The 72,089-nt window shown below is 32.8% G+C and overlaps 3 protein-coding genes across 5 annotated transcripts; all 3 read left to right on the top strand.

Annotated features, from left to right (window-relative positions):
• The first annotated feature begins 30,887 nt into the window (after nt 1–30,887).
• On the top strand, nt 30,888–40,727 carry LOC103501459 (uncharacterized). 2 transcript variants are annotated; one of them, XM_008465034.3, is made up of 9 exons: nt 30,888–31,484; nt 33,165–33,350; nt 34,331–34,423; nt 36,263–36,445; nt 36,555–36,657; nt 36,750–36,935; nt 38,333–39,540; nt 39,725–40,131; nt 40,226–40,727. In XM_008465034.3, exons 1-9 carry the CDS (start codon nt 31,227–31,229, stop codon nt 40,290–40,292), a joined length of 2,691 nt encoding a protein of 896 aa, XP_008463256.1. In that variant the 5' UTR covers nt 30,888–31,226; the 3' UTR covers nt 40,293–40,727. The 2 variants fall into 2 exon arrangements, with proteins under 2 accessions (XP_008463256.1, XP_050944139.1); XM_051088182.1 differs by having other exon boundaries at nt 30,890–31,484; nt 39,725–40,727.
• Nucleotides 40,728–43,856: 3,129 nt separating this feature from the next.
• LOC103501457 (probable serine/threonine-protein kinase WNK5) lies at nt 43,857–49,683 on the top strand. 2 transcript variants are annotated; one of them, XM_008465032.2, is made up of 7 exons: nt 43,857–44,579; nt 46,144–46,409; nt 46,503–46,726; nt 46,890–47,047; nt 47,657–47,945; nt 48,067–48,474; nt 49,026–49,683. In XM_008465032.2, the coding sequence occupies exons 1-7, from the start codon at nt 44,523–44,525 to the stop codon at nt 49,415–49,417; spliced, it is 1,794 nt and encodes a 597-aa protein (XP_008463254.1). In that variant the 5' UTR covers nt 43,857–44,522; the 3' UTR covers nt 49,418–49,683. The 2 variants fall into 2 exon arrangements, with proteins under 2 accessions (XP_008463254.1, XP_050944140.1); XM_051088183.1 differs by having other exon boundaries at nt 43,866–44,579; nt 49,101–49,555.
• A 2,168-nt stretch (nt 49,684–51,851) lies between these two features.
• Nucleotides 51,852–55,123, top strand: LOC103501456 (uncharacterized). The gene is made up of 3 exons (XM_008465030.3): nt 51,852–52,390; nt 53,443–53,800; nt 54,464–55,123. The coding sequence occupies exons 1-3, from the start codon at nt 51,870–51,872 to the stop codon at nt 54,704–54,706; spliced, it is 1,122 nt and encodes a 373-aa protein (XP_008463252.1). The 5' UTR covers nt 51,852–51,869; the 3' UTR covers nt 54,707–55,123.
• Nucleotides 55,124–72,089: the final 16,966 nt, after the last annotated feature.

Here is a 72,089-nt window from a genome sequence, read left to right on the forward strand (position 1 = left end):
AGTTTCAATAATTGTTATTGGCTATATTATTAGTTTTGTCTTAACAATTCAAATCCAATCAACTAACATTCTAAGCTGTTTGATGAATCTTGAAGTATATAGAGACATACATGGATCAATATTTGAGATCATCTTAAACGGTTAAGGTTGGGTACCTTATCCTGGTAACAATATGGATATCACTCACTTTAAATTTGATACAAACACAATGATCCAATGCATTCGTGTAGGTGACATGCGAGTGAGTGTATCCTATCCAATGAGTTTGCATAAGACCGAACCGCAAAATAGTAACTACTAGATGTAACTACATTAACTAGTTAGATTTCTATTTCATTAGGATGACCTAGGTAACTTAATCTTAATCCTGAACGTATTATGAACTTAGGGGATTGTCCTTTGATATGAACGGGTGAGAGTGGCCAGATTGTCTACTCAATATGCTCATCATTTTGGGGATAAGATCGAGTGGACAGTTGGGAACATAATCACACAAGATAGAATTCAATTATTTCTGTCTTTAGGATAAGTAGATAAATGTTCTCTTAAATTAGGTCTCCGGGACTTGAACAAAGGGTCCTATCCTCTTTATGGAACGATAGGGGTTTTTGTTTAATGATTGGACCATAAGCAGGTTGTTCATTAGAGGAGCACTAGTATTTAAGGACTAGAAGTAACCCAAGGGTAAAATAGTAATTTGACCCAAGTGGTGTTACAAACACTTGTGAAGGACTAAATTACTAGTATTGGTCTATATCTGTGGAGACAGAAATGTATCTATAGTGAGAAGAATTCAGCTGTGAGTCTTTAGTCGTCTACAAATAGTTAACGAATATTGATTAATGTAGTTAGTTCAACCAACTAATCTCATATCGTTGTAGCTCGTAAAGAGTAATGAGATTTAATTGTATTGGTTGTAATTTAAAATGTTCAAATTTACTTTGGAAATTAATATAATGTATGTTAATACATTATAATATAAAGTTTATATTTTAATTAGACTTAATTATACAATTTTAATTTTGGATATGATTCAAAATTACATTATGCGAGAATAAAATATTTGAATGAGTTCAAATATTAATTTAATGTGAACTAGATTCATATTAAAACTATAGGATAAAATTTAATGTGTATATGATACGTATTAAAACTATAGGTTATAAGAGAAATTTGGATTAAATTAAATATTAAAATAAATATAAGATATTTAATTTAGTAATTAATTATTTAGAAAATTAATTAATAATTTAGTGTAATTTTATTTAATTAAATTTTATTTAACTAAATTAATTAAATTAAAGTATAGGTATGTGAGAGATATTTATTTAAATATGATTTAAATGAAATATTAATTAAATATATTTTAATTAATTAATATATTAATTTAATAAAATTAAATGAACAGGGAACGTGGGTGGTTTTCCCACGTTCTCGAATTCTCTTCAACTTCCCTCTTCTTCAATCTGAAAAATGGGGAGTTATACAAAATTCACAGAACTATTCCAGAATGCGAATTCTCTTAAACTCTCTAAAAAAAGGTTTCTCTCTAACAATTTCCCTTCACCATTTTTTGTTCCCACAAACCAAATCTTAACCAAGAGAATAGAAAGGTTTCTAAGTGGTGGTGCCCCAATTTAGAGTTTTGTAGATCCAGAGACATCAACATGAGTAAGTTTACTGTTCTCTGTATTTCTCTGTAATTTAATTTTAGAAGCATGCTTAGCCTAATAAGTAAATTAGATTTAGTCAATGTACTGATATTTTTAGGTTCCAATTAAAATTGGGTAATGGTTCTGTAATTCTTCCAGTGTGCAAGGGCTTTCATCCCTTTAATTGGTATCAGAGTCATCTCAATTTTAATTGAGAATTTTAAAAATTTGCATTGGTTAGGTGGGATTTCTGCATTATGAACTTAGGTTTTTGCAATTGAATATTTACTGTAATTTGGTCATAGATTTACAGTTTTTGATTTGATCAATTGTAAGATGCCTGCTTTTTTTGGCATTCTATGTTGTAAATCTGTAATTTAGAGTCCAAATTTTGGATCCGGGGTGTTCTTTTTTTAGAATTTCAACATCAAATTTGCCCAAAACGAACAACTGCAAGGCCACCAAGTGAAGTTTTTCAGTATTACACGAAAAACAAGACAAAAAAATCACAATGCATCTGGAGGTTAAAGAAAGGCTGATGTCATCATGACGTCAACGTGACATCATTATGACGTCAGCGTAACATCAACAGTCACGACTAGACTTCTCGCGGCGCAATGCAGCTCAGTTTCTGAATGGCTCGTTTTGGTGCGGTTCGGCTGGCCATCGACTATGTTTAGCTTTGTTTCAGCTTTCGGTTTCGATTCACCAACTGGCTCGTTGCTGACACCGATTTAGGCTGATTTTGGGCCGGTTTAAGCACTTTTAGGTCGATTTGGTGCAGTTTTGGACTGGTTCAATGTTTTTGGGTTCAGTTTGAAGCTATTTGAAGTTTTTTAGACTGGCTTTGGAACTTTGAAAGCACTTTTAGGATAAATTTAAAAATTAATAAGTGTAAGTTTTTGCTTTATTTTATTCTATGGGCCAATTTTACAAGTTCAATTGTTATTTAAATGCTTTACAGATGTCATTTAGATAAATCTCACCTTAGGTTTAAGCATGTTTATGCATATTTATATATTATAAATGTTATAATGTATGATATTAATGCGTGATTGTGAATTTCATGAGTTATTTAAAATATGTTGATATTTTAAGTATATGAAATTGGAAGTATGGTGCATGACATTATTTAGTTAAATATAATTTGTTATATTTAAATTAATGTCTTGTATATGTTTGGTTGATTTTCATTTTTTTAATATAAATGTTATATTAATTAAGATGAAAATCAATTTACATTGAGCATATTACATCCAAAGTTTAATAAAATTGTTATATTAATGTAATGTTTTGCATGTAATATGGTTTTATTCAATTATTATTTGACTTTAATTAATTAAACCATAGTATGCATGATTATAGGGCTAATTAACTAATTTTATAATAGTTATAAAATTTGATAATTCTAAATCGTCAACCTATAATAAAGAGTTGCATGCAAACATAAGATCTTAGGATTAATTTGGTTTAATTTTAAATTGTTTAAAATTAAATAGACCTAAGATCACATTAATTCTAATAGAATTAGAATCAAGTTTTATTTAGTTTAATGAAACTAAGTAGGAGAAAAATGATTTAAGGTTATAAGGGAACTCCACCAGTAAAGTTCTGTCTAAGGCTGGGGGTACTTAAGTTGACAGTTTACGGAACATCTAGTACTTGGGAACTGACCCCGAAATCGGCATTGAATTAACCTTATTCCTATTAGCATAAGATGTCACTAGGTAAATTAAATGGTTTAATACACCTAGAAACTTTAGAGTAAAATTTTATTATAAGAGTTATAATAAGAATAGACTTAGTTAGATTCATTTAGCCAGAATTTAGCTAAGTACAACTAAACCCTAAATTAATAGAACATTTTAGTGGGAGAAAAATAGTATATATGATATATCAATTTTTAGCTCTCACATCCCTAAAAGTTCACACGTGAGATCCATACTCGGCTTCGTGTCACCTTGGGTGGAGTCTCCCTTCGGAAAGTCTTTGTATGGGTCAATAACAAGGTGAATAGGGAAATGTTCATAGTAAATGGGAGAAGGACGCATGTCAACGTATCCTACGGTCTCTTGCATGTCGTCTTAGAGGGACCATCCCTTCGGAGGGTCTGATCATTTAAGTTAGAACATCGTAAACTCTAGAAATGGATAGGATTTGTTATGTTAATCTTCAACGGTTGTCTTTTCTAATGGTAGCCTGTTGAAGCGTACCTCTGGGGTCTGAAAATGGTAGGATCACACTTCCAAGATAAATTAAGTTCGATAATGAATCATTGACTGAACAACGCTAGCTAAGAACTATAAGAATAAGAGTTATTCTGGTATTAGTAATTAGATGAGATTGTCTCAATTCAGGAGAGGAGTAGTTGATCACCCTTCTGTGACTATTGCTCTAAACTTCTGAAGTATCGTTGCAAAAACTAAATCATTTGTTTTATTAGAGTTCTTTGATTATTATTATTTTTTTTTTGAATTGATTGGATTATTTTGTGTAATAGTTAAGATAAAGATAACTAATACAATCAATTGTTTGTTATTTCAGCATGTCTTCCTCAATTATTGCATTGCTTAAAAAAGAACTATTAACAGGTGAAAATTATGCAACGTGGAAATCGAAATTGAATATGATTCTAGTTATCGTTGATCTACGCTTCGTCTTAATGGAGGAATGTCCTCCTTTCCCTACTTAAAATGCATGTCAGAGTGTCAAGGATGCATATGACTGCTGGATAATGGCTAATGACGAGGCTCGAGTCTACATCTTGGCTAGTATGTTTGACATATTGAGTAAGAAATATGAGATCATGGTCACTGCACGTCAGATCATGTACTCCCTCAGAGAGATGTTTGGACAACCATCCATTCATATCATGCAAGAGGCTATTAAATACATTTATAATGCACGTATGAAAGATGGTCAATCTGTTAGAGAACATGTTCTCAACATGATAGTCCACTTCAACGTAACAGAAATGAACAAAGCAATCTTTGATGAGAAGAGTCAAGTGTTCTATATCTTGAAATCTCTTTCGAAGAGCTTTCTTCAATTTCGCAACAATACAAAAAAGAATAAGATAGAGTACAACCTGACTATCCTCCTAAAAAAGTTACAAACTTTTTAGTATCTTAAAAGACAGAAAGAAGGAGAGGCAAATGTTGCCTATTCCAGGAGGTTTACACCTTTATCTTTTGGATCTAAGAAAATTTAGAAGAAGAAATGAGGGAAGGGGGAAGGTCCTATTGTTGCTGCTGACAACAAAATGAAGACTAAGGTAGCCATCAAGGAAAAATGTTTCCACTACAATGTGGATGGACATTGGAAAAGAAACTGCCCCAAGTACTTTGCTAAGAAGAAAGAAAAGGAAGGTAAATATGATTTACTTGTCTTAGAAACATGTTTAGTGGAAAATGACCAAAATGCCTGGATACTTGATTTAAGAGCCACTAACCATGTTTTTTTCTTCTTTATAGGAAACTACCTCCTTTAAGCAGCTTGAGAAGGGTGAGATGACGCTCAAGGTTAGAATAGGAGATGTCATTTCAGCTCGTGCAGTGGGAGATGCTAAGTTGTCTTTCGAAAATATATTCATGTTTTTGGAAAACTTGTACATAGTTCCTAAAATCAAAAGGAACTTAATTTCTGTCTCTTGTCTTATTGAACATATGTACTCAATGAATTTTTCTATGAATGAAGCGTTCATTTCTAAGAATGGTGTACATATTTGTTCAGCTAAGCTTGGAAACAACTTATATGTATTAAGACCTAATGAAGCAAAAGCAGTTTTAAATCATGAGATGTTTAAAACTGCTAACACTCAAAATAAAAGGCAAAGAGTTTCTCCAAATAACAATACCTATCTTTTTCATTTAAGATTAGGTCACATTAATTTCGATCAATCGGGAGATTGGTAAAGAATGAACTTTTAAACGAGTTAGAAAATGATTCATTACCTCCATGTGAATCTTGTCTTGAAGGAAAAATGACTAAAATACCTTTTACTAAAAAAGGTTATAGAGCCAAAGAGCCCTTAGAACTTATACATTCAAATCTCTATGGTCCGATAAATGTAAAAGCTAGAGAAGGTTTTGAATACTTCATCTCTTTTATAGATAATTTATTCAAGGTATAGTTACTTATACTTAATGGAGCTTAAGTCTGTAGCTCTTAAAAAGTTCAAGAAGTATAAAGCTAAAGTTGAAAATCTATCAAGTAAAAAAATTAAAATACTTTGATCTGATCGAGGTGGAGAGTACATGGATTTGAGATTCTAGGATTATATGGTAGAACATGGAATCCAATTCCAACTCCAAACACCTGGTACACCTCAACAAAATGGTGTATCAGAAAGGAGAAATAGAACCTTGTTAGACATTGTTCATTCCATGATGAGTTATGCTCAACTGTCTAGCTCATTTTAGGGGTATGCAGCAGAGATTGCAGTTCATATCTTGAACAATGTTCCCTCGAAGAGTGTTTCTGAAGCACCTTTTGAGTTATTGAGAGAACGTAAACCTAGTTTAAGTCACTTCAGAATCTGGGGTTATCGAGAACACGTGTTAGTGACAAATTCCAAGAAGTTGGAACCTCGTTCAAGATTATGCCAATTTGTTGGTTACCCTAAAGAAATGAGAGGTGGTTTATTCTTTGATCTACAAGAAAACAGAGTGTTTATATCGACAAATGCTACTTTCTTGGAAGAAGATCACATTAGAGATCATAAACCACGAAGCAAATTAGTATTAAATGAAGCTACTGATGCATCAACAAGGGTTTTTGATGAAGCTGGTCCCTCATCAAAAATTGATTAAACCAACACATCAGGCTAGTCTCATCCTTCTCAATCGTTGAGAAGGCCTCGACGTAGTGGAAAGATTGTATCACAACCTAACCATTACTTCGGTTTAACTGAAACTCAGGTTGTCATACCAGATGATGGTGTTGAGGATCCATTGACCTATAAACAGGCAATGAATGATGTAGACAAGGACCAATGGGTCAAAGCCATTGACCTTGAAATGGAGTCTATGTACTTCAATTCAATATGGGAGCTTGTAAATCTACCTAAAGGGGTAAAACCTATACAGTGCAAATAGATCTATAAGAGAAAAAGAGATTCAGCTGAGAAGGTACAGACTTTCAAAGCTAGACTTGTAGCAAAAGGATATATCCAAAGGGAAGGGGTTGACTACGAGAAAACTTTTTCCCCTATTGCTATGTTAAAGTCTATAAGGATTCTCTTGTTCATAGCTACATTTATTGATTATAAAATATGGCAAATGGATATCAAAACTGCTTTTCTGCAACTTGAATCGATCCATTTATGAGTTGAAATAAGCATCCAGATTTTGGAACATTAGGTTTGATACTGCGATCAAATCTTACGATTTTAACCAAAATGTTGATGAATCTTGTGTATACAAAAAAATCAACAAAGGTAATGTAGCTTTCTTAATACTTTATGTGGATGTTATCCTCCTTATTGGAAATGATGTGGGATACCTAACTGACGTTAAAACTTGGTTGGCAACCAAATTCTAAGTGAAAGATTTGGGATAGGCACAATATGTTCTTGGGATCTAAATCATAAGGGATCGTAAGAACAAAATGCTAGCACTGTCTCAAGCAACCTATAAATGTTGGTTCGATATCTGATGCAGAACTCTAAGAAGGACTTATAACCTTTCAGGCACGTGGTTCACTTGTCTAAGGAACAATGTCATAAGAGACCTCAAGAAGTTGAGGATATGAGACGTATTCCTTATGCCTCAACTGTGGCAGTTTAATGTATGTTATGCTCTATACTAGGCCAAACATTTGTTATGCAGTAGGAATAGTTAGTAGGTATCAATCCAACCCAGGGAAAGACTACTGGACGACGATTAAAATTATTCTCAAGTATTTTAGGAGAACGAGAGACTACATGCTTGTGTATGGAGCTAAGGATTTATTTCTTACAGGATACATTGATTTTGATTTCTAAAATGATAAGGTTTCTAGTAAATCCACGTCGGGATCAATGTTCACCCTGAATGAGAGAGCTATAGTATGGCATAGCATCAAGCAAGGATGTATTGCAGACTCTACTATGAAGGCTAACGTCGCTACTTGTAAAGCAACAAAAGAAGCAGTTTGGCTCAAGAAGTTTCTACATGATTTGGAAGTTGTTCCAAACATGAACTTGCTCTCACTCTATATTGTGATAATAGTAGAACAGTAGCCAATTCTAAAGAACCTCGCAGCCACAAACAAGGGAAGCACATAGAGAAGAAGTATCAACTGATACTGGAGATTATGCAATGAGGGATGTGATCATCACCAAGATTGCTTCGGAACACAATATTGCTAATTCATTTATAAATACTCTTATGGCTAAAGTGTTTGAGGGTCATCTAGAATGTTTAGGTCTATAAGATATGTACATTAGGTAATCTAGGGCAAGTAGAAGATGTATAATGGGTATGAGGATGCCCTAGTTTATTGTATTTGTATATATACGTTTTATGTGATATACTTGTACATTTTACCATTTCAAAAGTTTGAGGATTACTTTATTATATACATCCCATAGTGACTAGAGTTTTAGTCCAAGTGGGATTTTGTTGGATTTTATGTCTTAAAACTCGTAGATAGCAAATATAATCCATTGACCATTATTAATAAAGTATTATTATGATAATTTCAATAAGTTTTATAGGTTATATAATTAGTTTTATCTTAATAACTCAAATCCAATCAACTAATATCCTAAGATGTTCGATAGTCTTGAACAGTATGTAGAGACATACAGGGATCAATATTCGAGATCGACTTAAAGGTTCTATAGTATAGGGTTAAGGCTGAGTACCTTATCTTGGTAACACTATGGATACGACTCACTTTGTATTTGATAAAAATGCAATGATCCAACATGTTCGTGTAGGTGACATGTGAGTGAGGGTATCCTATGCAATGAGTTTGCATTAGATTGGACAGCGAAATAGTAACCACTAGAGGTAACTTCGTTAACTAGTTAGGTTTCTATTTCATTAGGATAACCTAGGTAACTTAGTATAAATCTTAAGTGTATTATGAACTCCTATTTGCGAGGGATTGTCCTTTGATTTGTACAGGTGAGAGTGACCAGATTATCAACTCAATATGCTTATCAGTTTGGGGATAAGACCGAGTGGGGAGTTGGAATCACTCTTTCCCATCTTTAGGATAAGTAGATAAGTATTCCCTTAAATGGTGTCTTTGAAACTTGAACATTCCTACCCTCTCTATGACACGAGAGGGGTTTCTGTTTAGTGATTAGACCATAAACAGGTTGTTCATTAGAGGAGCACTAATATTTAAGGACTAGAAGTAACCAAGCGGTAAAACAGTAATTTGACCCAACTGGTGTTACGAACACTTGTGAAGGACTAACTTACTGGCATTGGTCTATATCTGTGGACATAGAAATATCTCTACAATGAGAATAGTTCAACTGTGAGTCTTTAGTGGAGTATACAAACAGTTAATGAATATTGATTAATGTAGTTAATGAGTTCAGCCAATTAATCTCATATCGTTGTAGCTTCTGATCTGTAGGTCCATTAGGTCCCCTTCCTAGCTCGTAAAGGATAATGAGATTTAATTATATTAGTTGTAATTTCAGATGTTCAAATTTACTTTGAGAATTAATATAATGTATGTTGATACATTATAATTTAAAGTTTATATTTTAATTATAATTTATTATATAAATTTAATTTTGGATATGGTTCAAAATTAAATTATGAGAGAATAAAATATTTGAATGAGTTCAAATATCAATTTAATGTGAATTAGATTCATATTAAAACTATAGGTTAAAATTTAATGTGTATATGATACATATTAAAACTATAGGTTATGAGAGAAATTTATATTTTAATATAATTCAAATTTGGATTAAATTAAATATAAGATATTTAATTTAGTAATTAATTAATTAATAGTTTAGTTTAATTTGATTTAATTAAATTAATTAAATTAAAACTATAGGCTATATGAGAGATATTCATTTAAATATGATTTAAATGAAATATTAATTAAATATAATTTAATTAATTAATAGGAAATGTGTGTGATTTTCTACGTTCTCGGATTGTCTTTAACTTCCCTCTTCTTCAGTCTGAAGAAGGGGAAGTTATACGCAATTCATAAAAATGGAATGCGAATTCTCTCAAACTCTCTAAAAAAAGGTTTCTCTCTAAGAATTTCCCTTCTCCAATTTTTTGTTCCCACAAATCAAATCTCAACCTAGAGAATAAGAAGGTTTTCATGTGGTGGTGCCCCAATTTGGAGTTTTGTAGATCTAAAGGCATCAACGTGAGTAAGTTTAGTGTTCACTGTATTTCTCTATAATTTAATTTTTGAAGCATGCTTAGCCTAATAAGTAAATTAGATTTTGCCAAAGAACTGATATTTTTAAGTTCCAATTAAAATTGGGTAATGGTTTTGTAATTCTTCCGCTATGCAAGGGCTTTCATCCCTTCAATAGCATCACAGAACATAAACATTGCCACATCGTTGAAACAACAATGTCCTTACTTTTTCATTCCTCTATTCCCCTAGAATTTTGGCCTTACGCCTTCTCTACTGTAGCTTTTCTTATTAGTCGAATGCCCTCTTCCTCACTTAAAATGTTTTTACCATTTTGAAATGTTTGTTTTTTATTATACTCCTGATTTGCATCATTTAAAAGTTTTTGGGTGTGCATGTTATCCCCTCTTCAAGCCTTATACAAAATATAAACTTGAACCCAACACTACCCAACATATATGTTTTGGGTTATTATCTCAATTTTAAAGGTTATATTTGTTATAAATCCATTAACCAAATCTGAATTATAGTGCTATGACACAATCAAATTCGAACGAACAAAATGTTGAATTGAATCGTACCAGTTTTTGCTAGGGATTATTACTCATTTTTGTACTTTCTGTTTTATTTTCCAATTATTTCTTCAATTAAATAAAAGAAAAAACAAATCATTGTTTCATAACATGTTATCTTTCATGAAACCATATTTTACTTTGCCAATTCCAGTACTCCTATTCAATCCCAACCCCAACTCAATCCTAATCCAAGCTTACTCCTCACCTTACTAAACATTCCATAACATGCACCTCCAAATTCTACTCATATTCCCAATATACCATCTCCACCTCCTAAGTCTAGCGTTGTTAACACTAATTACTCATCTTTTATGGATACTAGTCCACTTGAGAGTCTTTGCATGTTTCATCAACAGTCCTTTTTAAACCCCCACATCATATAATGAAGCCTCCGAGTATCTTGAATGGCGATTTGCAATATGTGTGGAATTCAATGCTCTCCAAGCCCAAGGTAGTGGTCATTAGTACCTCGACTTCCATCTATGAATGTTGTTAGTTGTAAATGGGTTTCTGCACAAAATATAATCCTGATGGTTCTATTGCTCGTTGCTAAGGATTATCATCAAGTACAAGGTTTTGATTTTGATGAAACCTTTAGTCAGAATGTTGGAATTTATGTCCTAAAACTCGTACTTTATTATTTGATTCAATAAAATTTGTTATTGGATGCTATAATCTTAAAACCAATAAATTAAGGTTTCGAGGCTATTTTACTAAGATTGTCAAACACTTGAACTTTATGTAGAGACATAAACATGCATTAAGTTTGAGTTAATAGCCCAAATAGTCTATAGTGTATGAATAAGGTTGGGCGCCTTATTCTGGAAAAACACTATGGATGCGGCCCGCTCCGTAGTTAGTACAAACGATGTAATATTGAATCGTTCATATAGAGACATGGGAGTGGGGGCGTCCTATGTAAATGGTTTGCATAAGACTAGAACCACGAAATACTCACTTTTAGTTATAACGCCGTAAACTATAAACTTACTATTTTAAATTATAATGACCTAGGTAACTTGATCTTAATCCTGAGTTAACTATGAACTTCTATTCATTTTGTAGTATCCTTAGATCTGCATAGGTGAGGGCAACTCATCATCGTTGGTCCAATAAACCTCCCATTTCCGAGATAAGCCCGAATGGATAGCTAGGGACATAGGGTGCAAGACGGAGTTCACTCCTACCCACTTTTGGGATAGTAGATAGGTTGTTCCCTTAAGGACTGAATCCAAGCATTGAACAAGAGGCCCCAACTTCTCATTGGCCCAAGAAGGATTCAGGTTTATAGGTTGCACCTCAAACCAATTGTTCAATAGTGGATCAATGGGTCTTAAGAAGCAAGATGTAATCTCGGGAGTAAAACGGTATTTTGACCCAGCCAAGATTACGAACAACCTGTGGAGGATCAACTTACTCATCATGGTTATATCAGGTGGACAGAAATATATCTATAGTGAGAAGAGTGCAACTAAGAGTCTTTAGTGGAATGACTCTTTAGTTAACGAATGTTGATTAAGTTTGGTCCATGATCTATAGATCCATTAGGTTCCCCTACTAGCTCATATGGATTCAACTAAGAACAATATGTTGGAATAACTCAAATTGTTTGAATTAGGTAAAGAGAGAGAAACCGACAAGTGTATATGATATAAGTCGGTAAATATGAACTTCAAGCTTTATGTTTAAATATGATTTAAATAAATAATAAAAATAATAAAAAGATGAATATGGATTCATATTTAGAAGCATGGAAAGTTTTGAAACGGTCAAAGTTGTAAAAGTCAACATGTTGACTTTTCACTTTGAAAGACAAAACTTTGACCAGATTTATATTCAAATATGATTTGAATTGTAGAAAAATGAATGTGGATTCATACTCGGGAGGTTAAAATTAGTCAAGATGGATAAAATAGCAAAAAGTCAAAAGTTGACTTTTGACTAAGAAAAGTTAAAGTTTGACTTTGACTTAATTGGTCAAATGACCAAATTGTCCTTTGACTAATATATTTTATTACTAAATGTTAGTGGGAAATGTTGCAGCTTGTAATGAACTTACTAACCACTAATTTCATTAAGGGTTAATGGATTAATTAGATGTTGAGATTACATAAAAGAAAATTGCATGTATTTTGCATGTAATTTTCTATATAAACTTCCATTTACAGAATGAGAAGATGATGATGAAAATCTCATGAGAAAACATCTAAATGATACACCTTCCTCCTTCCATCTCTCTAAGATATCCTTCATAAAAACGAGTCCCAAAACTCGATTCTTAGTCCTGAGATTAGTAGGTCAACATAGTGGTTGTCCTTTGCTCATGATCTTCAAGCAGAGAAGAAATTTTGGAACAAAGAATTTGAGAACTACAAAGGTAAGCTCATCGTTTACCTTCTATATTCTTCGTTTAGGTCTGTCGTTTAGTAACAGCATGTTAATTTCTAAATCATTTAGATGCATATAGAGTAAAGCATGATCCTTGTCTTCCGCTGCATGTTTCTCTGATATTTTTTTTCCATCAAAGAAATCCACTGTATGACTTATCCTTGCTCTTACTGCTCAACACAATTGATCCTTGACCCAGTTAGATGTCAAATATGCCTTTCTTCATTGTCTTCTTCAGGAACCAGTTTAACCTACTGGTTTTCAGGAAAAAACATGTCCAAATTACGTGTGCCTTTTTTCACAAGAGTCTTTATGGTTTAAAACAGATCCCTCGTGCATGGTTTAATTGATTTACATCTTATTCATTTACTCTGGAATTTTTTGCTTCTGCTACCAATTCATCATTATTTATTCGCTTTGTCGGTTCTTCTCTCACTTAGTTACTTCTATATGTTGATGACATTATTGTCACTAAACCTGACTCTTTGTATATTTTTGTTCTTAAGCAGTAATTGGCTCTTGAATTCCATATATCTAATTTTGGTCCTTGTACTTTCTTGGTCTCAAAATACATTTCTCCATTGATGTCATTTTTGTCAACCAAGCCAAATATCTCACATATCTTTTTCACACCTTCGGAATGTCTTCTGCAAAAACTTATGCCACACCAATGCATGTCTATTCTATTGATCTCTATACCATTACTCTGTCATTTAATGAATCATCTCCATAATGTGGACTCGTTGGTTCCTTACAATACCTTACTTTTACTCGCCCTGATATTGCATTCTCCGTAAATCGTGTTGGTCAATTTATGCACAAACCTACTGTTATTCACTTTTCTGCAATCAAACGCATCCTACGATATTTATGTTGTACTCCGACCCTTGGAATAAATTTCCGCATAGGTTTCTTATCTCTCCAAACCTTTTGTGACTTTGATTGGGTTGGTGATACTTTTAATCGACATTCCACCTCTAGATTCATTTTCTTCCTTGGTTCTAATCCAATCTCTTGGTTTTCCAAAAAGCAATGTATAGTTTCTCTTTCTTACACAGAAGCAAAATATTGTTCACTTGCTAGTACCACTGCAAATTTTTACTGGATCTGACAACTTCTATGTGATCTTCATGTTCCACTTAAACCTCCAACCTTATTGTGTGATAATGTTTCAACTATATCTCTGACTCATAATATCGTGTCTCGTGCTTACACTAAACACGTTGAGATTGATTACCACTTTGTTCGAGAAAAGGTACTTCGCAAAGACATCTTCATTTGTTACATCTCTTCTGATGATCAACTTGTTGATCTACTAACGAAGTCACTCTTGTCTTCAATATTTCTACAACTTCGAGATAAACTATTGACTCATCCTAAGTCATCAATTTGTGACAAGATATTTTCCAGAATCACAATCCTCTCCTTAATCTATTCCTCAATCTTTGTGCTTGTTTTTGCCTAAATTGTATATTTGATTATATTGTAATCTTTCCATATTTAATCTTTCATATTGTATATTTATACCAAGCATTGTAAAAAAAAATGAGGCAAGCAAAATATATTCTTTTCTAATTTCTTTCATGTACGTCTTATTCACCAAAATAAATAGATAAATAAGCACGGTCTTAAATAACCAAATATTATTCTATTTGTTTTTTTAGATGAAACTATATATTATTCATCTAGAGTTAGATTATAAATTTAGTCTCTATAATTTGGAGAAAAAACAACTTAATTACTATAGTTTTAAACATAAGTATTTAATCCTTATAATTTGATAAAACTTTATAAGTGGTCTCTATAATTTTGATAAGATACTTATGAGATAATATCGGTCATAAGTATTATCCATTGAGCTTTTGTAATGATAAAAACTAATTAAAATTTTAACTATAAACTTTGACATTGTAACAACCCAACTCTTTATACTTAGTTGAGATCATTATGAAAAAAGCAATGACAAGAGACACTTTCTTGAAAAAAGGAAGACTAAATTTTCATTCAAAACAGAATACTGAAACACTGATACATGCAAACGGAAGCAAAACTAAATCTCCATATGGCATGTTATAGATCTTTCTCTATCCCTTGCTAGCTTTCCTCTACCTTTACCTTTGCCTGAAATATTAGACATAAAAAGTGTAAGTATAAACATATACTCAATAAGGGACCCACTACTAGTCCTGCTAGGTGTCTGTTAACTTCCCATTATAGTCCCGTGAGGAAGTACCCCTAAACTGATGTATTCCCAAACACACGCAATCTAGTGATCCCGTAGGAACATATCTAATCTTCTGTGAACCCAAAGGAAGACCTAGGACAAAAATTGGTCTTCGGTGAACTCGAAATAACACATGGGACAAATTGGTCTTCAGTGAACCCGAAGAAACACTTGGACAATCGGGCTGTAAGTGATCCCGTCGGACCACTCATATACATAACATCTTAGGAGACTAGTGATCCCGTCGGACTACATAGTCATAAAAAGGTGGTGATCCTGAGGGACACTCATATGGGTACGACTCGAATAGACAAAGTTAACAAAACGCTCATCTATAGTATGTAACATATCATAACATCATAAACATGACATGAATATTAATCTTAACGTCTTTAATCATATGATTAATATATCATGCATCATCATCAACGTAAATCAGTCGTCAAAATAATATCAGCCATCATCATCAATCATCAACATCAATCATCAACATCAACATCAATCATCAACATCAACACATTATGCATCTTAGCTACATCAATGCATAATGGAAAATTACATGCAAGCTCTTAACTTCAATTCAAATGTCTAGTAGGAGAATCTCTTACCTAGAGATTTTAGCCAAACAAAGTACTCCCTTGCTGACAGTAAAAATTCTCCAATTAATTTGATCATAATCATAAAAAGAAAATTTAGTATCTTAATTTATAAAAATAGCAAGTGGTTATCATCCAAAAATTCTCCCAAATTAATTAACTTCAAAAAAAATTTGGGGTTGAAACCAATTCAACCTTGATTGAGAAAAAATCCAAGATTAAATCTTCAAAAACTAGCCAATTGAACCTTTAAAGAAACCCCAATTAGATCCAAAATTAAATTAACAAATTATTAATTTAATTACCTTAGCTTACCAAGGTCATTCAAATGAAAGTTGAAAATTTCTCTTATTCTTAATGGAAAAATTCATCACTTTAAATTTTCAAGTTTTGCCAAAGGGACCAATCATAAGTAAAACTGGTGAGGCGGCGACGGTAGAAAGTTATCTTAGTGAAGAAGATGAATAACCTTTTTATTTATTTTTTTCTTTTCTCTTCAACTTAACCATTCCAATGCTATTTATAAATTCAAATAATAACAATAATATTTATATTATTATTATTTTCTTTTACTTTTAGTATATATATATATATATAATACCAATATATACATATATCTTTATTTTCATTATTTTTCCTCAATAAATTTCTTGAATACACAAAATCTTAGACATTTATAACCATTAATAATAATAATAATAATAATAATAATAATAATAATAATAATAATAATAATAATAATAATAGTAATAATAATAGTAATAATAATAGTAATAATAATAATAATAATAATAATAATAATAATAATAGTAATAATAATAGTAATAATAATAATAATAATAATAATAATAATAATAATAATAATAATAATAATAATAATAATAATAATAATAATAATAATAATACTTCTTTATTATTATTATTTTTCTCTCAACCAAAATATATAATAAACATATATATTTATTTAAATCATTATTCTCTTTTCCAAATAAATATATCTTTTCTCATCCAATCAAATCAATCATCTCTCTCTTTATAGATTATCTTATTTTTCAAATAGATATAATTATATTCCGTCATATAATTAACTTCACTTTTCCATATTAGTAATTTACACAAAACTAAATAATTAATATCATATTCCACAAAAATCCAAATTATTAATTAAATATATATATCTATGTATATATACTTAATTAAATCCAATTCCACCAAAACCAACTTTTTCCCTCCAAAATCTCAAATTTACTTAAATCCTCGTTTCTTTTTAATCAATCAAATCTTTTCCGATAAATCACTCATAACTTTCAACATGAATTATCTTATCCCAACCATTAAATTTTAGCTCCAATCTTTATATAACACTCAAATAATTCTACATAATTAATAAAAACTTCTTAAAGATTTGGGATGTTACATTCCTTTTTCCCAAGAATTATATTTCAATATATAATTATCAATTTTCCTTTTAATTAAATCAAATTACTTCTCTTTTCTTATTTATCCAATCATAACAACTTCTCTCCAGAATCAATATTTATCTTTATTCAAAACAATTAATTATCTTCTAGAATAATTAATTATTATTTATATTTCTTCAAAATAATTAATTAGCTTCCACAATAATTAATTGAGGTCTTTTCAAAAATATAAAAAAGCGGCAAAATATTTACACTCTATAGAATAATTTCAAAAACGAAAAAAGCCCAGAGACATTCTCCAAATTATATATTTGTAAAATACCAAAAATGCCCCGTCAACCACGCCGTCAATAACGCGTGCGTAATATATTTGTGATTTATACGTGATCGTTTAGATATGGTTCAATATATACGCGATCGTTTAGATATGGTTCAATATATACACGCGATCGTTTAGATATGGCTACAACGCGATCATTTAGATATGACTACAATTTATCTTTTCAATTTTATCGTTTAATTTTGTTACATGATTGTTTAGATTTGGGTCATTTGGGGACCCAAATCTAAATGATTTTTTTAAAAATTTGGTACACGACTTTTTTAATTCTTTTGCTACACGATCGTTTAGATTTCTTTACACGATCGTTTAATTTTTTTTACATGATCGTTTACTTTTTTTTTACAGGATTGTTTACATTTGACTACTCAAATTTAAATGAAATTTTTTTCAAGATTTTTTATACACACGATCGTTTACTTTTTTTAAATGATCGTTTACTTTTGGCTACTCCAATCTAATTGATTTTTTTTCAAGATTCTTTATACACAATCTTTTATTTTTTTTACACAATCGTTTACTTTTTTTTACACGATCATTTACATTTGGCTACTTCAATCTAAATGATTTTTTTTTGCTATTTTTTTACACAGTCTTATACACATTAGATTTTGCTATTTTTTTACACAGTCTTATACAAAGTCGTTTAGATTTGTCAAATGCAAATGCGTAAAAAAAGAAAAGAAGAAGACAATGGAAAGAAATCGAAGCGAAAAAAAAAGGAAGAGGAAAAGAAGAAAAATGGTGGAAAGATTAAACGATATAAATAAAGAATTGAAAAATAAGAAAGATGATGGAAAGAAATCGCAGAAAAGAAAAAGAGGAAAGAAGAAAGACAAAATCGCAGGGGAAGAACGGAGAAGACAAAATAGAGGAGGAAGACGAATCGCGATAAAGAAAGAAAGATGGAAGGGAAAATCTGGAATATTTAAAAAATGGCTAACTTTATGGGTTTTGTTACACGGGCTGTAAATAGTTTGGTATTTTGTTACATTTACAATAGTTTCCCTAATTAATTATTATTTATCTTTCTCCAAAATAATTAATTATCTTCCACAATAATTAATTATTATTTGTCTTTCTGTAAAATAATTATCCTTTTACAAATAATTATATTTTCTCAAAATATAATTATTTTTCTTTTTCTCCCTTAATAAATATCTTTTCTCCAAATAAAATTATCTTTTCTTTAAATAATTATATTTCAACAAATATAATTATCTTTTCCTTTCACATAATAATTATATATATTTTTCCACATATACATATAATTATCAAATCTCCAACAAATACTCTACAATTTAATTAAATAACATCCATAATTATTTAATTTAATTCAACTTCAACAACACTAAAAATTCACAACTTTACTTAATCCTCTTAACCTATCATTTAATTAAAATCTCAACAAACACCACATGCCAAAACCTCTAATTAATTAAATATTCATCCAACAAATATTTAATTAATTTTAATTCTCACAAAAATCAAATAATTCTTATTAAATGAATTCAAAATAACACCCAATAAATTAAATCTAATCAAACAAAACTAAGATCACTAACTCCAAAATTATCTTAATTTTAGGGGTGTTACAGACATTCTCCAAATTATATGAACCCAGTTTACAAATTAATTAACCTTATCAATATTTAGGAAAAAGGACCAGAAATGATTAAATAAGGGTAGTTGTTTTAAATGTCAAAAAACTATTGAAAAAGTTTCAAATACAATAAAATATTATTGTCTATTAGTGATAGACAACGATAGAATCTGATAGTCATCTATCAATGTTTATATCATCGATAAATATTGACATTTTGTCATATTTATAAATAAGTTAACTCATTTTTTATATTTAAAAATAATCACTAATAATCGCTTTTCTTTTGTTTTATATTTTTTCTGAAGTAGGTTTTATTATCCTTACTATTATCGAATAATAAAAGAAAAATAACGTTTTTAAAAACTATAACAAACTGAAAAAATATTTACACTGTATTGAACAATTTCGAAAATGGAAAAAGCTCACAGGCCTACAAGCCTACAATGCAAAATACCAAAAATGCCTCAATCAACACGCAATTAATTAACCACACATACATGTGTAATTTTTCTTCTAAACTATCATGATACGGATTTGTGTAGGAATGACACACGATTGTGCAGAAAATGATACATGATCGTGTAGGTAGTATCAACATCGACAACACAAGTGCATGTAATTCTTCTTCTAAACAATCGTGAACCAAGATTGTTTAGATACTGGTACACGATCGCGTACCACAAGCTAAACGATCATTTACAAAATATAAATGAACTTGGTTCACGATCATGTACTAAGATCTTTTATAATTGGTACAAGATCTTATATCAATATCGTTTAGATTTTGTACAAGATCACGTACCAAGAGCTAAAAGACAAAATCTAAACGTGTGATGCCCTAAACCGAAAGGGAGTCTTGTTGAAAAAAGGAGCTCTATTGAGAAGGATTGTGAGGATTAAGTGTAGATAGAATGCGTTCTGTGAAAACGGATGCAATGAAAGAAAAGGTGACGCTAAGAGAAGTGTTTGAGTCGAAGTGCTACTACGTTAGAGTAACTAGCGCGATGAGGATAGTTGGCGAGGAAGAAGCATGCTTTGACACTAAGAACTAGGCATTTGGTATAGTAACATGGGAAGGAGTACCTACGTCTATGTGCATAGTGTTCTGTTGAAAAGATTAGATGACACTTTAAAGAAATTAAATGTATGTTGCTTCTCGAGAAGAGGGTCAAGTGAATTGAGCATTCCAAGAAGCTCGTAAGGTTGTGTCTTAAGGAAAATGTCTAATTGTAAAGTGACAACTGACTTACATGTCGAGTTTGGGTTGGCAACTTAATACGATGAAGGTGTTCTGCAAAAGGGGACGAGATGGAAGAAAAGGTCACGGAAAGAGAAGTGTTTGAGCGTAAGTGCTACCACGTTAGAGTAAGTGATGCGATGAGGATGGTTGACAAGGAAGAAGCATGCTTTGACACTAAGAACTAGGCATTTGGGATAGTAATACGAGAAGGAGTACCTAACCTTATGCGCGTAGTGTTCTATTGAAAAGATTAGACGACACTTTGAAGAAACTAAATGTATGTTGCTTCTTGAGAAAAGGGTCGGGCGAATTGAGCATTCCAAGAAGATAAGGTAGCATCTTAAGAATAATGTCTAATTGCGAAGTGACAACTGACTTACGTGTCGAGCTTGGATTGGTTGCTTAAAGCGGCAAAGTGGTGAAGTGACATGTGTAAAGCACAGAAAGGACACATGGAAGTGAAAGGTCACTAATAGGATCACAGACCAAAAGGAAGGAAGAGGAAATGCAATTCATTTTAAGAAATTATTAAGAGAAGACTTTTAGTGCTGAAAAAGCCATTAAGGGAGCCAATAGGTAAAAAGAGAAAGTCGGAAATAAAGAAGGAAAGTGTGGAGACTAATGATTTTATGAGTGATCCTTGAAAAAACAAATAAATGTTTTGCGAGTGTTTCCTCATGAAGGAAGATTTCTTGTGTGAATAATAGTTGTTTTATCGATAATGTTTGCACTGGTGATTCTTGTGCATGAAAGAGACATTTCTACAAGTGATTGTGTGAAAAGCACCTTTTTTAACCTTTCATCGATGTTATTGTATGATATTGTATTTTATTATAAACTTATGTTTTGGAAGTAAGTTGTTAAACTAACATTTCTTGATTTTTGTTGAGACGTTTGTGTGTTGTGCGGTGCAATTGAATTATCGCAAGACGCTAGTGGAAATCCTAGGTTTAACATGGACGCTGGTGGAAGCGAATCTCAGGTCTAGGTGGGTAAATGCTGGTGAAGTGAATCCCAGGTTTACACAAGAAAGAGTTGTGTACTTGAAAGCTAGATGTTGGTGAAGTGAATCTCAAATCTAGACGTGGAATGAATTATGAGACATTAATGAAAGTGAATCTCAAGTCAATTGCGAGATGCATGCTGGTCAAGGTGAATACCAAGTCTAGGCGATCAGATGCTGGTGATAGCGAATCTCAGGTCTAAGAAAATAATGAATACTACAAGACGCTGGTAGAAATCCTAATTCAATCATTAGATGCTGATGAAGTGAATCTTAGGTCTAGGCGATTAGATGTGAATGGGAGAATTCCAGGTTTTGGTGGTGAATGGTAAATGTCTTGATGATCGAGATGCGTGGAATTATTCGATATTGGTGTGCCTGTAATTGATGCAATGAAAACTCATGTTTATGATATTGAATTATGTTGAATGTTGTTAATAATATGAAACTTTTGTATTCCCAAAAAGAAAGGTATTTCCTAAATCCATCAACTCACTAAGTCTTTGACTTATGTTTTAAGTTTTCTCTCCCCAAGTCATCAGAAGTTGAAGCCAAGGAATGGTGCTCAAGCATGGAAGCCAAGTAAAAGAGAGAAAGGTGGGTTGTTAGGTAAACTTGTGTGGCATGCAGGTCGTATCTTTCCATATTATGTTTAAGGAGTCAGTAGGTAAGAACTTCGCTCCTTAACGCTAAGGGCTACAACTCAAATCTAAGAGGCGCTAAGGGTAGGCCCACAATTTTGTGAGGTCAAAGACGATGAATTGAGGAACTAGTCAGGCAAAGGAAGCCCTAAAGATTATCCCTAAAATCGTTATTGGGCAATCAAAGAGAAGGTTGAAAACGAGGTTCTTATACTTCTAAATGCCTTGAGGAGAAGAGCAGTACCCCAGTGGAGGAAGGAAAGGGGAGTAGAACTTAGATTTCAATTTTGTATTCATTAAGAAATAATAATGTATTTGTAAAAGTATGAACTTTATGAAGTATTAAGTTAACAAAGGAATGTTACATATTTTTTACTGCATTATTACTTTTCCTTGTCGATTAGTAGTTAGATTCAAGTAAAGTGTTGAAAAGATGGGGTGCCGGAGTAAGAGTGTTTTTCGATGCGATAAGTTTTGTAAAGGTCTCTAAAGTTCAGAGTAAGAGCTTTGCTATGAGACGGGTAAATGAAGTTGTTTCGCTTACTAGGCGTTCAAAGCGTCATCTCGTGGCAAGATACACAATGAATGTCTAGGCAGCAGACCTCTATCACGTCGCAAGAATGGGCATTTGGGACGAGACATGACAAAACGATCTTGGTTCCCAATCGTGTACCAAGATCTTTTATATTTGGTACAAGATCTTGTACCAATATCGTTTAGATTTTGTACACAGTCGTGTTCCAAGATCTAAACAATTTTTGTTCAAGATCGTGTACCAAGATCTTTTATATTTGATACACGATCTTGAACCAAGATCGTTTAGATCTTTCTACACAATCGTTTAGATCTAGAAGAGGAAATATATGAGAGATGACGAAGATTGTTTACCAAGTGGAAATTTGAAGAAGTGAAAAATCGAATAAGGAAGAAATTCTGGAAGAGAAAATGAAGAAATCTCAAACAAGAACAAATGGGAAATGAAGAAGAAGAAGAAGAAAGAGATGTTGAACAAATTGGGCAGACGAAAGATTGGCGGCCTGTGTCTTCAATTCGTGAAATCAAAATGTGGGGAAAAAAAGTTAGGGCTTTTTTATTAAATTTGGGAAAGTTAAATTAAAAGAGGGAAAAATTATTGAAAAATATATATTACTTGACATTTTTTAAATGTCAAGTAATTAAAATAAGTTTTGACGCTTTTAATCTGTCAAGTATTTAAAACAAAAAAAAAACAAAAATATGAGTTTTTTCACTCTTTCTTATTCTTGAAACTTTTTTATGTTACTTGACAGTTTTTATTATCAATTATAAAAGCGTCAAGTAAACCCAGTTTTGAGTAGTGAATCCTCGGCTGGTGATAGCCTGAATGTAAATCAATCTTAGAGAAATCAGTGGTTCCTTACAACTGATCAAATAAGTCATCAATCGTGGACAAAGGATAGCGGTTCTTAACTATCACCTTATTCAGCTCTCTGTAATCAATGCAAAGGCACATCGATCCATCTTTCTTCTTCACAAACAGTACTGGTACTTCCTAAAGTGATACACTAGGTTGAATAAAACCCTTGTTTAGCAACTCCTGCAACTGGACCTTCAGCTCCTTCAACTCAGCTGGGGCCATTCTGTAAGAAACTCTAAATATTGAAGCGGTGCTTGGCTCCAGCTCAATAGCAAAATCAATCTCTCTAGGAGGTGGAAGCCCTGAAAGTTCATAAAAAAAACGTTGGGGTATTCTCTCCCCACCGACTCAGATGACAAGAAAACTTCTGGCTCTCTAGTGTCCACTATGCTGGCCAAGATACTCCAAGTACCCTGGTTGAGCAGCTTACTGTCTTTCATAGTTGAGATGACTTTGGGTAGGACCACAGTCCCTACCCCCTTAAATTTGACACTAGCCACTGAAGGAGGGTTAAAAACTACCTCCTTCTGGGAACAAACTATACTTGCATGGTTGGCAGACAGCCAATCCATGCCTAGAATTACATCAAAATCTCACATGTCTAAAACTAGCAAGGTTACATCTAATACATGATTTGCTACCTCTATTTGACATGCTTTTATCTTATCTTTAGACAACATAACTTCTCCTGATGGAATAGAAACATATAGTATACTACTCAACGGTTCTACTTCTAAACACATTTGCCAGACAAAAACTGAGGATATGAAAGAGTGGGATGACCTAGAATCAAACAACACAAATGCGAAGTGCCCTAAGATTGGGAGCGTATATGCCACCACAGTACTAGCTTGCTCGGCCTCTTGACGAGTAGTGGTAAAAACTCTTCCCTACTGAGAAGTGGGAGTCTGGTTCGAAGTAGTCTCAAGCAGTTTCTGAGGATAAAAGTCGGATGTATGTCCTGGTTGCTTGCACCTGAAACAAACTCCACTTCCAGCCAAGCAATGACCTCAATGAGATCTCCCACATCTACGACAAGCAGGTAGCTCTCTTAAAGTCTTTCCTCCAACAGCAAGCTCCTGGCGATGCCACTGGAAAAGACCTCCTAACCTCAGGTTCCTTTGTGGAGCTATAGTAGGCTGCAACTCAGTCTTCCTCTTCTGGCCTGAGGTTGACCCACTTCCTGCAGTCTTGGATAGATTAGCTCTCTCATGCAGACTCATATCCACTATCAGGCACAGTGCATCAGCATGGGTGATTGGCCTGAAGGCTCAAACGAAATCCTAGAGGTCTAGTTTAAGACCTCTAACGAACTTCTCGGTCCTGGCAGCCTCATCCCTCACTACATCAGGAGCAAAATGGGATAGCATATCGAACTCTGCATCATACTGCTCCACAATCATGTCGTCTTGCTCTAGGTTCAGGAACTCTTGCTGCTTAGTGTACCTTAGGTAGGCAGAGAAGAATTTAGCATAGAAACTCTCCTTGAACTGCTCCCAAGTTATCTTGTTGACATCACCACCCAACATCTTCTCAGCAGCTCCCACCAGGCGGTACCTCTATCTTCCAAGAAGAAAACTGCGCACTGAACTTTCTAGTCATTAAGACACTTCATGTACCGGAAGATGGTCTCTATAGAAGTCAACCACATCTTAGGATTGTACTTCCTAAAGTCTCTCGATGCTTAGCCTCTGCTGACAGTTGGTCTGGCACGACCTAAGATTCCAATAGGGCTAGATGAGGGACGGTCGGAGTCTGCTGGACAGCATCAATTGTTCCTAAAGCATCCCTCAGCATCTCCTGGTATCTCTTCTCCATTGCAGCGAAGTCTGCTTGAGTGACGGGTGCAGTAGGGTTGGCAGCTTGTATGGCAGGTTGCTCCTCAGGTTGGGTACGCCTAGCTCCTCTACCTTCCCTACCACCTCTACGTGCATCTCTACGTGGCGACATTTTTCCTAAATTCCACCAGCAAAAGTTTTTCACAATACAGTCATAACATTCAAACTTTATCTAGTTTAATACAAGCAAGGTTATAAATATAGCATCATCTTAATCATAAAACATACCTAGCGAGTGACGAAGGACCGTATTAGCCATAGGGGTAAAAACAAAAACTTACATCGTAAGTCAGTCTGCAAAACCTAAAAACTTAGGCTCCGATACCAACTGTAATGACCTAACTCCTTATACTAAGTTGAAGTCATTATAAAAGATGAATAAAATTTCTTAAATTAAAAATAGAAAATAAAACAAAACCTCAAATTTCTCATTTAAAACTTTAAATGAATGTATATAGAAATAAATAAAATCCTAACTTGAGCCCTATCTATAGTTAAAGGAAAAGTTAAATAAATAAAAATATAAAAAGTGCATTTGATCAAATAACATAAGGCGGAAGCAAAATGATCCCTATGGCTCGCCATGGTCACTTCTTATCAATCGATAGCTTCCCTTTGCCCTTACTTCTACCTCTGCCTGTAAAATTAAACAAGAAAGAGTAAGTATAAAAATATACTCAGTAAGGGACCCACTAATAGTTCCGCTAGGTGCCTGTTAACTTCTTATTAGAGTCCTGTAAAGTGGTACCCCTAAACTGGCATGTTCCCGAACACGTGTAATCTATGATCCCATAGGAACATATCTGGTCTTCGGTGAACCCAAAGGAACACCTAGGATAAACTGGTCTTTAGTGTACCCGAAGGAAACACTAAGACAATTGGCTTGTGAGTGACCCCGTCGAATCACTCGTAATCATGTCGATGTCTATGTCATACTAGACTGATGATCCCATCGGACTACACAATCATAAAAAGTGGTGATCCCGAATGACACCCATGTGGGTACGACTCTAAATTATAAAGCTAACAGCACACCCTATCCATAGCATATAGCATAACATAACATCATCATAAACATGGCATAAGTATCGATCATATCATTCTTAACAAAATGCAGTCGTCGTCATCAACATACTTCCAATCATAAACATAATATCAGTCATCATCATCAATCATTAATATAATGATAGTCATTGTCAATAACATCAAATTATGCATTTTAGCTACTATCAATGCATAATCATAAATACATGGTCTCTTAAATTCAATTCGAAAGTCTAGTAGTAGAATCTCTTACCTGGAGATTAGTTAAAATCGAAATTATCCTAACTGTCACAGTTAAGCTTTCCAACAGTAAAGTCCTATTCAACAAAGAAACCCAATAACTAAAGTAAATAAATTACTTAACAGTCGCTTAAGGATTAAAATTCCAGTTGTTTCAACTTACCCAAAGTTGATGTCGGATCCAACTCAACCTTAATTTAGGAGAACGTTCCACAATTAACTTTCAATCCTTTAAGAAAAATAATTCAATTTAATCTTAAATTAAATTATTTAGGGTCCAACTAAATCCTTCTTGGGCAAAATCCAAAACTCAAATCAAACTTACCAAAAAATATAGGTGAAAAAGGCAAAATTTAAGATTGGCGGCTCAAAAATGGCTTGGCTAAGGAGAAACAGCTAGGCGGCTCGGCTAGAAGACTGGGCGGCTCGACTAGAAGGCAGAAACGGCTCAGGTGTGGCTCACGCTGAGGACGGCTCGGCTTCCATCTAACGCACAGAGCGGCCAGCGGCGATCACCGACGCGACTGGATGGAGCTCTGACGATGGCACACGCAACGACCGACGGAGATAGCTGGCTACGCGACGACATTCGACTTTGATGGAACAACTTACGGTGGCTGACGAAATACGAACAGCGGAGGGAGGGGATTGACGACTTGCGATAGTGACGTTGACGGGGATGGAAACACCTAGGACGAATGACTTGAGAAGGAGGAGTCGACCAACGATGGTTGTTTGAGGGAGGAAACATGACGACGTGTGGCGAAGGTGAGCGGTAGCGATGGCGACGCAAGGGGGTGGCTAGGGTTTTGTAAGATTAGAGTTCAGTGAGAGAGATAATGGAGGGTGGTTTTCCCAAGACCTATTTAATAATAATAATAAATTATCATTCTTTTTCGTTTTCTTTTCCTTATTTCTCAATTAAACCAACCAAATCTTCTCCCAATTCATTTAAAACCGATCAAATCTCACTTTTAAATCAAATATTCTGCCTTTCTTCAATCACGTCACTTTATCTTTCCAAAAAATATATAAACTATCAATCTTAAATAATTATATTATTTTCATAACACAATTATTTTAACTTTAACGTAAATAATTATATGCTCCTAAATATATAATTGGTCAAATTTCCTCAAATACAAACAATTAGATATTTTTCAAAATATCTAATAAGTTCCAATTTCTACCCATCAAATATTTCAACACTTAAATAACACACAAAAATTCAAAATTAAACTTAAGATAATTACAAATAAATTATCTTAAAATTGGGGTGTTAGATAGCTTGATCCCCACCTAGGGTCATTTGTTTTCATGTTTTGATTTTAGATTAAACATTTAGGTTTTATTTGATTATTTGATTTTGTTTTATTTTCTTTCATTTAAAATTAGATATAGGTACCCTTAACTTAGTTAAAATTATTCTTTCAAAGTTTGTTAATAAAGGGCTTTCTGTTTTTCCCACCTGAGTTGACTGAAAAATAGTATTTTAGCAATTGTATGCATGTAGTAACATACTTGAAAATATTTAGAATTTTCGGATTGTTACAATATTCATGAATCACTTTTCTTTTCTTCTTCAGCAGTTGATCTAAAATTTAAACTAATTCAAAATATAATTAGTAGGTTAAATTACAAATTTGATAATTTGTCTTTAATTTCATTTTATATTTTCATTTACCTTTTACAATTTTAAGAGGTCAAATTGAAAAATAGGATATTCAAATTGTGTCACACCTTTTCTATTTGGTAAATATGGCACTTTTGTGTTAAAAAAAAGGTATTATACTTTTTAACAATAGCGTTCAAATAACCCGACAACTTGCTTAATCCAAATTGTAAAGATTGTGTCAAGTTAGATTTAATATTGGATTGAGTTGAGTTGAATTTTCTTTTTTCATGTTGAGTTGGTTTAGGTTACATTTTTTTAAATTTAGGTTAACCCAACTCAACTTAAATTTCTAATATTACTAATATATATATATATATATGACAACTTATAAAATATTATAATTCATACATATTGTTATTTACACCCTACTTTTTAGTGCATGAAGTGTATATCGATAATCTATCAAATATATCATGTATATCAAATGTGTCATATTGATAATGTATCAAGGGTCAAGCTAGCTTTTAGTTTTTTTTTTTTTAACCATTTTAGATTGACTTTTATAAATTTAACAAAACAAAAAATATTTACGGCCTATATAACAAAAATAAAAAGCCCATGAAGGTAGTACAACATTTTTATAAATTCCATATTTGTCCTTGAATATTGTCAATTGTTTACCATGGTCAACATGATCGTTTAAATCTGAAACCACGACAACACGATCGTTTGCCATTTATGTTTAGATTTGTACAATATTGATAGTTGGTTTAGATTTGAAGTTTTTAATGATCATTTATGTGATTGTTTGCCATGGTCAACAACATGCGGATCTAAAAATTTTATATAGCAGGACACTGTATATAAACAATTCAAACATTGAAATTTGCAAATGTAAAATTTGAACCCACAACCTATTGATTGTAAGAGTAGGGGCAAAGAATCAAATATTGAAATTTGCAAATGTGAAATTTGAACTCACAACCTATTCATTGTAAGAGCAAGGGCACAATCACTCCGGTACATGCATGTTTTGTTTAAAATAAACCATTATTTAATATATATTGTAATCTTACACTTATTAATATTAAAATACAAAAATCGATAATGTGAGTGGGGCACGTGCCCCTGCTGGCCCCTGGTCAATATGATCGTTTAAATTTGAAGCATTTTTTAAATCTTTAAAAAAGAACTACACGATCGTGTATCATGAATCAAACAATAGTAGATAATTCGTTTAAATTGTAGTACACAATTGTTTAGAAAAAGATTACTTGCACATGCGTGGCCATTAATCGTGTGTTGACGGGGGCATTTTTGTGTGTTGACAGGGGCATTTTTAGTATTTTCCATCGTGAACTAATAGACTTTTTTTTCTTATTTTTAAAATTATTCTATATAGTACAAATATTGTATGAGTTTGTTATATTTTTAAAAAATCTATTTTTTTTAAATAGTAAAACTGGACTATATACCTAATTTTTAAAAAATTATTTTGCTAAATCGGCTAGAAGCCCATTTATTAATCGAATCATATCCTTCTAAATTAAATTATTCCAAAGTGTGGTTTATCCACACCAAAACCTACTTTATTTGTTCTCAATTTTTTTAGTCAAACCCTAAATCCTCATACGATTAACTTACGTAATCAATCAATTAGCAAAAACATGTGCTAATTACCACATTAACAAAAACGTGCCACATATTTAATATAGTAATTAAAATCCATAGTATATGACAAAACCTTAAATACTAATTAAACCCGAACATTTTTTTTTACTAGAGCGATAAAATTTATAGTAAAACCCAAAACTATGGATGCCAACATTATTCAAAGTTTCTAAAACCATAAAAGCTTCCCATTTTAGTTTATGGTTGTTAAACAAATCTTAAACATTCCCATGCAAGAAAATATAAATTTAGGGTGAAAATGCTAATAACAAATAAAAGTTATTTTTTTCTTCTAAAATTTGGTTTTTATACTTTGGAATTTGTTCAATTCTAATTCTATATTTCCAATTTGAAATTGGTTAATAATAATAAGAAGAAAAGATAATATGAGAATATGTTGTCAAAATTTAGACAAAAATACTAATAATTAACCATTCTTCTCGAAAAAATCAACAACAAACAATTAATCATAATCATCATAAGGGACTAAATTTAAAATTTCTTGAAACTAAATTTAAATAATTCAAAATATATAAAACTAAATTGAGAGTACTAAAACTAAAATAATATTTTAACCTTAAAAAGATAAAAAAGAAAGAAGAAAAATAAGAGTTTGATTACAAATCATGAGTTTTGTGAATTTGGTTAAAAGATAATATGATATAACCTCCGTTGTTAGGAGTGGAAGACTCGATCTACATTATTGGTCACCAATAGGGAACATCTAAAAGGAATTCAATTCACTTAGTGAATTATATTTTCATAAAAAAGAAATTATAGGAAATTAGAATTAAATTATTTTCCATATAAACTAAAATTTAGGTTATAGATATAAATTGTAAAGTAGTTTTCGTAAAAGTGAAATTAAAAAAAAAAAAAAAGAATTATGGATAGAAGAAAGAAAATGAGGAAAATAGAAAAAGAAAAAGAAAAAGGGTGAAGAATTTAGAAAGTTGGGTTAAATTTGATTAAAATAAAAATTTGGGGATGTTTGTTTGGTTTGATGGAAAATTGATAATTACAAAAAGAAAAATTGATTTTGAGGATTTACTGTTATAAACTTGTTAATCACTTTCGGATCCGCCCCCATCATCACCTGCTTCAGAGAGACTCTCCTCTTTTTTGCAAATTCATCGGTTTCATCCATCCCTCCGGCCGCCCTTCATCGTTTTTCCCCCCCCCCCCCCCCCCCCCCTTTCTCAAATCGCTTCTCACCGGATCATAATAATTTTCCAACTCCAGATCACCATCGTCACTTCCAAACTTATATTTTCCCCTCTTTAATTCTCTCTATACAATGGTTGCACCGTCGATTTCTTCAGCGGCGGCCTTTCAAACCGTCGCCTCTCATCGGCCCTGACCAAATTCACGTTTCCTATATCGTCGCTGAAGCTTCAGTTCTTTCATGGGCGATCTTCGGTCTTGGTCGCTTGAACAAAACGGCGCCGTAGCAGAGGACAAGCCGTCCTCCTCCTCCTTTTCATCGTTTTCATCGTTGTTACCCTCAAATCCCACCGCTATAGGTGTCGATTACTGGGGGCGAGCCGAGGAAGCCACGCAGGCTATAATCTCCCAGGTTCAACCTACTGTCGTTTCGGAAAGGAGAAGGAAAGCGGTTATAGATTACGTGCAAAGACTTATTAGAGGCCGTCTTCGATGCGAGGTGAGCTTGGGATTATATGTTATACAAGCATCGCAATCTTAATCCGTGCACTTCTCTTACTTATAATTTCTTCACTACTGGTTTTGAGGATTCTGGAGTTTTGTTTATCTCTGGTTTTAATTACTGATGTTTTGAGTATTAAGGCTAAGGATTGGGTTTCGTTATGAATAACTATTCTGGACAGCGGTCACAAGGTTTCTCTTTTGTTCAAGTAGCAATAGTATATTGGAAGCAGTCTTGTGATGGTTCAATATTCTATGTTCATCCCAGTTTGTGGGTTTATTCATTGCTTTCAAGTGCTGGAAGGTTTTATGCATTCCTATGGGTTGAGTTGGTGCTGATTGTTATCCAATCTGTGATGACCATATTGATCAATGCAAGGTGGAAATAATGCTTTAAATTACTTGGATGTATTGCAGTAGATATGGTTTTAGTTTATGATTTTGATCATGTAGGTTTTCTTGTATGCTCTGCCTCTCTCCAATGGTGTAGTTTCTTTTTCTTTCTTTTTGTTAGAGACAAGGGGTTTCATTAGATGGATGATCTTCCTATTCTTTGATAGGAATGAGGTCATTGTACATTTTCCTTGACATATTTTTCTCTAATAAATTTTATAGTTATTGTTTTTCCCCTATTGATTAATCAGGCGTGGCCTTCTGAAAAATGCTGAACTTTTATTTTTGTCGTCTTGATGTTTCTGTGCAATTGTACTTTCTGTGTAGGCCAATCCAATTTGAGCTCAAAACAATATTGATCTACTACCTTCTTCTTCTTCTTCTTTTAATTATGTTAATCAATTTATTTTTATTTTTATGAGAAATAAATATTTTATTGATGTCATGAAATACACAGGAAAAAGAAGACAATATTCATCTACTTTCAAGATGCATAGTTTAGTATGTGGCTGTAGGTAACCATTTCCCCTTGCGATAGTAATAATATTCAGTTCCAACAACTCCATCTATGCAGTTCCAACGAAGGCTAACATTCTTAGCTTAGCAGCTTTAATTTTTCAAGAATTGCTGATATGGGAGTATTGATCTAAATTTTTAAAGAAATATGAGATATTGAATGTACTAGTAGTCCTCTCAAAACATACAAATGAGAGGCAGTTATTGGTGCATGTGGGTTTCAATATAAAATTAATTGTTATGAAGACGTAATACTTATTGGAAATTTTGAATGGAAGCTTTGAGGTCCATGATTTAAATTAGAGGATGGGACTTTTAAGAAGTTCAAACATTTGTTGTGGATATTTGTGTTTTCAGAAATGTATTGATACACCAATTGCATGGTTTTTACTTTTTCCTTTACTCTGCTGACCACTTGATGGTGTACACTTGCTCTGGTTGTATTCCATGAGTATGGCTTGCCTTTGGAAACTAGTTTCAATAGCGGTGCCATGGAAACACTATGCTGGTTGAATCTTGTAAAGTAGCATAAATGTAATTTTAAGCCTAAGGTCTGTTAGAGCTACTGTCATTGGCCCTGACTGTATGTTAGCTGAAGCACAAGCCATTGCTTTCTTTTATACACGTCCAGAATCCAGATGTTCACTATTGAAATTGAAATTCTACCCATTTCAACCATTTTCTATTAGAAGTTTGTGCTCAAATTTTGAAAACTGAATTGAATTTACAGTTTTGCTTGTAGACATCTCGCTAACATATGATAGTACAGGTTTTTCCATTTGGGTCAGTGCCATTAAAGACCTATTTGCCTGATGGAGATATTGATTTAACTGCCCTCGGTGGTTCAAATGTTGAGGAAGCTTTGGCCAGTGATGTATGTTCCGTCCTCAATAGTGAAGATCAGAATGGGGCAGCCGAGTTTGTTGTAAAGGATGTGCAATTAATTCGAGCTGAGGTCCTGATTTCAAATTTTATTTTATTCCTTTTTAAAGGTTATTGTATTAGCAAAATATGCAATCTTTTTCTTTTCTCTTTTTTTTTTTTCTTTTGAAGCTGAGAGAGGACTGGTAAACGTGATGGCGTTCCTTCCCCCTCCCCTCTTCTTAAATAGAATTTATAATTGTGTGAATTGACTTCTTTAATTACTACCAATGAGGTCAAGGTCTGTCCTTGCAGTATATGTTGAAGATTTTGGTTCTTTATGGTCATCTTCCCAGTTTTTGATGGATCATGGAAATTGCTCTGATTTTCTGGAGTCTTACTTTCAGACTTTCAGTTGGCAATTGGTCTTGATACTCTACCCTCGACCATTGGAAAGAAAATGAACATATAGGCAATAAGTATAATACTTGAAATCAATAAAGAAACTAATCATTTCTGATATCTTCCATCTTTTCTGCTATTTTTCTTATGAACTTCTTCCTGAAGTTTTCCATATCTCTGGAATTTCTGAGACTTATTGCTGGTTACTTCTCTCCCCTTACATAATGTGTATTTTGGTAGAGTTTGAAACATTGATACCTGAAAATGGCTTAGGTAGATTTCCAGTTGCCAAGTCTTCCATCTTTATTTCTTTTGAGTTCGTTTGATCATATGGACTTGTCTCTAGGATTCTCCAGATTTCCAATGGCAACTAGGTTGCTGAAACTGAAATTTACTTGCAGGTGGCTATTATGTCTAGTATATCTATGAGATAATTATATTGGATATTAGGGAGGAGTGTCATGGCTAGCTTCATTTAATAGATGGTTGAACCATTTATGCATGAATCCAATAACCATTTTTTCATCATTATACGTTGTTTATTGTGTGTTTACTTTATATTTGTTTGTGTAATATTACAGTGTAATGCAATCATCTTCTTCTTGCGGTTCATATATATTCCTCTATAGTTTTTCATGCTATGTTTAATGTCTTGGAGTGTTCTATTTGCAGGTTAAGCTTGTAAAATGCCTTGTACAGAATATAGTTGTTGATATTTCCTTCAATCAGTTGGGAGGGCTCTGCACATTATGCTTCCTAGAGAAGGTATTTTTCTAGAGTAGTAATCTGTACTTGTGTTAAGTTTAGATTAAGTCACGTATGATTTGATGCTTAAAACTTGAGCTGACTGCATAATCTACCTATGATTTTTCTGTTTACTTCATATGATTGAGAACTTACGCATGAGTCTTAGTATCATTGAGAATATACTTGGTTAATTGTAGAGCTTACTGAGGACTTGTGATATCTTGATTCCACATCCAGAATGATCTTTCTTCCATGTTCAATTTGATCTTTTATGTGATTAAAAGCAAGGATGAAAATGTTGGAAATATCAGTCGGAATGTCACCAATATATTCATAACCTCCCGAAAGTCATACCAATATAGGGTCCCTAGGGGGTAATTCTTCAGAAAACTGGTGATGATGTATCACGGGTATAAATAACTGAAAGAAATTGCAGACGTTACCTTGTGTTTGACCATTGACCGTGAGTATATTGGCGATGTATGGACTATTCAGTTTTGACACCATATTTTATTCCAAAGGCCTTTCCCCTTAATTTCCTCCTTTCCTCCCATTTTTTAGTTACACTCCCCCAAATCTCACCCCTTTTTTCACAACCCATGAATCTCTCTCTTCTTTCTTTCATAATAGATGTATATATATTTTTTAAAATTTGAATCACTTATTCCAATGTAACATCTTTTTTCTCTTCTCTTGTTTGTGTGTATCAGTGTATGTGTGTGTATATATTAAATATTAATTGATGTTCCAAATATCAAACAATCGTCCAATTTCTTATTTACTTTTAGTCTTCACTCTTCAATAATATCTTTCATTGTACTAAATGGACACTTTTGACTCAAAACTGTAGATGTACATCAAGGGGTAGTAAGTATTTTAAATAAGCTAGTGTTGAAGTTTTGTTTAGAGGTTAACAACATTTGTTCAAGTATTCTTCATATCCGTTACTTTTACTGAAATATTCATCAATATCCAAATATATATGGGTAACATTCATAAATTTATGTGATGGATTTCAACATCGTCATTTTCATCATTGATCAAAAGTAATTGAATAAGGAAATTTGGGCGTTCTTATTTTTGCTGTGTGTGTGTCTTTTTTAAAGTATCTAGCTTTTGAAGCTATATGGGGATTCTTTGTTCCCCATTCCTTGCTGAGAATTTATCAAAATACTATAACGTAACAGTTTTCTTTAGAAGAAGAAATAACGATGGCTTATTGCTTTAGTTTCTCTACTTGATTAGTAATTATTTATGCTCTAGAAAAAATAAACATGAATGTGTGGGAGAAAACTCGTGAGAGTCCTTGGCCTTAGACGACACCTGGATTTCCCTTGCTTGCATTTGTGTGCATAACAGCATGTAGTTTGCTTGTCTTTGCCCATGCAATTCTTTACCAGATTGGTTTTAACTGCCCGTCCTTTTGGGTCAAATAACACTTTTTTTTAATCAGTTTAATTAATTATTATTAATTTAATGAGAAACCAAACTTTCATCATAAACTTATCGAACATACGACGACATACAATTCTTCATCATGGCATACTTGGGTGATAAATATTAAAGGACATAACTAATTGGTGTCTGACTGTCTGATGCTTCATTTGGTCCTTGCATATGGCCTTGTTCGTCTTGACACATGAACATGCCATTGAATTGTTTGTATGATGTGCAAATAAATTTCCCTATGGTTTCTTTTTCATTTAGCATTACTCACCTAATGATTGCTTCTTGGTTCTAATTAACATTCTTTTATGAAATGTCGGGATCAAAACTCCTTTTCTTGCCTCTCTTCTAGCATGTCAAAATGCCATAAAATAACATTTCATAATGACATTTTTAGTGCTACTCTAACAGATTGATCGTCGCATTGGAAAAGATCATCTATTTAAGCGCAGCATTATACTGATTAAAGCTTGGTGCTATTATGAGAGTCGAATTCTTGGGGCTCATCATGGTTTGATATCAACATACGCTTTGGAGACTTTGGTTCTATATATTTTTCATCTCTTCCACTCCGCCTTAAATGGTCCCTTACAGGTAAGTAGTTTCAGAAAGCTGCTCTTTTTGAACCCCCTTGATTTATATTTTTTTTTCTCTCTGTTTTGCACATGCTTATGACTATTCTATCATACGTTTAACCTTTTAGGTGCTGTATAAATTTCTGGACTATTTTAGCAAATTTGATTGGGATAATTATTGCATAAGCTTGAATGGTCCAGTTCGGATATCCTCACTGCCGGAGCTTGTTGGTGAGCAGCTTCTTTTGGCATACCTGAGTTTTTTGAAGGTCCTGTATGCCTTTCTGTTTGGAATTTTAAATATTTTGGCCTTTTTCTGGCAGCCGAGACGCCTGACAATGGTGGGGGTGATTTGTTGCTTAGTAATGATTTTCTTCAGAGCTGTTTAGAAACCTTCTCAGTGCCTGCAAGGGGGTACGAGGCGAACTCAAGAGCATTTCCCATAAAGCATCTCAACATCGTTGATCCACTGAAAGAGAATAACAACCTTGGTCGCAGTGTAAGCAAAGGTAGATACAATTTTCCTGCATCAGGTTTGATTGTCTGCCATTTCTTTCCATCTACGATTACGCAATCAAACATCCCAAAACTATGGTGAGGTGTTTTTTTTTTTGAAGTGATTATCTTTTTAAACAATTTAGAAATTACTTGTAGTTTTCTAGTTCCTCAAGCACGTACAGGAGCAGGGGAGAGGTCTTTTATTATTACATGGCTTAGTAAATGTTTAATATCGACATAAATTACATAAATCCCAATTTTTTTTTCTATAAACATCTAAATTATTCCTGAACTATGATACTTTGTTTTTAGAAACACATTTTAGTGTTTAAGTATCTATCATCATTTAACCAAAACCTGTGGCGTGCCTTCATTTCATTGTCTCCCTTGACTAATTGTTGAAGCAAGAAATTAAGTGTCCAATCATTATAACAGGCTCAAGAGCATTGCCCATAGAAGTACGAATTTAATGCAGTTCTTTGGTTGAGGAACTCCTTCATCCACTATATATTGTGACACAGGGCATTTCTTGTGGCTTGGGTTGCGTGATTTCATGGGCCCTTTTGGGTGAGAGGAGCAATATAATTTTGGGAGGGTTTGAGTAGTGGTCTAATGAGGTTGTGTGGTTCTGGTTAAATTTCATCTTTCCCTTTAGACTTTTGGTCTACAAGCCTTTTTGTAACTATTCTTTATATTTTATTTTGCTTGTTTGGAACCCTTTTTGTCTTAGTTTGACTCCTTTTTGATCGAGACTTCTTTTGTAATGTGCCCTTTCTATTCTTGTCTTAAGTTGGGTTATTCATAGATGAAACAAATTAAGTGTCCAAGTTTGAAATGAATCTAGGTTTATATTATGCAAGGAAAATGTAAGGCCACCCATCATCCATCAGCATGGGAGAAGGGGCAAGAATGTAACTGAGGGTGAAAGTTAGTCATGCATGAGAGTGAGGAACATAAATATTATGGAATGAAGGTAAGGGGATCACGACAGAGGTTGAGGGTATTTTGGGAAAGGAAAGGGTAGTATAAGTAGCTGAGGTTGTACTTCCATTTTCTTTAGCTTGGAATTACTATCAGAACTCTCACAGTGAGAGGAGTGTATTGCCTTGGGGCTTTTCTTCATTCAATAGTACTGATTGTAAGGAGATACCTTACAGAAAATTGACTGTAAGGGCTAAAGTTAACTTTTATGTATGAAGCCCGGGGATTTAACTTGAATATTTAAAAATTAAGGAATTAGAATAAAATATCTGAGAGTTGGATAGAATGGAATTAATATAAAAGTTCAGGACTATAATAGAATCCAAACCTTAAAAGTGATCCAATCTACTGATCTGGTTAACAACTAGCTTCTTGTGACCTAGATGAACTCCTTTGAAATATCTGACAGCCACTCTGTAACTTGCAGGAAACTTCTATAGGATTAGAAGTGCTTTCAGTTATGGTGCTCGGAAACTAGGGTTCATCCTTTCCCATCCTGAAGATAATGTAGTGGATGAAGTTCGTAAGTTCTTTTCTAATACATTGGATAGGCACGGAGGTGGGCAGCGGCCTGATGTTCAAGATCCTGCTCCAGTGTCTGGTGGCTATGAATCTTGTGCAGCTTTATTAGTATCTGGTACAGAGACGCAAGAAGAAACAAATAATCGTGATTCTGGTTCTGTATGTGCTAGTGACACCATTGGAGATCGTAGCTGGAGTCAGGAGGTATCAATTCATGGGGGAAATGCCAATGATAAGGAATTTGGTGAATACGACCATGTTGGTGGAAGTATGAATGAATCATCTCAAGGAAGACCACTATCAGTTCCTTCTGGTGTTGATGGTCTTGCAAATGCCATTGGTATTTCAGATTATCGTCTCTCTGGTGATGCAAATGATCTTGCTAGTCTGAGAATTGAAGGTCTTTCTATTTCACACGATGCACATAAGTCTTCCCCAAGTTTTGAGGAGGGCATATCACCATTAGGTCATGAATCGCTTCGTCCTCCTCATTATTTTTCCAGACCAATCATGGAAAATGGGGAACTAATAGATGAAAACACAAATAAATGCACTCCTGAGAACTCTTACCAGCATTTGCAATCACCTACTAAAGCAACAGGGTCGTCTGCAAAAGGTAAGCAGGATGAGAACCACGTGAATAATGATGAAGTGGCAAACCAACCTGAAACAAAACAATCTTCTCCACCTTTACATTCAGTTTCTTTGTCATCTGAAGACTTTTATCCTAGTTCTCGTGGTTATCGGTTTCTTACTAGTAATGTTGGACCTCCAGAAGCTTTCAATGCTTTGTCAGATCTTAATGGTGACTATGAAAGTCATTGCAACAGTTTGCAAATTGGTCGGTGGTACTATGAATATGCCTTGAGTGCAGCAGCCCTTTCGCCCATTCCTCCACCATTGCCTTCGCAATATCCAAACAAGAATCCATGGGATATAATACGACGCTCAGTGCAGGTCAAGCAGAATGTGTTTGCCCAGATAAACTGTAATGGACTTCTTGCAAGACCAGCATTCTATCCCATGCCATCACCAATATTACCAGGGGGTGCAACATTGGCCATGGAAGAGATACCAAAACCACGAGGAACAGGGACATACTTTCCCAACATGGTATTCTCGTCATATTAATCTTAATATTATTTTATTAATTACATAGAAATTGGTAGCAAATACTCTGGGGAGAACTCTTATTAATGTGTATAACATTTTGTATCTTACCTTTGTTTTTTCTTGCACTGTTTGGGTGGTTGAAGATTTACATCTTTCTTGTCTTTGAGTATTTCTTTTTTTCCAGAATCATTATAGGGACAGACCATCATCAGCAAGGGGAAGGAACCAAGTGTCGGTGAGGTCGCCACGAAACAATGGCCGATCACTGAACCCCTTGGAGACAACCGTGGCTGAGAAAAGTGGTCAAGACTTGTATCAAGTACCAACTGTTAATCATGGTGGTGGTATTGGTATGTTGTCTTCCTCTAGTTCTCCTGTAAGGAAAGCTCACCATAATGGAAATGGCGCAATGCCTCGACCTGATAGAGCTGTAGAATTTGGGTCATTTGGGCATCTTCCAATAGAGTCATCGGCAGATTGCAGCAGGGAACCAACTCCTGTAACTGGGCATTTCCAAAACTCGTCAGCTTTGAACGTTTCGAGCCCCAAGATGCAGAAAGCCAAGCAAACATTGATCTCAGATCAAGACAGGTACGAGTACTTCATAATCCTTCCAGGTATTTACCCGATTACATGGAACTTGTTAAACTGCTTAAAGTTTCTCCTTTTTCTTCTTGATATGTAGGCTCTCTGTTCATATGCAATCATATGAGTTGAAAGATGAAGAGGATTTCCCACCCTTATCCAACTGACACGAGTGGGAATCAAAGTTTATTTATTTGGTTAGTCAGTATGAAACTGAGTAGGAAGAAACTGTAGTTGCTAACAAACTGGACTAAGCGTGACTCTTCCACAACGGTTTGCGATCCCCCCATCTCTGCAATTTAGATGTTACTGTTTTCTATTTGTAGCTCAAAAAAGCATTTTGTAAATTCTACCAATTTATTTTGCTTTTCACCTCAAATATCTCGATAGTGGTCGTGTTTTACACAAAAAGAGCCTTTTCTTTTTCCCTTTTCTAAATTAGGATGTTTGTAACAATGGTTGCTTCTTTTTCTTTTTTTCCCCGCCCTCCCTCCATGTTTTTGCCCTTTCATTTGCGCCTTGTAGGTAAAACATACGAGCACAGAATATATTGTTGCCTATGTTTGTTGTAAGTTAAATGAAAATGCTTCTTTTTGGAGCCATCTCTAATATTGCCTTAGTCCATCACCATGCATTAGCAATAGTGTTAATGTTTTTCTCTTTCTTCTTTTGAGTTTACTTTTGCCCCTTCCATTATTAGTCCAAATTGTCGACTTAGAAATGGCCTTTCTCACTCTCTTTCTATGGCTGAGTTGCATTTTTTAATGATCTTACATGGAAGAGCCTTTTTGAGCTTTGTAAATGAAAAAATTTCCTTGGAAAGAGATTCAAGGCGGTTTCTTCCTTTGGTGACACGTGAATTTGTGGTTCTAATCTAATAAGAATATTGTTTGGTCCTAAGAAAATGCAAAGGATTCAACTTTTTACAACACATTGTGTTGTACTGGAGGTGTATAAATAGGTTGGTTAATTGGATTCACTTCATTCCTTTGCTTCTAGTTTATGCATTAATTGTTTTCATATAAAAAAAATTAGACATATAAAGACAATCGTGGGTGAGACAAGTATAAGAAACTTCAAAGATCGAATCTTTTCACAGGTTAAAATTTTTACAAGTATAAGAAAAGATCGAATCTTTTCACAAGTTTATTTTTTTTTCATACTTGAGTTGCATGAACCATCAGAGGTTGGCTCATTCATTTGATTCTAGTTTATGTATGAATTGTTTCTGTATCAAAAGTTTATATATCAAGACCTTATCGTTTACAAGTAGGACATTGTATTAAATGAAAGTGGTAAAAACGTCTTGTATTTGAGTTGTTTAAATAGTTCTTTAAATAGTTCGTTAATTGGATTGGCTTCATCTAGCATTTAGGTTTATGCATATGATTCAAACATGTGGATCAAAGTGTTGTAACTTAAGAGTTGTGGTATCCTAAATTGAGCCCAACTTAATTTGTACATCAGTGCGTAATAACCGTAAGGTATGTGGTCTGAAGTATGTGGTTCCAATACTTTTACCCTAAAATAACTGTATTGTATACAAATCTTTACTTATCTCACCCTATGAAAACTTTGTAGGTGTTTGATGATTCCCAATAATTTTTGTATCTTAATTTATCAAGGTCATCAATATAGTATTGATTTTTCCATACAACAAAGTTAATCGTTGATGTATAGGCTAATTGACACGATACACTATTCAATCAATTTCACAACATTATTTGTAAACATCACAAAACTAAAAACTTAAAAAAAGAGCCTTGGTTGTTATGTTTGATTGTTGATTGTTGTTTAGGGTTTAGGATCGAAAGATGAAATTATAGAAAATGAGAACTTGTACAGAAGAAACTGGTGAGCTATAAGCATCTGTTTCTCCATATTAAAACACATATATATATAACATTACGTAATACCTTTAATTAAAAAAAATGATTATTGAAGAATAAATAAATTTTATATGTTAATAAAATTGTTGAATATTTTAATCAAGAACCCACAACTTGTTGATTGACACGTAAAGTCAACTATATGGTTATAAAATTTGGGATGAAAGTGACAAGAAACCAATGGTGTCAAACGAATCAAAATCCAAACCCATGCTCTTATAAAGTCAGCTTAAATATTAAAAATATTAGTCCAGTTGAAAATTTAGCATAATTGTGATAGAATTATAAATAAAAAATAGTGGCAAATACAAAATGATTCAACATATAAAATTATTGGAATCATAACCCACAACCAATCAATATTCAGTTAATTGTCGGTCGTTTGTGTATATACGTATTTATATACATATTAACTTTTCATATTTGTGCTTATTTAGCCACATGTTATGTGTCTGATTGATTTTTCTATAAATCTATAAATTAAGAAAATATGTGGTTTCTAATTATTAAAATACTTAAAACCAACTAGTAACCTTAGATGATAGATAAATTTTGCGATAATTGTTTATATATATATATATATATATATATATATATATATATATATATATATATATATATATATATATATATATATTTAAAAAAAAACTAAAGAAGAAAAATATGAAGAAATGAATATAAACATTTCCAAGGTATGCGGGTGCAATCCCTAAGTTGCTTACATGTGGAATCTCTCTCTATGTTATTATTAGTATTGAAATGAAAAAAGTTTAAAAGGTGGTCAATTTTCTTCTTTTTTTTTTTTTTTTTTTTTTTTTTTTTTTTGTTTTAAAAGATGAAATATTGAGCAATATAGAATTGAAAATGAAGAGAAATTAAAGGGTCAAATTGGCCTTCTTCATTCTTTGGCCCTTAAAAAGTCAGCTTAAATCTTATAAATATTACTCTCTTTGTTTATTCATAAATAAAATTTTAATTTATCGGCTAAGCTCAATCTTTAATTTATATTGAGATGCCATTGAAGCAAAGCAGCTGCTAGCTCCCTTCTTCAACTGGTCTTTCTTTTTTCTTTTGTATTTCTCAACTAGGCTTTTAAATTCCTTTTTCTTACTTCTAATTTACTTAGTAAAAAATAAGAAAATTTTCACCAACATACTTCGATTGTGTTACAATTAGTAATTAAGTGTTTTGTGATTAAAACTCCCTACTTTCCATTATCAATTGTTTCTTTTAAAAAAAGACAAAAAGAAAAAAAAATTAGTTACAAAAGTCAAATCATATTTTCACTTTTTTAAAAAAATATTCTTGTCTAGAATATGATTAAGAATTCAACTCTTTTACTTAACAAATATAAATTATCACAAGAAATTAAAAAAATTTATAAACTTAATTTGAAAAAACGAAATGATTGTCAAATAATGACTCAATTGCAATTGGTTTGGTTTTTTTTCTTAAACTTGGTATTTAATTTTCTAATTTTATTTTAATCATCACTAAATTTCAAATCGAAACAATCACAATGGACTTTGGGTATTAATCTTTGGTAAGTAATATGTGTTCATTTCATTCTTTGCCTATAGCTAACTAAAAGTTAAAAAGTTTTAGGGTTTTGTATTAAAATATATTTAAACATCTAATTTACCAAAAGTTAGAAGCCGAAGACAAGCCAAGTCAAGCCAGCCGATAAATATCAACCCCGTCACCGTCAACTAACACCAGCGAGGCATAGACTCCGTCAAAAACAGAGACGTCATCCGTTCCGTTAAAAAATTAACGCCTCTTTCTTCTCTTCTTCTTCTTCTTCTTCTTCTTCTACTACTTAATTCTTCTTCATCACTTTTCTTCCATAATTCAACAGTTTGCAAAAAGAACTTTCATTTCCCAAATTATTATTCTCTTCCAGAAATCCCACAAAAAAAAAAAACTTTCATTTTTTGTTTCTTGAAAGAGAATTCTCAGAAACCCACAAATGAATATAGCAAAGAGAAGCCAGAGATTCTTCAAATTCAGAATATTTTCTCTAATTTCTTCTTCAGTTTCCAATAATTTGATCTAATTATTTCAAAAGCTTTGATTTTTATTTTTCTTTTTCTAAAGAATTAAACTTTTGATCATTTGGTTTGTGTGTGTCTGTGACTTTGGAGTTCTTTTATTCTTATTGAATTTGAATTTTGAATTACAAATGGTTTCAAAATATTACCACAAATTTTCACGTGGAGTAGTAGAAATGATTTGGATTAAGCTAATTTGTGTTGATTGCTCAAACCTTTTTTGGTTCTTATTTGGATTTTTCTCCAATGAAAACTATCAAGGGAAGCCTCGGATCATCTAGCAGAAGTAAAACAATAGTTATTATTCCAAAATTAATTTCCTCTTTTCTTTTCTTTCTTTTTTTTTTTTTCCTTTTCTTTTCTTTTTGATCTCTCTCTCTCTCTGACTTTCTATATAATAATATTGTGTTATTATTTTTGATTAAAAGTTTTGTGAAATTAAAAGAGAAATTAAAGAATGGCACAATCAAACATTGGATATGCTGAAACAGATCCTTCTGGTCGCTATGGACGGGTAAGTTTTTTTTTATTTACTTATTTTTAAAAAATTTAAGCTAAGGTTTTATAATCTTTTATGTTCTATAACAAAGTTAAATATTTATACAAAATGTTCCAAGTTTAGGGTAGGTTTCAATGATGCTTCTAGACTGAAAAGCAAGGTTTAAATTTTAATCAAATTGAGTGTAAAAACTAATTACGTAAATGGTTTTAACTATATTTGAAATAAAATACGAAATCCTTATATAATAATGATTAAAATCTTTCATGTAATATCATAAATAGAACGAGGGGCCATGTCCATTTCTTTCCTTTCAATGTTTAAAAGTGTAAAACTTAAAATGAATTTTTTTTTTTTTTTTAAGTTATAGAGATATGTAGTTGAAACGTAGTGGAAGTTAGGTATTTGATGTAATTTAGCTTTAAACCTGTGATTTCTATCTTTGGTCTGATCTTTTATTTTATTTTATTTTTGCACAGATTAAGGTTTTGTAAGATTTTCTCTTTTTTCCTTTTTAAAATGATATAATAGAATTTTCTCTTAAAGAGAGGGTTTCAACCTATACCTGACCTACCATATTTTTGTAGGTGTTATTAATTACTTTTAAAAGTGAATGAATTCTTGAATTCCATCTTATGTATTAATATTGTTTTTGAATCTTTTTTTTTCTTTCTTAAAACTATGTTTTATGATTCATGTATATTGGAAAACATAATTATAAAAATTATGCACACTAAATTATGCAAGTGGAAAATCGTGATAAAAGGTTTATTAATTTTAAACTTCGATGATAATAAAAATGTAATACACTTACGATATTGGCAATTTTTTTCTGTAGTGAATTATGCTTAATATTGACATTTTAATTTTCTTACATTAATCGTCAATTCATTGTTATTATTAGTATTATTAATTAAAAAACTTTTGAGAGTGGTTATACACGAATTTCATAATGTCTATCTATTATTCCACTATCATCATCATTATTATTATTTTTTAAATACAACTTGGTTTACTCATAATTTATTTATTTTTTATTTCCAACTGTGTAAAATACTTTTGAATCTCAAAAATAAAAAAAATTAAAAAAAAATCTTAGTTTTCAAAATTAATATGCAATTAAAATGCAATATCAAAATTACCCAAAAATTTACTAATTTTTAGAAAATAAAATAATTATTAAACGAACTATTAAATTTTCCTTTAACATTGCCATCAAAGAGATTGAAGAAAAATATTGTTCCAAAAGCATCTATTCAATCCATTTGAACTATACTCAAACCAACAACTATGATTCTTACGACTCAATTTACCAAAATTCAACCAATATCTTAAAAGAAAAGAGTGAACTCAAAGCTTTTTTGTTTATTTTGTTTTAATTCTTTTTTCAATAATACAATGTATATTTAAAGGTGGAGAGATTAGACTCCAACCTTTTGTAAACCTCTCGATCCATAACATATGCAGTAACTGATTGACGAGTGAATTGAAATCTTGAAACCCTAGCTAGAGTTACAAGAATAATTAGATCATCAAATACGATCTAGTTGGATGCTTCATATATATAATTATTGTGCAGTTCAGAGAAATTTTAGGCAAAGGAGCAACGAAAACAGTATATAAAGGTTTTGATGAGGTTCTTGGAATTGAAGTGGCTTGGAACCAAGTCCATCTCAAAGATGTCTTCCATTCCCCTGAAGAGCTAGAACGTTTATACTCAGAAGTTCATCTCCTCAAGAACCTCAACCACAACTCGATCATCCGATTCTACACTTCTTGGATCGATACTCATCGCAGAACGTTCAACTTCATCACTGAAATGTTCACGTCCGGCACCCTTAGAGAGTACTAACTAATTCTTTCAACAATATATCTTTCGTGTTTTTGTTAATTTTCGCTTTTGTGTTGAATTTAGAGGATGATCGTCAATTCTATTAGGTATCGACAAAAGTATCAAAACATTGACATCGAAGCAATCAAGAATTGGGCTCGTCAAATCCTACACGGCCTTGTTTATCTTCACGGTCATGATCCACCTGTAATCCATAGAGACCTAAAGTGTGATAATGTATTCATCAATGGCCATCTTGGGCAAGTTAAGATTGGTGACCTCGGACTCGCAACAATCCTTCATGGTTCTCAAAATGCTCATAGTGTTATAGGTAATTAATTAAACTTCTAATTCAATATTGAGATGATAGGACCTCTTCATATTTCTACAATAGTATAATATTATTGTCGATTTAGAATTAATGGTTGCATGTTCAAGGACTCAGGTCAAAATGTTTAATTAAGAATGGTCATATGTTGAAAAAAAATTTGTAGGTACACCAGAGTTCATGGCACCAGAGCTTTATGATGAGGAATATAATGAACTTGTGGATGTTTACTCGTTTGGAATGTGTATGATTGAAATGCTTACTTTAGAGTATCCTTATAACGAATGCTCTAACCCTGCTCAGATATACAAGAAAGTCACTTCAGTAAGTGATCAATACTTTTACTATTATTAAATCTATGCTAGTTACAAAAATTCAATTATAATAAGTTTTCTATCCATTTCCAATTGTCGACTTAGTAACCAAGTAGTTTTAAATAATTTGTTGAACTTTGGAGAAAGTTGTATCAGTAGTTTGTTTGAACAAGGTCCAAATGAAATATGTCCCTATTTTTCTAAAACTCAAGCTTTTATATCCTTTTGGTTATGCCATGTCATGAAGTGAAATGCACTTAAAATCGTCTAAATAGTATAATAAAGTTGATATATTTTGACTCTCACCGTTATTAATTGTTATCTCTTTGTTTGCTTGCACTCTCGTTATTAAATTTGTCGAGTTTTTGTTTTTCTCAAATTTTAACATGTTTTTTCTCCGTTGCCTATCTTCTTGACAAGTAACGAGAATTGAAAGCAAGAATCGAGTATATTTGCTTGTGTATACAGCAACATTGATTTCATTATTTCACTTCATGGTTACATAAGGAAAATGAGAAAAAAAAAATTAATATTTTTTTAAAATATGGGTCAAATTTAATTTAGTTGAAAACTAAACTTATAACTATCATAAGATGTTGACTTAATAAAGAAATTGCAGGGAAAATTGCCCAATGCATTCTATGAGATCAAAGACTTGGAGGCCCAAAGATTTGTGAGAAAATGTTTGGAGAATGTTTCAAAGAGGGTTTCTGCTAGAGAGCTCTTGCTTGAGCCATTTCTAGCACCTTCCAACAGTAACAATGTCTCTCATAATGAAGAGTTGGTGTCTTCATCTTTATCTCCAGAGAAATCAATAATGGCAAGAAGAACAGATTTAGCCATTTCAGGATCAATCAATCCCAAGGATGATTCAATTTTTCTTAAAGTGCAGATCAAAGTGAAGAACGGTAAATACAAGTTCTGATCTTGTTCACTTTTTAGTACATTACATCAACAATAATTTGCAAAAAACTGATTATTATATAACGATATATATATATATATATATATATATATATATATATATAGGTAAATCTAAGAATGTATATTTTGCATTCGACATCTTAAACGACACTGCAATCGACGTTGCAACCGAGATGGTTAAAGAGTTGGAAATTATTAGTGATTGGGATCCATTGGAGATAGCTGTGATGATAGAGAAGGAGATATCCTCATTGATTCCAGATTGGGAGGAATGGAAGTTCCCAGAAATCCACCATCAAGATAGCTTCAACTACGAACAAGATCACAATGGCAACGACGATAACGACGATGACGATGACGACGAAAACTATGCAACACCACATCCTTTCTATTATTGTGGCTCTTCTCATGGCTCCTCCTCAGATTCTCTTCATGATTTCTACCCTTTCCGTGAGAACCCCAATCATCATTTTGGAGGGATGGACACTTCTATTACCACTGAATGGTTTCGAGGTACATCTTTTTCATTATATTCTTGTATCATAGAGGGATTTTGCCCAAACCTTTCATTAATCATATGGTTGTTTACTTCTGGATTTCCTAAATTAAGCCTATAAATACTGTTCTCACTCATAAATAATTTCTTGTTTGTTATTCTACTTTATGCCATTATTTTAAAAAAACTATTGTATGTATAGAAATTTTTTAAAAGATATATACTTTTTTAAAACCATGTATTTATTTTTAAAATTTGACTAAGAATTTGGGTAAAATTCTAGATTTGATTTTATAAAATTCGATAGGGTTATATTCTCTTCTATCCTATGAATTAAAACCTTTGGAAGAAGTACCTTTAAGCTTTTTAAGGTTGTATCTATTTAATCTACATAATTATTCGATTATCCCTGTTGGGTATAACATCTTGTGAGATTACTATTATAGGGTAAACGATAAGAAACTCATAGTTTAAGCATTTAAATATTTTTCACTACATAAAAAAACAAATACTATAGTGTTCTAAACACTTATAAATGTAATACTCTTGAGGTTGGTTATAAATGCAGAGGATGATACAAGTTCTTGTTGTTCTCTCAATTCCTTCGATTACTCTGATTTAAGTTTTTACTCAAACGATGAAGATGAGTATGAATATGACTCAAATATCAAAGGAAGAGAGTCTCGATACATCTCAACAACCAAGCAACCTACAAGATTTTGCCCAACCATGAAGATAGACTCGCACCATTTGAGGCACAAGGACACTAGAATTATCCCCAATCGAGAAACATTCGAAAATGGATCTCTATCAAATAACTCACCTAGAATTACTAGGGTGAAATCGATGGTGAACCTTCGTAGCGAGACGTTGCACCGGTACTTAGTAGAGACGTTGTTGAAGAAGCGCTTGTTTAATACGGTGGGTGCAATGGAGAATATTGGATTCCAAAAGCCGTAGCAAAATTGATATTAGTATTCGGATGTGTTAAAGTTTCATGAATTATTTCAATGAGATTTGAGAATTTGTGTATATAAATAAATGAAAAGGATACTGAATTGTGTTTTGGGGCTTGTAGTAATTGTTTTGCATTTGTAAGACGTGTGAAACATAAAGCCATAGATATATATATATATGTGTGTGATTGAATAGTATTGCCTTTTCAATGCATTTTTTATGTGTAAAAGAAAAAGTTTATCTTAAGAATATGTTGAGTATTGTTCAAAGCTTTATAAGTGCATTAATTAATGGCTAGAAATACTTGTAAAGAGATAATATGTTCTTGAAGAGTTAATCACCATGGGATTGATAATCCAGTATTAAATTAAATGTTTAAGGGATTGAAGTGGTTCTTATGAAGTTCACAATTATTTTTTAAAAAAAAAATATTGAAAAATTGAGGCTACGATGGAGAATTAGATGATCTGTTTTCTTACACTTCTTGTTATATGACAATGTTATATTTATTTGATTAAGCAACTTCCTAAAGTAAAGACCATTCTCACAAACAAACATGAATATTTTCAACATACTTTATCTTCACTCCCAATATATTCATTTCTAAAAGGTTATCTGATATAGAATTAGTTCAAACAAAACAAGCTTAATTTTAAAGTTTCTATGATTGAACAACTTAAATGAAAGGCATAATTTAATCTTATAGACAGTAAATTAAATTTCAAAATTTTAAAGTATTAAATAATATATCATATGTTCATATTCTCATGATCCATCTTATTCGAATGTGATCTCGATTAAAATAGGTTTAAATTAAAGTTGCTCAATCCATGTAGGTATTGATGTATGTCCCTCAATCCGTTCCTAATTAATCATCACACCTCTATATCTACCTTTAAATGTGTGAGAAAATTTTCTTATCAAAAAAAAAAATCTAATAAGTAGTTAATTATTCATTCTGGAAAACAAAGTTGAATCATGCAACATGTAACATTGAAGAATCAAACTTCACCGTTTGATTGATAATATATTTCTTTTTTTTAGTAAAAATGTTATTTAATAATGACTTATTAGAACTTAAAACTTACATCTCAAAGCCACTTTTTGTTACATTTTCTTAACTAAAAACTCCACTTTTGCAACTTTCATAAGAAGCAAAATCTAAAATAAAACCTTGTAAAAGCGACACATTAACAACAAAGTTTGAATTACTTTCTTTTTTTAAGGAAAGGTATGAGAAATGTGAAGTTCCAAAATGAAAAGAATTTGAACCAAATATCCAACTCTACTTTTCCTGAATCTTAATGGGATTGCTATCCAAAACAGCTCATAAGAGAATATATATATTCCCCTCAAATTTTCTTTTATATATATATATATATATATATATATATATATATATGCATGTAGTTTAGAAACCAATATTTAATTTCCTCAAACCATATATATACTACAATAATAATAATTAAATCAGTACCCTTAATAAAACTCTGTGCTAAATACATTTAGTGGTCTCTAATCTTTCAGTATTCTCAATTTGATTGTTACAAAAATTCAATAATTACATAATTATGGACAGTCTCACTCTTTACTCTCAAAAGTTTGAGAGAGATGTTTTCGTAGACAATCTTTGAACATTTCTTCAACATAAAATTAAAAGGTCAAAGGTCTTATAACTTTCCCACGCTAACAAATTTAATAGATCTTTTCTTACTCTTTTTGAGTTCAACACATTAGAAGATATGAATTTAGGACTTTAATTTTGATCATTAAGACAGTAGAGGTACATTTTTTACTATATATTTATTTAGATCTATAAACATCGTTTTGAAGAAACATTGGATTTTGATCCTAGGTTCTTTTTTTTTTTTTTTTTTTTCTAATATGTACTATGTATTATTTTGAATATTTCAAATTTCTAATACTCCAATCAAGTATTGAACGTTTTGACTATTTAAACTATATTTAAACCCGTGATAAACATAATTTGTGTAGTAATTAAATCAAAATTGTGAAAAAGGAGGAACATGGAATAAAGAAATAAAAATTAAGGAAGAAGGTGTTATACATTCACGAGAAGGAATATGGATAATTTTTAAAAAACTAATCTTCTAATTTAATTAAAGAAGACAAACAGTTGAAACTTATATTTAAAATTTGAGACTAAAAATACACAGTTATCAAATAAAAATAATTTAAAAATTGGACAAAAAAAAAAAAAAAAGTAAACAATCCAATGGAAACTGATGGAACACCGAAAATGTAAAAATAAAAATGAATAAAGAAATTAGAAAAAAGAAATGAATAAAATGATAAGTATGAAGGGAACAAACACAAAACGTGTGTACTACGCCATACATAAAATGCCCCAATTGGGCCTTTCAAAACCAATTTTCTATTTATTTATCTATTTTATATATATATATATAAGTAATCAAACTAATTAACTCAAAAAATGCCGCCACCCTCTACCGTCGTCGTTAGAAAAATGGCTCTCTTACGCACAAAATCCCGTTTAACAATCCCAGCTCCCCCACCCTCCCCAATCCCAACCGCCACCGGATCCCGTTCCGCCGGCAACGAAACCTTCAAAACCTTCCTCGAGAACTCCACTCACCTCCCCCAGCTCTCTTTGCCGGAATCCCGCTTCGCCTCCGGCTTCAATACTACTCCCGCCGTCGTCGATTTCCGATCGCTAGTTTCTTCCGGCTGCGGTGAAGCCGTGGCGCGGATGCTTCGGTCCGTCAATGAATTTGGGGCGTTTCGGATCGTTAATCATGGGATATCCGGGGAGGAGGTTCTGTCGGTGGTGAATGAAGCTAAATCTGTATTGGAAGATAGTAATAAGGGAGTTGATGATCGGAGATGGGACGGGGACGACGGAAATCGCGAGGCGATTTTGCAGGTGCGGCGGCCGAATGACAGCGAGGTGTCGGGAAATACAGTTGTGGAGGCCGAAACGAACCGGGAAATCAGGTAAAATTCCGATCCCGTCCGATTACTTTGATTGTTTCCGATATGATTGAAAATGGGCTGGGCTTAGCTGTAACTGGCCCAAGTAAGGCCCACTATTTATGGAAACGTTTTCAAAGAGATTTTTTTATTATTACATACTATATATATTATCCTTTTTTAAGAAATACACAGTGTGTGTATATATATAGTTTGTTACATAAATACATATATTATATATATAATTTTTAAAATATATAACATAATAAAGTAGGTTGATTATATTTATTATACTTTTTTTTTGTACAATTTTTTAGTTGTTTCATGTCAAATTAAAATCTATTTTTATTGTTTATGTCCCAATTTTACTTTACCACCTAAAATTTATTATAGTAGTTTTGCTTGAGAGCTTTTCTGTTAAATTTTATTATTTATATTATTTGGTTTTTCTTTTTAGATTTGGTATAAATAAAATAATTAGATTACCGGAAAGAAAAGAAAAAAAACTAAAAACTTTAACATTTTCCCTTAATATTAATTTGACAAAACAAACTAAAAATATATTTAGTATATTTTAGTGTACAATGTAATTGGTTTCTTTTCTTAATCTAAATTTAGACAACTAATTTTGAAAAACTTTAAGCAAATTTAGAGCAACTCTTTTTTTTTTTTTTTTCTTCTTCTCTCTTTTGGCTAATTACAGAATGTAAGTTGCCTTTACATCCTCAAGCTTATAAGATTAATAATTAATTAAGGCCTTTAAACTTATATAGTTGTAAAAATTGAACTTTATGATAAAAATCGAACCTCCACATTTATCCTACTGTTACAATTTCTACCCTTGTTTAATTTACAAATAAAAATTTGGAAGTATAATTTAGAGGTAGTTTTTGCAATTTGCCCATTTTCTTCTTCCAATTATCATTTACTTCTCACTTTTTTTTATCTGTAAATTTTTAATTAGGATTAAAAAAAAAAAAAGTTGTATTTTGACTCCAATTCCAATCATTTATATTCTGAGAACTCATTAACTATATTTTGATCCGAATTTTGGTTTGATTCGGTTTGATTTGCAGCGAAAAGATGGAGAAAATAAGAAGGAAACTAGAAGGCATCGGAGAGAAATTAAGTGAGATATTATGTGGATTCGTGGGAGAGAATGTGGAGAAATTAGGAGAGAAAAAAGAGACAATTTTTAGCATCTACAGATATCATCATCATCCAAATGATCTGTTTGAAAGGAAAAAGGATCATAATACTAAATTTTCAAAAAATGAGAGAGAAAGTGATGAGAAAGTGATGATGAAGCTTGAAATTCCAGGAGAACATTGCCAATTTTATGTGAATTATTCTTGTCAGCAACAAAAACAATACTCACTTTGCTTTGATGCTGCTGCTGATACCATTGTTGTCACCATTGGTAAACAATTCCAGGTATGTGTTCATTCATAACTCCTCCATTTCCTAACTATTTTGTTTATTAACTCAACTTTACCATTTTATCTTTTTTTAAAAAATTTATTTATATTATTTTGTTTGATTACTACTTTGTTATATTTTTAATCTATATCTCTTTAAAGTGTGTTTAGCTCAACCCAATTTTTAAAAAATGTATAAACTAAAAAAATAACCATTTTTAAAAAAGAAAATTAATAAATATTAATTGGTCTTAAGTATTAAAACTATTCTTTTTAAATTTCCTAAAATTGGATTGGTTTTTAAAAATATTAATAGAAAGTAGATAACAAAATAATAAATTTCAAGATCAAAGGATGGGTATAGATTTAATTTTCAAAATAATGAAAAAAATCAAGTTGTTACCATATGGGGCCAAATTTTTTATCAAATCTAATAGAGGCCTAGATTCAAGATTTTGTTAGAATTTTCGTTTCTTTTTTGGAATTTTTTCCTAATTTTTCAAGTCACATATATAGATTATAATTTTCACATTATTCACTTATGTATTCCTAGAAAAAAAAAATGATGTTAGCAATTTCAAAATTAATTCCAAAAATTTGCAGTTATAAAAGAAAATGTAATAAATGATGTGATTAATATTATGAATTAATTAATAAAATTGTGATATGGTTTTGGTAGGAAATGAGCATTGGAAAATTGAAGAGTGCAAGAAGTGAGATGATATTTGTACCAGATTTGCTTGGAACACAAACCTCTTTCTCCATTGACCTCAAATTTTCAAACCCTAATTTATTATTGAGTAATAATAATAATAATTCCCATTCAAAAATCATTTCCATTTCTGATCAAATCTTCGTTGCCTTTCTTCTTCTTTCCCTTTACTTTCTTTACACTTACATTTCTTCATTCTTCAAACCCTAAATATACAAATATTCAAAAACCCTTCCCTCTTTTTTTTTTTTCTCGATCTCTTCCCCATCTTTGTGATTTATATATATATATAAACCTAATTCTATGCAAAGTTTTTGGATATATATATTGATTGATTGGCGTTGTTGGTTTTGTATAGAATTTTGTGGTGTGGTATTTGGGTTTGAAAGAGATTGAAGGGTTTTTATTTGAAATATATATTCTACACATTATTTGTGTTTGTTGAATATATATACACATTGTAATACAAGTGTGTGTGAAATGTTTGGGAATGGAAATCTCGATTTTAGTGTGTGAGAGAAGAAAGTTTCGAGTGTATTAATGTCGAAGTTTCTTTGTAAATTTGACTTTTTTTTTATTTTTTATTAATGTTATTATATATAAAGCTAAGTTGTTGTGTATTGATAACAGTGATTTGCTCTTGTTTGGTTTGTTCTTTATCTATGGAGATGCAACGATGGTGATTCAAAGGAATTTCGTTCATGGGTATCTATCTCTTAATACAGTTTTTAAACTACTGAGTTAGAAGTTCCCAATGAGTTAATTCTGTAAGAAACCTAATTAAAAATCGTTAGTAAAAAGACTAATTTGTTTGTCAAAAGGGCATGAATGTATTAAATTTTTGTTGATGCTCAACATTAATTTTTTACATATTTGACATTGATATAGGAGATAAGCGACACTTCCGTCATATTGTTAGAAGAAATCATAAAATATAAGTAACAAAATACTTCTAATGCGAACATAATGTAAATACAAAAAATAATTTAATTTTCTTATAGAAGGTTAATTTATCCATTTAAATAATATTTTAAAATATCTTCTTACCATTGATTTTTCAATTATATATATATATTTTCGTAAATTTGAGATTTCTTCAACATTCTTATTTTAAACCTTGTCCATGGTCGGAAGGAAAGAAAAAGGATCTAAAAATAAAAAAGATGGACCAAGAAGGTAATCTGACCCACTTGAAGCAGATGTGTTTGGGCTCAAAAGCCCACTTTCATATGAGGAAAGAACCAATGATAATCAACAAAAATCGTCTAATTAAACAGCAAATTGCATCAATATTTGCAAAAATGACTAGTCGTATGGTAAATTGTTCTAAAATACCAATTTTGCCCTTCACTTTCCTTCTTCTCATGCTACTAGTGATGACTTCTATCACTAATATATCATGCTACCAGCGATGTTTTCTATCAATGACATCATGCCTAATATGTCAATACATTTTTCATGAATTTATCATTGATAACGTAAACTTTGAATTTCTAAATTATATAAATGTAGATAGCATAACCTGAAATCAATAATTTATTTCAACAAAAGTTGCAACTATATCAATTTCATTTATACTATTAGTAATACAAACTATCATATGGATAGTATGTTATTAGTGATCCAAAGCTATTACCGATAGAATGCTAATCTGAACTATTTTCTTTCTCCATTTATGCTAAAAAGAAACAACCACAATATCACTTTATAGTAACATTACCTTGATATCATTGATATATAGTAGTCTATTAAGGATATTACTTATGGATGCTATGAGTGATCACTACAAGAGACGGGGGTACTCCCGACGCACAAATACGTCGGCGAAAATGAAAAGTTCGTCGGGAAAGGATATCCCGACGTACAAAACGGTGTCGGGAAGAACGTCGGGAGAAATGCGTCGCGAGAGGCTTTCCCGACGCCGTACCAACACAGCGTCGGAAAAACCTCTTTTCCGACGTTTTTTCCCAACGTAAAGAACGTTGGGAAATCTTTTTTATATACTTTTTTAAATATTTTATTTTTACTTTTTTCCTTATAAAATTTTGCTCAAACATTCACAATGATGTTCGGATTGCTCAAAAAATTTTCGCGACGTTTTGGATTAAATTAAAACAAATTAAATATAAATTAAAATAAATTAATAAATATACAAACACAAATTAAAAAAATAGAATTAAAATTAATAATACGAATAAGTTGACTACAACAAAATATAGTTCTCAAAATAGAAAAAACATAAACATAATGAAAAGTCTCCCAACGAGGTACGTATGCACGTCATTCTACACCTTTGATCCTAAAAATGGTATAAAAATAACTAAGTTTAATACATAATCATATATTGCAAAAACTTAAGAATAATAGAGACATATACGTACCGCAGAGCTAGGGATCATGTGGTGGTCCTTGTTGTGCACGAGTTAGTTCTTCTATCATCTTTTTCATAGCTTCCACTTGTGAAGCTAATGCTTGGTGATTTCTATCTTTACTTCAATCCGTTCCAAAGCTTCATGAAGTTTAGCTTGTAATTCAATCTCTTTTTCTGTGGATTGCGAACAAGATGTCGACAAACTGCTTGCACTCGCCGTTCTGCGGGCCTTTGGCTTGGGTCCCCAACCAAGGCTTTTTTAGTAGCCCGGTCGTCTACCCAACACCTGATCGCATATCTCATCCTCAGAGAGTGGCTGACTACCCTCTGGGGTAGGTTGGGATTGGAGTTCCAGCATTTGATTCTGCAACAAATTTAAAAATTATGTTAGGTAACACGCAAAAATATATAATGAAAGTGGATAATTAATAAGGGTATAACTTACATGCGCATCCTCGGCGGCCTGCGACATGAATGTCCCAGCTCGAACGTGTGTTTTTCGGAACAATTTCACACGATCGACCAGCTGCCCTCTTCTTTCAGCAAGCTCATACTGTCGTTGTAGAAACGACTTAGACCCGCTACTATGATTGTAAGGCTGCTTCTGTCTAGCAGCCTTGTTCGTCCGTGATTGCTCCTGCATTAAAACAATTATATTGTTTATTTCTTATACATATTAAAACTTGTTATCATAATTAATCATGACAAATACCTGGAATGCACGGCTGATATAATGGTCGCGTAGGAAGTGTCAATCCTCATCACGTCCAACCAATGCGTTTGGTGGGTTGGCACGAGCCTCCTCCGGGCCGCTGTACTTTTTGAAATGTCTATGACAGTCGACCCGAAACTCTTTAAAGGTCGTGAGCATCTGATGCTCAACAAACCTGTTCATTACTTGATCATTGAAATCAAGCACAAACAATCGCTACACATTACAAACATAACACATTAGATTGGTTAAAGTTAGATATGTTTCACATGAAATCATATATAAATGTGTAGTGCATTTAATTACCTGGAGGTCGCCCTTGACGACCTCAATGTATTCTCTCCCAACGTCCGCCCACTTAAGACAGCGAATGGAAAATATCTTTTGCATGCACACGCCTATCGCCTGGCTGAAGCGAACGACGTGTGGAGAAATAGGCTTCTCCGCTCCAGGGGCGATCGTCATCAGAATGCGCCCATTTATTGCAACGCGGTGCTCTAACTCCAAGAGTCGAGACTACGCACGTCTTCTAGGAGTCGGAGTCGTTTGTTGAGAAGAAGACCCTGCTCAATAAATAGACAATAACATATAAAGTTAGAAACCCCTACATGAAATATTTGTAAGTTAAAATGAAGAAAATTCTTAGACTCACCCGTATTGTCGTCCACAGATGACGACCCTCCCGCAATGTTATCTAAATCATCCTCAAACTGGAGGAACATATCGTCCATCTCCATAAAATTTGATCGTCGATATGACATAATGACTATGGACATAGAAAACAAACATTCAATAACCAAATACGAACACATAGCTAGAATCAAAATATATAAACTAGATATAAATATGTGCATACGTGGTTTAATTTGTCACTATAATTCCTCATCGCTTGCATGTGACAAGTGTACCAGCAAATTCAAAACAAAAAAAGCTACTATAACTGCAGGATAGCCATCCCAAACATAAACAAATTCAAAACAAAAAAGCTACCATAACTGCAGGATAGTCATCTCAAATCAACAATAAAAATATTCAACACAAACAAGCTACCATAACTGCAGGATAGCCAAAACAAATCTTAACACACATATTACATTCCCAATTCAATTTAACTATTAACTCCCCCACCCCCTCCAATTTCAATTTTCAATTCAACTATAAATCCCCCCTCCCTCCAATTCAATTTTAAATTTAACTATACATCCCCCCCCCCCCCCTCTAATTTCAATTTTCAATTCAAATATAAACCCCCCTCCCAATTCAATTTTCAATTTAACAATAAACCCCCTCCCCCAATTCAACCCCCATTCAATTTTCATTTAACTATAAAATCCCCCCTCAATTCAATTTTCTAAAAAACCCTAAACCCTAAACCATTCAAATTTCAATTCAACCACAAATTACACACTCTATACAAAAATACATTTAACAAACAAAAATCTATTCCAAAAGAAAATCCTAAACTAATTTTCATAAAAAAAAACCCTAAAACATAAATTTAAACTAAATAAATTTTCCTTTTCCACTTACCTAAAGTGGTAGACGGCGGCGAGGGACAACGGCGAGGGAGGGCGGCGGAAGGGGGACGGAAATCGCGACGACGATCTCGGCTTCTCCTTTCTTTTCCCCTCTCGGTTTCGGTTCTGTAAAATACAGAACTGAAACGATTTTAAAGGGGATTTCCCGATGCAGTGATGTGGCATCGGGAAATCCCTCAAAACGTGTCGGGAAAAGGGGAATTCCCAATGCTCATTAAACGTTTTTTCCGATGTTTGATGCAGCGTCGGGAAAAACCCCTATTCCCGATGCCGCTCCCGACGCACTGTTCACGACGTCGGAAATAGTTCGTTTTTTAAAATTAATTTACCCTTTTCCCGACGTATACTTGCCGACGCCTTCGTGGTGCGTCGGGAAAGATTGTTTTCTCGACGCATCTCCCGACGCGTTGTTGACGGCGTCGGGAAAGCCCTTATTCCCGACGTTCTTTATGTCGACGTCCTTTTCGGCGTCGGGAATGCTCTATTTTCTTGTAGTGGATATCTTTCTGTTGTCATCATTGATAGATATTCTTAGTGATAACAATAGAAGAATATCATTGCTAGCAGTTATAAAAAATATCAATTAATAGCCTAAATAAACCTCATCAATTAAAATTTGATAAGTCTATCAATAGATATCACTTATAAAAAATATCTTTCTAATACATTGATTATAGTTGCTATCAGTGGTATTCTTTTAACGCAATCATTGATAAATAATATTAGTGATATCATTTTATGTTGATAGCAATATAGAAAAATTACTTATAGTAGCTATCATGAATATCAAATAATATCAACGTAGCTGATAGAAGATATAAGTGATAGCAACTGATACCACATTTCTCAAATTGAAAATTTCGTAGATTGGAAGCTACCATTGATAGTAGTTACTAATACCATATCTCTTAAAGTGAAAGTTACTCTACCTTTCAGTGTCTACCATTGATAAAACTACCGATAATAGTTGTTGTCAATTATATCAACTAATAACATATTTCTCAAATTAAAAGCTATCATTGATAGTCATCTCGTCTTGTGCTCTCCACCTCCTTGTTTAGTACGTTATTATTATGTGAGGAAGAAACATCATTAGTTAAAAAGAAATTTGAAGGGATATAAATGTTACTTGAGCTGGCAATCTCGGTAGTAGATGTAGAAGTAGGATTTCTACGTTTGGGATCAGACTCGTGAATGGTTTAAATTCCTTCTGCTTCTTTGTGTCATTGCTTAACACTTTTCTTTTCTAGATCCTTCCACTTGGTTTGGTGTTTTTGGTTGCTTAGGAGTGATCATTTTGATCTACTGGAGAAATCGTTGGCTAGTTGCCCCAACTAAAGAAATCATTGCTAGATGTCTCCTTGCGTTGATTTTCTTGGCCACCCTGCCGCCTTTAAACGTCTTGCTCTTGACCCCTTTAACTAAAATTATGGTGATCCCTCCACCCCACATTGTAAGGGTTCGAATAGGGGTCGTTTTATACGTAGGCGACAATCTCAATATTTTGTAGGCAATCGTTAGTATAATAGGGGCCTCTGCATCCCACCCAGCCAAATTCAACCAATTGATTTACCGCATGAACAGAGCTTCCTACTTCGTTTACTCGCACGAGTTGCAAAAGCTTGTTCATTTTGGCAACTGGATCTTGAAGTGCCACCATCGTATTCCTCTCTATTTCATCTTTTATCTTGTCTCTGTTCCTTTTTCTAGTTTCTTACCATGAGCCAAAACCATCATCTCATCATTCTTGACTTGCTAGCCATAACATCTATCGTATTTTTAATCTTGTTGTAAGAACTTCTGAGCATCCTTCCTACAAACATAGTATCAGTCATCTGCTGCGTATCCTCACTCAGTTTGAAATAAAATTGCTCCATCAGAATGCATTGAGGAATGCAATGATGAGGACATGCTTTTATCATTCTCTTAAATCTTCTCCACACGTCTATCAAATTCTTTCTATCTCTTTGTTAGATGGTCATCAGGTCCTGCCTTCTCCTTGCGTTTTCAATGGGAAGGAAGAAATTTCTTCATAAATTTTTCTATCAAATCATCCCATGTAGTTGCCTCTCCTTGATCGAGAGAGTTTGCCCATCATTTAGCCTCATCATGTAATGTGAATGGGAATAAGGCGAAATGAAACTCATCTCGTAATATTCTAGGCATATTGAAAAAGGCACAGATAGAGTAGAAGTTGCAAATGTGATCGTGAGGATCCTCGTGTGGGTTTCCTCCAAATTGCTCTGCATTTTGTATCATTTAGAGCATAATGGGCTTGATTTTGAACCTGATGTTCTTGCCAAATGTTGGGCAAGTGATCCCGAGGTTAGAATCGTATAAATTTGGTGAGCCATATGACCTTATAGGTATGTCTAGGTCATGTGCCAAGTAGGCGGGATTTTGTTCTTGGGCATTTTGGTGGGCATGGTTGTTCTGATTGTTTTGGTTGTTTGTGCAAATTTTCTTCTCTATCGTCCTAGTGCAACCGAAGAGAGGTTTCCTTGTACATCCAGGACCGAACACAGGGAATTTAAGTTCCTAATTATCTTATCGCGTCACTAACTCATGAGGTATAACTATACATTAAAGATTATACACAGTATATATGTTTTTACTCTAACTATTAAGGTGCTTGGCGGTGCAAGGTGGTCACGGTAAAATAGTGAAAATAGAAATTTAACTTATCCCTAGGCATGGCGATGAAGAAACAGTTTAATTATCTAAATGCATCGAATTGTGCTTTAATACTTTAAGGCGATACAAAACATATATTAACTTTGAATTAGGGCGAGCAACCTCTCGGTGCCTTTGCTATACTTGCTTGCGTTTTGGGATCCAAATACATAAATTTAAGATATGATTTATATCTGATCATCTTGAATGTGGCATCAATAACTTATCCTTAATTAAGGCGGACACCCTCTTGGTGCATCGCCATACACATTAGCCTCTCGGCTATGCAAAGGATGAGTTTGGCAATAAGATTGTATCGCTACAATCTTCTCGCCACTCGCTTAACTAAATGCGTGTTCTCATTTGTCAAGTGATTACAATCTACACCATTGTTCTTCTCTCGAATGTAAAATGCTTATATATCCGCGTTTAACTCAGCAAAACTCATAACAGATACATTCTGATTCTCTAATTATTAAAAACACATTTCATTGCACGCAAGTTAACCAAACATATTGAACATGGAAAGTAGAAGGAATGTGGGAGAATGAAAGAAGAAATGCATTGCTTTCATAAAAATAACTTTGCGCCTCTTGGCCATGATGTACATCTTACAAACAATACAAGAAAAATGTAAACAAGAATACTAGAGAAGGTGTTACGCTGCAGAGTCTAATTTCTCATACTCTTTGGCTATGATTTTTGCCTATTAATGAGGGGGAGGATGAAGGGGATAAACTTTCTCTCTCTTGTTCTAAGCTCTCACCTAAAACTCAAAAAAAGGAGAAGACAGATGATGTATGAACTTTCTCTCCGGCCAATTGTGCACACATTGCTTTGAAGTAAGAGACTCTATTTATAGGTGAGGCTTGATGTTGACAGGACATTCCACGAGTTATTAATGGCTATGAAAAGTTGCATCGACACCGCGTAAACGTCCTTTTATCCTTTCTCTAACATTCGCGCCAACCAAATTTGTCTGCTAGTACTTCATATCGCCTAGCTACTCTATTTATTGCCACATAGGTTGAGCACGTCTCCTCGCATATACCATTATATCACCAAGCATCACTTCTTTTGCCTAAAATCATGTGATTAGAGCATGCAAACACAATAAAACAAGGATGAGGTTCTTTTATATCATGTTATTCATAGATTAATCAAATCACCTACTTTTTCCTCTATTTTCTTTTATTCTCATGTGATTGGACCTCCTTATTTTACCTAAAAGACTAAAATAACTTGTTTTTTCTACAAGTTATCAAATAGCATCTATCAATGACGATAACAATGTACAATGATTATTAATTGCTATCAATTATATCTTTCCATTTAAGAAAACTGGAAAAAAAAAATACTTGTAATGGTGACAAGTTATCATTGATAGTAGCTATTAGTGCCAATAATCGATAATAGCTATAAGTGATATTTATTAATTGTAGCTATTAGTGATAACTTTCAACATAAAAAAAAAATCCAGAAGAAGCGTGTGAAATAATCATTTCTCAAATTGAAAGCTATCACTGATAGCAATTATCAGCGATAGTTGTTATCACTGGTAGATGTTATAATTCATTTATCAGTGATAGTTTTTAATTTGAGAAATTTGATAAGAAACAACTAAAAATGGTGTTTGACGTGGATATTTTGGTCTTTTACTATTTTTTGTGTTATATGTGCAATTATATTATCCTTGTGTTATATATGCTATTATTTTAGTCTTTTTTTTGTGATTTATGCTGCTAGTCCAAAAAAAACTCAATTCTTTTCAAAAAATTGCTATTTTTTTTTATCAAAATCCTTCAACCATTTTTTCAAAATGTTATTATTGATTTTCCAATAAGGACCAACTACGTTTGTATGATTGTTATTATGAGTCGCAATTAAACCAACAAATTTATAATTGCAAAAACTAAACTCATTATTAACCACGCATTCTCTCAAATTATATATCGACGTAGCATTTTTCCTCTATTTCTTTATTTACTCAGAGTTTTTGGACCGATATGATTATATTTTATGTTCTTTCTTAGTGTTTTGAAAGTTTAATTATTATGTATTCTCAAGTTAAACGTTACTAAATTGCAACAGGCCGTTATATAACCATTAAATTAAGAAAGTTTTAAAGGTAAGTAGAGATTTTGTAATTAAATGTTTGTGGTTGCAAGAGGTAGGCTTGTGTGGTTGTGACACACCAACTAAACATTCTATCATGAAATTAATTGTTGAGTTAAATAATAATGCAAAAGTTGTCATAATATTACAAAACAAAGGGAATAAAGTCTTTTCATTTTGTCAAATTAAATGTCATTTCCCCCTTTTTTTCATTTCTGTTTTTATGGTTAATTATGTAATGATATGGGCTCCATGAAAGTCTTTTGATTTAATTAATGTCTACAATTTTGTTTGATTTGGAATAATCTCATACCATTATATGAAGTAGTTTGTCTAGTGACAAAAAAGAAAAGAAAACAATAATGTCGATCCAAAATTTTTAATAGGAATAACTTTATATTTGATCCACCTTTAATTTGATAATAATAATAGTTAATTTGTTTGAACGTGAACGATGTAGCCAACAAAAGAGAAAATATTTACACCAATATAATTCTTTTCACACACATTTTAATGGTTGATGCTCGAGTCTAACAGTGAAAGTGTGAGAAAGATTTAAATTTGAGAGTGGAATTTCAATTATCGCTTATAAAATTATAATAATATATATTCATAGTAGAGTATGACCTAAGGTCTCCTTCCTATTTCTTTTGAAGATCAAGTACGTGCTAGTAAACCAAACCAGACATATCGTGGATCTACCAGGCATGGGACATGTGCGCGAAGCATGTTACAGCAAGCTAAGTCTATGTTAGTAAAAAAATTTAGAAAGTAAAAACAATAATTTTATTCAAAGTTGGCATTCCCACATTTCAGCAATGTGGAAGCCCTTTTAAATCCCTACACCTTCATTTGTGGGTTTGGGTCCCAAAGGGCACCAAGTTTTTAAAGGGGCGATGAAAAAGACAAAAGTGGATTTGCCAATATCTCCACACGTGTGTGCGCCACTGTCAGTCTGGTCAGCTATGGTGTGGCATGACGAGGAATAAAATAATAATTTTGCTAAAATTTATTTTGAATTCTTTCTAAACCGATTTAATTACATATTTAATTTTCGTTGAACCCAATTCCAAGATTTAATTTCGTTGAATCGTTGGCCATTTGACCATTCATTTTGACCGTCATAAATACTACTCGGCCGTTGGATCATTTTTTACCGTCATTATATCAGACTATTTTTTACTGTCATTAAGTTTCTTATCGTTGGTAGCCTCGCTCATTCACTATATATACTCACCCTCTCTTCATATTTGACCCATCAGCAAATACTTCAAGCTCTCTAATTTCTCTCTCAAGCTTCCCTTTTTGCCATTCTGTTTTCTTTTAGTTTTCTAAGAAAACAAGTATCTATCGAGTGTTGGTATACCGGTTGGTTCAGATGTAGTTCCCACCGAGGAATTAGAGGATGTTTTTATCTTGGAGACGACGGAGCACGTGATATCTGTTTGCACATCCAAGCAAAGTCACGAAACGTCTTAAAGAGAGTGAGATCTGCTACTCAGCCAGCGTATTAACGTGCTTTTGTTTGCAGGTTTTTCTTACTACAACACTTAGCTCCATCGAAGTGCTACAACAATTTTAATACATTTTCTTCTGCTGAGATGACTAGTATAAGTCAAGGCGACATGATGACCTTAGATCTCAACCGACCATTGCGCTTCGAAGGAGCACATTTTAAGCACTGGAAACAAAAGATGTCGTTCTTTTTACCATTGGAAAAGGTTGCCACCACTTGCATTACTAATGAACTGACAACTCCAGTCGAAAATCCAACTGAGGAGGAGATCTGGAACCATGTTGCATGGACAAAGTCCGACTTCATATGTAAGAATATAATTCTTAATGGACTTACTGATGAGCTTTATGATTACTGTAATACTATGTCCATCACGAAAGAAGTGTGGGATGCATTGCAAAAGAAATACGATACCGAAGATGTCGGATCTAAGAAGTAAGCAGTAAGTTGATATTTACGGTACCAAATGACTAACGATATATCTGTGGAGGCCCAATCATATGAATTGCAAAAAAATACTCATGCAATAACTAGTGAAAGTATGCCACTTAACGAAACATTTTCAAGTTGCTTTTATCATTAACAAGTTACCTTCATTGTGAAAGGACGTTAAGAATTCTCTAAGGCACAAGACAAAGGAGTTCTCAATCAAAAGTCTAATCATCTGGCTAAGGATTGAGGAGGAGGCCCGTAAGCATAACCAAAAGGAGAAGGTGAACGTTATCCCTAGGAAGAAGTCTACGACTATTCAAAAACCCCAATCCAGAAAGTACGATACATATTGTGTGCTATAATTGTAACAAACTTGGACACCTATAAACTATAGAAACAGTAATCGTTCTGTTGCGCATGTAAACCTGATAGAAGAGAATTTAGTAGTTATGATCATAGAGATAAATGCGATTAGGGTGTCTAAAGGTTTGTGGCTAGATACTGATGTAGCACGCCATGTTTGTCATGACCTTAGTCTGTTTAATAAATATAACAAAACTAAGGATAAGAACATTCTTCTAGGGCATCACCACACAATCAAAGTAGCTGGCATTGGAGAAGTGGAACTAAAGTTCACATCTGGCAAGACACTCATCCTGAAGGAAGTCTGGCATACTTCTGAAATTTGGAAGAACCTGGTCTCGGGCTATCTCCTCAACAAAGCGGGATTCACTCAAACAATAGGATCATATCTCTTCACCTTAACTAAAATCAATGTATTTGTGGGGAAGGGATATGTTACTAATAACATGTTTAAACTGAACTTAGAAATGAATAAGAAATTGTTTTTTTGCTTACATGTTGTATTCTTTTAGTATTTGATATGCTAGGCTTTGTCACGTAAATAAAAGATTAATTGGCAATATGAGTAGGTTAAACCTGATTCCTAAGTTATCATTACATGAATTTGAAAAATGTGCATACTGTAGTCAAGCTAAGATAACTAAGACTTCGCATAAATCTGTAACTAGGGCTATTGAGCCCCTAGAAAATTTATTCTAATATATGTGAATTCAATGGCATGTTGACAAGAAATAGTTAAATGTATTTTATAACCTTTATAGATTATTGTTCTGATTTTACATTTATTTACTTTATTAAAAATAAAAGTGATGCTTTTGACATGTTTAAGATGTTAGTAACTATAGTAGAAAATCAGTTTAATAAAAAAATTAAGAGACTTCATAGTGATAGAGACACTAAATATGATTCAGTTGCTTTTAATGAGCTTTATAACTCAAAAGAAATAATACATGAAAAAACAACACCTTATTCTTTTGAAATGAATGAAAAAGCTGAAAGAAAAAATAGAACTCTAACTGAGTTCGTAATTGCTATCTTGCTTGATTCAGGACCAGCACCATCTTGGTAGGGTGAAATAATTAAGATAGTCAATTATGTTCTTAATAAGATTCCTAAATCAAACAACACAACTTCACCTTACAAAGTTCTTAAGAATAAAACAACAAACCTCTCTTATCTCAGAACTCGGGGTTGTCTAGACTATGGTAAAATTCCTGATCCTAAGAGAACAAAACTACCCAGTAAAGCCTATGAGTGTGTCTTTATAGGATATGTTGAAAATAGTAAAGTCTATAGGTTCTGTGACTTAGAAAATAAGGTAATCATAGAATCAAACAATGTAAACTTCTTTGAAGATAGATTTTCCTTTAAATCTATAAATAGCTTAGGCTCAAGTTCTAGTAGTTTACCTTCAGTTAGGATTCAAACCCAGGATAATGAAGTAGATCCCGAAATTAGAAGAAATAAAAGAGTGAGTGAACCATAAAAGACTTTAAAGAAGACATCGAAATGTACAATGTAGAAGAAGATCCTAAAGATCTAACAAAAGCCTTGTCCTCAGTAGATGCCAACTTATGGCACCTAGTTGACCTACCTTCTGATTGCAAAGAAATAGGTTGTAAATGGGTTTTGGAAAGACACTCAAACGTGATGGGTTAGTAGATAAGTACAAGGCTAGACTAGTAGCAAAAGGTTTTAGAGAAAGAAAAAATAAACTTTTTTAACACATTCTCTCAAGTGACTAGAATCACTTCGAATATTGATTTCTATTACTGCCTTGAACAATCTTTTAATACACCAATGGATGTTAAAACTATATTCCTAAATGGTGATTTAGAAGAAGAGATCTATGTGGAACAACATGAAGGTTTCATAGTTCATGGTTAAGAATCTAAAGTCTGTAAGCTAGATAAACCCATCTATGGCCTAAAACAAGTTTCTAAGTTTGCATGAAAAGTTTGATAATTTAATCATGTCTAAATGGTTCAAAGTAAATGAAAGTGATAAATGCATCTATAATAAGTCTGAAAAAGGCTTATGCACTATCATATGCTTATATGTAGATGACATGTTAATCTTTGGATCAAACTTACATGTCATAAATGATGTAAAGTCAATGTTGAGTGAAAATTTTAACATGAAAGATTTAGAAGAAGCTAAGCAATCCTTGGTATCAAAATCAGTAGAACTTAAAAAGGAATTTCTTTGGATCAATCCCATTACATAGAGAAGATTCTAAAGACATACAACTACTTTGATATTAAACTAGCCTGTACACATACCCTATGATCCTAGTGTTAAGTTGGTCAAGAACACCGGTGACGATGTTAATCAATCTGAGTATGCGAGCATCATAGGCAGTCTGAGATATGTTGTTGACTGCACTAGGTCAGATATAGCTTATGCTGTAAGGTTACTATGTAGGTTTACTAGCAGACTTAGCCTAGAATACTGGAATGTTGTAGAAAGAGTAATGAGATATCTTAAGAAAACCCAGAACGTAGGATTACATTACCATAAGTTCGCCGTTGTCCTAGAAGGTTACAACAATGTTGATTGAAACTCCCTCTCGGATGACTCAAAGGCTACAAGTGGCTATATTTTTAATACAATAAGAATGGTTGTTGCTTGAAAATCCAAGAAACATACTATTTTAGCCTAATTAACAACCGAGTCAAAAATGAGCACTAGCTACTACTAGTGAAGAAGCAAGCTAGCTTTAAGGCTTGCTATCAGAGATTCCCACATGGGAAAGACTGGTAGCAGCCATACTGATCCATCATAATAGTACTACAGCTATAACAAAAGTTCAAACCGTTAGTACAACGGCAAGAGACGACAAATATGCGTAAACATAGTATCATTAGAGAGTTTCTCACTACTGGTGCAATAACATTGAATCGCGTATGGACTGATTAGAACTATAATAATCACTTTAGAACTTCACTCGAATAATACAGTGTATGATGTTATTAGAGGTAAAGTTCAAAACCAATGCTTACTTTACAATATTCTAAATCATTGTCATTATGTAAAGGTTCAAGTCGTAAGACATCTTTACTTAAGCACATTATTACACAGATAGATATTGCTCAATGAAAATATTTTCAAAATGTTTCAAGTGGGGGACTGTTAGTAAAAATTTCATGTGGGGATTGTTAATGAAAAATTTTAGAAAGCAAAAATTATAATTTAATTCAAAGTTGGTATTCTCACGTTGTTAAAAAAACAATGTGGAAGCCCTTTTAAATACCCACCTCATCATTTGTGGGTTTAGGCCCCTAATAACTTGTAAAAATACGAGTTATTATAGCTTCTTAGGTAGAATAGAGGGACCAAAACGCATAGTAATTGTGTCAATATTCATAGATATTCGAAAATACACTTTACGTTAGTCTCCATGTTTGTTTCACCTTGTTTTCAGTGTTTTAATGCAGGATTATACATAAAAGAAACTAATGAATCGCATAGGAACTCACGCAAAGTCTACGCGAGAAAAACCCATCTGGCAAGTACAATTTATAGGCGAGGATCTACATTATCACGAAAGGAAGATTCACTAGAAGACAAGAATGATAGTTGGAGCTGATGTGACTTGACAATGTTGCAATCAATGTTGATATGTTCAGAAGAATAGGAGTTTCCTGCCAAAAGTTGCCTATAAAAGTACTCGACCTCTACCAAGACAATGTGCCTGAATAGGCCAAAACCTATAGTTCTGACAGAAAGGACTAGCATTTTCGTCGTCTTTAAAAACTTTTTTCTTCTTCTCTGCGTCTATAAGTGACAACTTAGAGAGAAAGTAGAGAAGATTCTACCATTTTCCCTTCCCCTGACTTGTGATGTTTCATTCTTTTTACTTTCCATTTGTATATTTCTTTTTAATGTATATGGTCCATATTATACAGTGGCCTAAGACCTACATTTTTTAATACATTGCATGTTTATCCACTTCCAATCCAACATTCTTTTACTGTTCATCTATCAATGTGTTATCTATAGCTTAAGTTAATGATAATTTCCTGATAAGAAGTTTAGCTTATAAAGCTTATCATGTGAGTTGAGTTATAATCATCACTTGGCCAGTGTATATCTTCAACTACTCGAGAGAGTAAGTATCAAGAATATGACCAACGCGCACGATGAGTTTAGAGATAAATTCTCCCTTGGCGAGATAACTTTCATCACTTGTATTACAAAAGGAGAACAAGTATGGGTACTTGGCACCAAGAGGTTGTCACTTTTAAAACAGAAGTACTATAAGTCTTGTAAGTAAATACTTTTACATAGATCTTGCATAAACAAGCTTTATCATTTTCATTCCAAAAGGCGAGCAAGTGTGGCGTTTAAGGCACTGAGAGGTGTTCGCCTTATAATAAGCTAGTTGACTAATTTCTAATGAGTCAAGGTTGTCGTATGGCTTAATCGCCTAATAACGCAGAGACATTCTTTCACTCTTTCTTAATACAAGTTAGTTCACATTCCATCTCGCTACCATTCATACCACCTTTTGCAGAATCTCTAGTGTAGATAATAGATTTAGCTTAGACACACTTTACTTTACGGTATAGTTATTTTATACCACCTAGATGAAGTAATATTTGATATCAAATCTTTGTGTTCGACTTTGGATTACCCATGAAACCTATTGTTTCACTTATACTTGATAAAGAAATAGAAAAACTTGTATTCAACGAGAACTTAGTAAGCACGCAAGGATGAGAGACATAGAGACCATCTTGCATGCAATGACTATGCCCCATTGCTTAGAATTAGATATAGACAGACACAATACTTAACACTAAGTCCCAAAGTTAAATCTTCCAACCAGCCCCAAGGGATAACCAAGTTTTAGAAGGGGAGATGAGATAGACAAAAGTAGGTTTATCGATATCTCTACATGCGCGTGTACTACTGTCCGTCCAATCAGTCATGGCAAGCAATAAAATAATATTTTTGCTAAAAAATTATTTTGAATTTTTTCAAATTGATCTAATTACATAATTGATTTTCGTTGAACCTATTTCCAAGATTTAATTTCGTTGAACTGGTTGACCATCATATTGATCGTCATAAATAATACTTGATCGCCGGATCATTTTTACCGTTATTATATCATACTGTTTTTTATCGTCATTATATCAGACTGTTTTTACCCTCATTAATTTTCTTACCGTTCATAGCCTCCCTCATTCACTATATATACTCACCCTCTCTTCACATTTGACCCATCATCAAACACTTCAAGCTCTTTTATTTCTCTCTTGAGCTCTCCTTTTTGCCATTTTGTTTTCTTTTAGTGTTTCAAGCAATTTTTGCTTTCTTTTAGCTTTCTGATAAAACGAGTATCTATCAAGTGTCAGTATACCGGTTGGTTTCAGTGTAGATCCTACCAATGAATTAGAGATTGTTTTCAAGATGGGGCCTATGATATATGTTTGCACATCTAAGTAGAGCTCCGAAACGTCTTAAAGAGAACAAGATCCACAACTCAGCGAGTTTGTTAACATGCTTCTGTTTTGCAGGTTTTTCTTACTACGACGCTTAACTCCACTAAGGTGCTACAGCAGTCTAAGACCAATTTTTTTTCTCTCACAGCCAACATGCTTCTCTACTCTTCGAAAGTCAACTCTATTTGACCTCGATCTTACTTTTTATTTCTTCCTTCTGGTTTTATCTTTTTGCAAACAAATATCGATTGATTCCAAATTACGTGCCTCTGACAAGAAATAGTAATCAATTTTTTCTTTTTTTTTAATCAAATCATGTTTTTGAATAAATTTATGGTGAACACTCAGATTTGATTACAGTTATGGCAATAAATATGAAAGTAAAAGATCAAATATTTTCACTTAAAAAAAAAAGAGCTATTT

This window comes from Cucumis melo, chromosome 8 (genome assembly GCF_025177605.1).
Source record: "Cucumis melo cultivar AY chromosome 8, USDA_Cmelo_AY_1.0, whole genome shotgun sequence".
In the NCBI taxonomy this organism is placed as follows: domain Eukaryota; kingdom Viridiplantae; phylum Streptophyta; class Magnoliopsida; order Cucurbitales; family Cucurbitaceae; genus Cucumis; species Cucumis melo.

Bases quoted from the DNA above. Each gene is read 5' to 3' on its own strand.
- LOC103501459 (XM_051088182.1), top strand. From the start codon at position 31,227: ATGGGCGATCTTCGGTCTTGGTCGCTTGAACAAAACGGCGCCGTAGCA. The intron at 34,424-36,262 runs GTATTTTTCTAG...CTACTCTAACAG, and splicing joins CATTATGCTTCCTAGAGAAG to ATTGATCGTCGCATTGGAAA. The intron at 39,541-39,724 runs GTATTCTCGTCA...CTTTTTTTCCAG, and splicing joins GGACATACTTTCCCAACATG to AATCATTATAGGGACAGACC.
- LOC103501457 (XM_008465032.2), top strand. From the start codon at position 44,523: ATGGCACAATCAAACATTGGATATGCTGAAACAGATCCTTCTGGTCGC. The intron at 44,580-46,143 runs GTAAGTTTTTTT...ATTATTGTGCAG, and splicing joins CTTCTGGTCGCTATGGACGG to TTCAGAGAAATTTTAGGCAA. The intron at 47,048-47,656 runs GTAAGTGATCAA...AAGAAATTGCAG, and splicing joins TATACAAGAAAGTCACTTCA to GGAAAATTGCCCAATGCATT.
- LOC103501456 (XM_008465030.3), top strand. From the start codon at position 51,870: ATGCCGCCACCCTCTACCGTCGTCGTTAGAAAAATGGCTCTCTTACGC. The intron at 52,391-53,442 runs GTAAAATTCCGA...TTTGATTTGCAG, and splicing joins GAAACGAACCGGGAAATCAG to CGAAAAGATGGAGAAAATAA. The intron at 53,801-54,463 runs GTATGTGTTCAT...TGGTTTTGGTAG, and splicing joins CCATTGGTAAACAATTCCAG to GAAATGAGCATTGGAAAATT.